The sequence below is a fragment of the Brachypodium distachyon genome, chromosome 4 (genome assembly GCF_000005505.3).
Source record: "Brachypodium distachyon strain Bd21 chromosome 4, Brachypodium_distachyon_v3.0, whole genome shotgun sequence".
NCBI lineage: Eukaryota > Viridiplantae > Streptophyta > Magnoliopsida > Poales > Poaceae > Brachypodium > Brachypodium distachyon.
The window spans coordinates 26,442,868-26,514,956 of NC_016134.3; the positions used below are offsets into that span (position 1 = coordinate 26,442,868).

At 46.6% G+C, this 72,089-nt stretch overlaps 2 protein-coding genes across 2 annotated transcripts; both read left to right on the forward strand.

The window, feature by feature from the left end:
* The first annotated feature begins 233 nt into the window (after window positions 1-233).
* Window positions 234-1,923, forward strand: LOC100829222 (probable ubiquitin-like-specific protease 2B). Its single transcript, XM_010240926.1, has 7 exons — window positions 234-307; window positions 398-571; window positions 682-817; window positions 1,123-1,203; window positions 1,333-1,434; window positions 1,540-1,592; window positions 1,851-1,923. Exons 1-7 carry the CDS (start codon window positions 234-236, stop codon window positions 1,921-1,923), a joined length of 693 nt encoding a protein of 230 aa, XP_010239228.1.
* A 20,241-nt stretch (window positions 1,924-22,164) lies between these two features.
* On the forward strand, window positions 22,165-23,385 carry LOC100829523 (probable ubiquitin-like-specific protease 2B). The gene is made up of 5 exons (XM_003576123.1): window positions 22,165-22,244; window positions 22,335-22,507; window positions 22,618-22,753; window positions 23,096-23,177; window positions 23,266-23,385. The coding sequence occupies exons 1-5, from the start codon at window positions 22,165-22,167 to the stop codon at window positions 23,383-23,385; spliced, it is 591 nt and encodes a 196-aa protein (XP_003576171.1).
* The last annotated feature ends 48,704 nt before the right edge of the window (window positions 23,386-72,089 follow it).

Consider the following 72,089-nt stretch of genomic DNA (forward strand, 5'->3'; position numbering starts at 1 on the left):
CATTTGAGTATGAATAATTAACGATGATATTAAAAACTTTTGTTTTACTTGATCATGTGTGTGTATTGTCTGCTCTAATGTTATTTCCATGTTTAATTTCTATGTGCAGGTTGCAAAAGCAAGTGCCCTCGAACAAGTAGAAGCGGATTAGGGAGGAAGTCGGGGAGTTCGGAAAATACATTATCCTCCTTATATAGTTGCCTCCCCCCGAAAAATATTGGTTCCAGCAGGGGATGTACAAACAAAGACGCAGGGGATGTACAAACAAAGACGAGTTGGACACTGAAACATTAGAAATATGCATGGAGTACGTCCTACTTTTGTCTTGACTTCTTAATTTGTCTCTGGTTTTAAATAATTTGGTATTGTTATTTGCTGCTGCAACAATTTTGTGTAGGGATGTTTGGACGTCTATAGATCCCGAAGAAAAGATCAACTATGAGTACTTTGATTCGCTGTGGTTTTATATCTACACCATCAGGAATGATAAAAACAAATCAGATGTTCTTGAGCGCATTAAAGACAAGAAAATATTTTCAAAACAATATGTATTTGTCCCTATTATTCTCTGGTAGGTTTCTCTCTCATTTTCATATTGAAGAATATATAACTATGGTCACATTATGACGAATAGCTTATTTAATTTACACAACTGATATATCAATTTTCATTTCACTATAGGGGGCACTGGAACCTCCTTGTGCTGTCCAACTTTGGCAAGAAAAACTACTTGGGTACTAAAAAAGGACCACGCATGCTTCTGCTAGATTCACTGAAAACTACAAATCCAACCAGGCTGCGATCGGCCATCAGCAAGTACGTTCACTTCAGTTTCTCAACACTTATATTATGATGAACTGTCTGATGGCCTGTTTAGATATTTTTATATAGCATGGTTATGTCTATAAGCAATTCAAAATATTAAAAAAGATGTTAGTTCTTTTAATATATACATTGTGTAGCCAACAAAATTAAATAAATTACCACAAGGTGCATTAATTTTACTTATAGAGGTCCGAATGAACGTCACATACCCTCCTTCGGCCTTAATTTATGTTCGCAGCAATGCTTTTATGTACTTCCTATAGCACATAAATGACAATATTATGTTTAATTTCTCCCTTTATTGCCGACATTTTGAAAAGCCAAGAGAGGGAAGAATTACAGCAGTTCATAAAAGAAGTCAAGCTTGAGATTCCTGAGGTGTTTAGATCTTGAATCAATGTTGCAACTTCAATGCAGTTGGTTCTGATTTATTTGGTATATATATATATATATATATATATATATATATATATATATATATATATATATATATGAACGACTTTGCAGGTGCCACAGCAAAGTGGCCGGATGGACTGTGGTATATATGTTCTTTACTTCTTCTTCTGTATCCTTATTGTCGAGAAACTGGGAGAAGATTTGAGCCAGCTGGTGGGTGTCACCCGTTTTGAACTTGCAGCTTTATTTTCCAAACCTTGGACTTGTTAAAAAATATTAATCTGTCTGACTTGTTCTAAGGATGCTCTGTTTCATCAGGAGGTGCTGAAGAACATAGAGGACTTTCGCCGGGATATTCATTCCTTCTTCCAGTATGTGTATCTTGCTGTCTTTATTTTCTTATATGTGAAAAGTTCGTCTTATTTTTTTATTTTTTATTGCTTTATAGTAAAAGGGATGCCAAAAAAAAAAAGCAAAGTAGAGTGGATGACAGGATCGCACCAAGTATACTGAGCTTGTAATTGGGTAATGGCAAATTTGTGCTTATGATAAAATCATTTCAGATCTTTTCTTATGCTCTTGCCTTTTAACTTATCCAATTTATGCCCTTTTTTGTCTTACTTGTACAGGTACGATTATACCTTATCTATCTACAAATCAGAGTTCATTTTCCCTAGTTGCAAGTTATCTGAGCAATGTTGAAGATTGTCGAGAATATGTTTAATTATACATGCAGTCAAGATGCAGACGGCTATTTGTTTGACAAGATCAGAGCCAACCCTTGTTTGATAATCCAAAATATGTCTCAATTCATATTAACTGTATTTGGTAGCTATACGAGATGTACTCATCAACTCATGCATTATCGGAAACTGCTGGGCGTGGGTTGGGATTATCTTTGCCAATTTGAGATATATATAGAAAAAATATATGCAATTTGTCTAATTCTCCATTGACTGGACTTTCTAAAATTGCATGTTGCGAGGCTTAAAAATTGATTGTTGGAAGTAGTGTAGCTTATATATGTAGTGAGGTGGAGGTAAGCATATAGTTGGATGTTAATATAACAATTAATATACAAAAAATGACCAAACTCAAAAAGTACAAACAAACACTTGCACGAAAGAGCCATTGTACACGTTCAAGAATTGCAATCGCACACGATTTTCAAATCCACCATCAACCCTCGTTGTGTCACCAGTAAGGGGGCATACAACGCAGCAAGACTACGATTTGTAATACCTCCTTGATCACCTTGGTCCCCACGAAATCTTCACCTGAGTGCATGAAAGATTACTCTTTGGTAAAAGGAGCCAGGCTCCCGATTTCATTATTGAAATCAGATGAGTGCTTCATAGTTCTTACAGAGGAAAATAAAGTGCTGAAAATAGAATCCTCCCTGATCACGGAGCAACAGGCCCTAATCAAGATTACCTGCTAACTGTGTCGATCCTCTTCATCAGCGGCCTCCAACCATGCCTTGCATGAAAAACCTCCGTTGCAACAGTCAGACAGAAGATGAGCTGCTTTCTTCATTCTGCCCTTGTTAACGCCACTTTGTAGGTCGTTCCAGAAAGCAATCCAGTGACATATAGTGAGAAGTATACGTTAATAGGATCCTTAAGTACTACACCACACCCCTTGATAGGTGGCACGCACGTCTGTTGGCAAAGGTGGTCTCTACTGGCACTTTGTCTGTCGGCAAGCCGCGTCTGTTGGGAAGCTGGCCGTCCTCTAAAATCTATGCCGACAGACATTGTTTTTACCGACAGACAATCTGCCACTTCGTACAGTAAGTGCTGACAGACGCTTTGCCACCTTTGTCCAATATTTGCTGACAGACCGTATGCCAGGTTTTTTGTAATTGCTGACAGACAGTGTATCACCTATTTCCCAAGCTATGGCGACAGACAGTTCGCCACAACTTCTCCAATTACTGACAGACAGTTAGCCACTCATCAATGTTCTAGGAAATCATAATTAATTATTATGCTGACAATATGCATACTCATAATTCAATATTCATACATACAAATGAAACAATGGGATCCTTAACTCAGGAAATATCCATTTGGATTCATCAACATAACAGTCATAACAAGCGCACATAATGTTGTCTGGACAGCATCTTACACCATCCCAGACCATCATGTACCTAAGCAAACATAGATGGCACAACAGTTCTGACCATCACATATCCATTACAAATCCACACACACACACACACACACCTAGTATAAACATTCAGCCCCAAAATACAGTGCACAACCTTCAGTCGATCGTTATGGTACGGTACACAAATTTCCTCAAACAACCCACCTTTATTTCAGTGGTCATTGGAATGTCTGCTTGTCCTTTCTTCAGCCATGATCTGGAAGAAATGAAATATCATTTACATGTATATGCACCAAAAATCAAAACATTAGCAAAAACGGAACTTGAGTCATACTTGCAGATGCGGCCATGCAATTGATTGTCCAATAGAATCTCCTAGTGTTCTCAATTTTCCATATTGCCAACGCAACAAATGATCCCTTCTCATAACAGTGTTGACAACTACTTCATAGCAGTCAACGCCTAGAAGAGATCCTCCCACTCGCGTTTCTGGGTCACTGGACTGAATGGTAGCCAGGTTTGCTTCATCAACATACGTGGTCACGTTGTAAGGAATCAGAACAATAGGCCAGGTGCTATGACTACAATTCAAAGACCTAAACGGATTAAAGCCAGCGGTTGCTAATGCTAATCTGACATTTCGACTTTCAGCACCAAAAACTTCATGAATGTTATCAATATTCTTCCAATTAGGAGAATCTGCTGGATGCCTAAGTAAGCCATCCTTTATTCTCCCTTCGTCACGCCACCTCATATATGCTGCCATCTCTGGATGTAGGAACAGCCTTAGAAGTCTTTCAATGATTGGAAAATATCTCAGAACCTTCCTCGGGACCCGATTAATACGTTTCCCATCTAAGCTTGTCCTTTCGATTTTAAATCGAGAGGTTCTACATATTGGGCACTGATCTTTTTTGTCATGTTCTTTCCAAAACAATATGCAATCATTTTCACAAGCATGGATGGTTATGTACCCGAGACCAAGAGCTTTAACTGTTTTCTTTGAATCATGGAAATTTTTCGGTACTAATGAGCCATCAGGGAGAGCCTCTCTAAGCAAGGCTAATAGCATATCAAAGCTTTTATCGCTCCATCCTCCAAGGAATTTAGTATGGAGCAATCGAACTAAAAAGTTTAACTTTGAGAACTTCTTGCACCCAGGGATTAGTTCTTGACTTGCATCATCTAGCTAGTAACCTGTAAAAATCTGACACCTCCACATTATCTTCCCCTAAACCACCATCATCACAATCATCCAAACCCCCAATGTCACCTATGCCAAAACCCATATCTCTAAGCATTTCAGGTATCTCATCATTGCAATATATGCTCTTTCTTCTATAGGTGCAGCTTGTTTGGCATGATGATGTGCAGAAGAGTGAGATGATTCCCCATGACAAATCCATAGTTTATACCCATTTACAAAACCTTCACATATCAGATGTTCGTAAATTGTGTTTGCATCTCTCAAAGAAGAATTACGACATTTCTTGCAAGGGCATAATATCTTATCTTGCTTTGCTGAGTGGGAAAACGCAAACTGAACAAAACCAATAACTCCTTGTTTATAATCATCTGAGTTCCTACATATATATATAATATTATAATGTCAATGGACTTAGCATTATAAGAAAATGGTTCCACTAGTTGTAACTTGTAAGGGTTTATATATATTGTACCTAGGCTTGTTCATCCACTCCTTCTCCATGTTTCAGCTGTACTATGAAGTTTAAGAAGTTTGAATTGTTGGTGTGCTATTCATCAAAATAAAGTATACAATCAACAACTGGACTAGTTGCAGCACACAAATATACTAGTGTTCATGCGCAAAATATTGAGTTTTGAGGGAACAAAGGAAACACAGACCTTTGAGAATGGATGTCAATTTGCAGTCTTTAAATGATGAGGTTGAAGATGTATTTTTCCCTCTCTTCTTGACACTAAAATTGACAAAATAATCTTTTTTGTTAGTGAAAATGCACTGAATAACTGAAATAACAGAGATGAACCAATAACCTAAAAGAATCAAATGGGGCATAATTAGCATCGAACATAACTAATCCAGCATTTCTTTAAATTTTGTCAACCAAAGTGTCAACCGATTGTTCTATTCGCAACATGGAAACACTAAATCTCTACAGCAATGGCATAGAGACCAATGTTTGCTGGAACGGTACATAGTCCAATAAAAAGTTACAGCTTGGCCAACATGAGAGTGAGATTCAGATGTAGATGGAGATAAAAACAAGTAAAGGATTTGATTCAAACCTCACAACGGACCAATAGTGGCAAGCGGCGAGGGAGCAAAACCAGTAGCGGAGAGGGAAGTCGAGTGGATGGACGGGAATGGCAGCAGCGACGCACGGCGTGACCTTGAACCTTGGACCCGGATATGCAGCAGGGCGTTAGGGCAGGCTGGAGCGGAAAGGAGGAGGAGGAGGAGGAGGAGGATGCGAGGTTACCTAGAGGTAATTCAAGCTTGCACGGCGTCGAGCGGCGCAGCACGAGTGGGAGGTCGAGGGGAGGAAGGGGACAACAGCAGCGAGGACACGAAGTTGAGATGCAAGAGCGACTCAGCAATGGGGAGCGAGGACGAGGTGCCGGACGGGGGAATCGGTCAGGTGAGGGTCGGCGGCGGGCCGGTGGCTGCCATGGGAAGCGAGTCGTGTGGGGAGATTTGGGGATTTTGGTCTAGGGTTGGGGACTCGGGGCCAGCATATAGAAGAGCTAGCGGGATTACTTTGGGTCCGCGCTCTGCAAAATATCTGCACGCCTTCTTTTCACTTGGCCCACGTACACCTGCTCAATTTTACTTGGCCCCACACCATGACATGCTGACGGACAGGTTGTTATTATTTGTTCACTGCTGGCAGACTAGCTGTCACTACTTTTACCGATAGACAATTTGTGGGCTTAAATTAGTTTTGCCGACAGACGGTTTGCCAGTAAGTCTAGTGGCAGATTGTGTGCCATCTAAAGTCTACTTTTGCCAACAGATAGTTCGACACCTATCCTAGCTTTCCATGTGCAGCCGCACTACAAGCTTTCAAACGCTTAATATTGTTGCTTTCGCGCGTCCCCTTAAGATATTATCAATTAGCCCTTTCTTGGATTGTTGCACATTGTTGAAACCAAAGGCACAACCTACCACCAACCAACACATCAAAATTACTGCCATGCATATCTCTGACCAACGTTTGCCTCAAATTTCTTTTACGAATTAAACTAGTGGCTTTGCGCAAAAAAAAAAAATTAAACTAGTGGCTGACTTCAGATCTAAGTTCTATTAGGGAATGCATGCACAATAATTAGAATGAGTTTATCGTATCTCACACATTGTCGCAAATCACATTGATCTGGCTAGGACGTTTAATTGTTTAACTACTTGGTACTTGCAGCAGTGTCAGGGCTCCAAACGGCCTAATGTGATTTTTGAAGCTGGATTTTGAGAAGGCTTTTGACACAATGTAGCCAGATTTCATATTGCAAATCACATCGTTCCTAAAATTTTGAAAATTTTCTTAACAAGGCATATGGTACTTCCCAACACTTGATGAAATGTTTACAAAACTTCATTAAATGTCCATTTAAAAAATAAGATCTCCCTAGCTATTTATATAAACTTGGTTCAACTAGCTAGTGCACTCATCCGGCTGATCTGTTTTCCGACTACAGATTTTGATCCCAGTAAAATGCAAATTTGCCTAGAATCTCATAAAATTAACGCTTTGTATGCATCTGATCTAGTTTGACCAAGGTACCACATGCAATAGATCGCCCTCTCTATTGCCTCAAAAATGGAAAAAATATATATTAAAACATAGGCTTTGCCATGTGTCCGCTAGGGGAAACTCGGAAAGAGGACGTGCCTGCAGCCACGGGCAGACGGGGCCACATGTCCACCAATGTTTCTATGTGCACATCTTTGTCGAGTGGCTTCTTAATATTTTGTCTGTGTGTGTGAGCAATTTTAAAATTTTGCTTAGTCCTTCTCTTTGCCGATAGAGAGCCTCTGGCCCAGTTTGCCGGGGGCCGTGTACTCTCTGCCAAGTGCGTTTTCTCCCGGGGTTCCACAGCAAAAATTGTCAATCCTCTAAAAAAAAAAGAAGCAAAATTTGTCTTTTGCCGAGGCAGGGAGGCCCACGGCAGCCCCGTGGAGTCATGCAGAACACGCGCCCCCTCGCGTGGAACCCCAAATCGAAACGCTTCTACACATGAAACAAACGGAACCAAATTACTCCGTGCTCAAAAACGGAAGCAAATTACTCCGTGTGCTCCCCATCAGCCTCCAGCCTCTATATATTTGCCTCTCCGCCGCCGAGCCGAGAGCAACGAAACCCTAGAGAAAACACTATTCCGCCCCCATTCCAGTCTTCTAGCCGCAGCCATGGCTCGCCAAGGACACGAGCAAGAGTTCGTCGACCTTGTCACAGACTCGGGTGAGCCTCGAACATCCATCTTTCTCCTTTACCTCCCTGATTGTTTTTCATATGTTTTGGTAACTCCTTCCCGATCAAAAGCCGAACGCGTCCGTGCGCCGCCTCCATAGCTCGATGCCAAATTTTGTATCTCCGCGTTCATATACTGGTTGGTTGATCTGGATCTCCAGATTATGTCTGTGAGTCTTGCTTGCGGACGTGGACCTAGATAGACATATACGAGATGCAAAAAAAAATCCATCTCTTAATTGTATTGTTCTTATAGAATAGAGTGCAAAAGTTTGGGTAGTTCATTCCTTGAACTGTTTTGTGTAGATATATAGTTATTGCTTCAAAGAACTGCTGGAACGATTGTGCTATGTGCACATGCTGCTTTGTTTGGGTTTGGTTCTTTGCATCCCGTAGGCCGGAACTAGGAAAGTACAATTGGTCATAATTAGTTGATGGAATTAGAACTCTTCATGTACTGACATACACATTCATGTAGTTTAAAATTATGAATAATTCTATTAAAAAATGAGTAGCCTTACAGTTCAGATTCCTCCAAGAAGTTCTTGACTATGATATATATATATATATATATATATATATATATAACAATGTGGTTACGAATTTTCTCAAGAATACCTATATGTTTCTTGATGATTTTTTTCTAAACTTAATGATTGGTGATGATCGACGGTATATATAGTGCGTAGCTTCATTGCATGACCCCATGATGGATGAAAATTTCAGCCACTGCGCTAAACAGTTGATCAACCATGTGCCGGTGAATTAAATATTTGGGTTGCCACATGTAGATCACAATAAGATGTTGTTAAGATGTAAGTATTGATCCCAAAACATATGAAATGTAGCCTTTACTAATTAAAATATTATGTTAAGATATAGCCTCTTTTGTTACTGTGATCTACCTAATGAGTTTATATCTTATGCTATTTACTCTCACTCCGAAATGGGATATTTTAGAGATGATGGATTCCTAAAATCAGGAGCAAAAGCATTTTGCCAAGAAGTAAACTAAAATCAATTTATGTTGTTTAGTGAACCCATGGTAACTGGCCCACAATTTGCAAAGCATATGATGATGTAGAGTAAATTTTAGCAGAATAATTTGCAGCCATATGGTGCAATTACAAGATCGTGTGGTATGTATTGTATGCTCTTATGGTATTAATTTGTATCATCTACGTTTCATTATGTAGGGTGCAAAAGCAACGGCACGGCAAATAAAAGAAAGGAGGCGAAGATGTCAGAAATTTCAGAAAATGCAGTACCCTTTGATTCCCTGCCCCCAAAAAAGCGCATTGGGTCTAGCTGGAGGCACAACACAAACAAAGACATATTGAGCACTGAAATTTTTTAGCTATGCCTGGAGTATGTCAACCTTTTGTATTAACTTCTTAGTTGCTCTCTGCTTCTAAATAATATATATTGTTCTTACTACAATGCTTTGTGTAGGGATATGATGAGTTGCATGGATGATCCAAATAAAAAGGGCGATTATGAGCTCTTGGATTCGCTTTCGTTTAACTTGTACTCCGACATGAACTATAATAATAAAGCAAGTATTCTGCAACAGATAAAAGAAAAGGATATATTTTCAAGACGATATGTATTTGTGCCTATTCTTCTTTGGTAGATTTCTCACAACTCTTTGATTGTCAAATATGAAGTATTATTTGATTGGCAAAATGATATAAATTGCACTTTGTTCACTATAGGGGACACTGGAGCCTCCTAGTGTTGTGAAACTTTGGTAAGACAAACTACCTAGGTACTGAAAAAGGACCACGAATGCTTCTACTGGATTCACTTAAAACAACAAACCCAATAATGCTGCGATTGAGCATCCACAGGTATGATGTTCTCAATCATTAAAATGCTGATCTGTTTGATGACATATTCAGACTATTAATTTTAGGATGGTTATGCTTATAGGCAATTCAGTGTGTTTATAATTGGTTACGCCATAAGATACTGTTTCTTTTATATATTGGTATATATAGGACATAAAAGGTTTATTAGTATAAAAATGTAAATAAATTACCACAATACGAGGTCCATTATACTTTTAAAGGTTTGGATGAACGTCAAACCCCCTTATCATTATATTGCAAAGTCCTTAGTTTATGTTTGAATACAAGTGTTTTACATGTACAGGTATTTACTTTGTAAAGAACATGACTACAAACTTGATTATGTATTCCAGATTCATTGAAGGTATTTTTAAAAACCAAGAGAGAGAGAAGATCAATTGCAGCAGTTCAAAAACAAAGTCAAGCTTGAGATTCCTGAGGTATGGTCATATGGATGTCTATTTTTATCTTTATTTTCTTGCTTTATTAGATATTTAACTTTGATAATTTCATCATCTTTTTTAGGTGCCACAGCAAACTGGGAAGGACTGCGGAATATATTGTCTTTACTTCATTTACTGTTTTCTTGTACTCGAAGAACTGGGAGAAAATTTGAGTAAGCTGGTGTGTGTCACCCATTTTAAACATAATTTTTTTTGTTTGTGCCTTGCAAGAGTGCTTTACTAAATTGTTTTTTATCCATTTGAATTATTGTAAGGATGCCATGTTCAATCCTGAGGAGCTGGAGAACATAGAGAACATCCGCGGGGATATTCATTCATTCCTAACGTATGTTGATCTTGTTGTCTTTTATCTCATATATGAGAAAATGTCATCTTATTGCCCTGTTTATTGGTTTGTAGCAAAAGGAATGCCAAGAAAGCAGGGTAGAGTGCAAGGCAAGATCACACCAAGTTCACTGGATATCTTATTGGGTAATGGAAGATTTGTGCTCAACCATTTCAAATCTTCTCTCTTGTGCTCTCACCTCTAGATTGCCTAATTAATTTTTCTATCTCTTATTTACCCAGGTATTTGGTATTAAAAGCTTTCATCTTCCCTGGTGGCATGTTCTGAAGAGTGCTTACAATTATGGAGAATTTGTTTATGCATGCAGTAAAGGGGAAGGTGGCTATGCGTCTGCAAAAGAGAGCTGCCGCGGCAGTGAGCCACCCTAGTTCATCATACAGAATCAAGAGATGTTTCTATTCGTTCAAAAAATAAATATACTAGTATAATGTTAAGCATAAATGAATGATTTATGATTGTAGTCATGCATTATCTGAATAACTTCCTTTAGATCTTGCATATTGATTGAAGCATGACGAAGATTGGTCCAAACTCATCCCTCGATCAGTCTACCGGCCACCACACAAGTTCTCTCATACATGATCATAGTCGTCGTCACCTTCCTGACCCAAGCAACAAATAAGACACACCTAGCAGACGAGCCTCCTAGGTCCGATTGTCCCATTGGTGGCTAGTCATGTTTTCCTTTCGGAAAGGCTTCGCGTACGAAGAAAGGTGTACGTTTTGCGTACGAAGTGCATCAAGGCCACACACCACATGCCGTCAATGGTGCACATGAACTGTGTCGTACATGGATCGCACATTTTTTGTCGTACGGGTAGCAGTTCTCTTTTCTTACAAGAGAGGGTCCACCCTCCGATTTCCGGTCTGGCCATTACTAGAAGGGGCCAATCGCTCCTCGGCCACACACTTGAAGGTGGGTCGCCTAAGGAAACTGCGTTCGCATGAAGTACGTGGATCCTGTGCCCCATATTTTTGGCTGGAACTGGATTATGTGCATTCAAGGCGCTTACAAGTGAGATACCCATAAGGCGGCTTAGGTTAACAGTCCTTACCGATCTGGTTAGTTTAGGCACTCTGATCTTATAAGGGGCACGGTGGGTCCCACACCTGACCCCCCCCCCCCTTCTTCTTCGGCGATGGCCCGTCGCATGATTCAATTCCATTGTCGGCGGCGGACCATGTGAGCGCACTAAGCATACCCCAGGATTGTTTATGTCCTTTCTGACTGAGATCTGAGCCCCTTCTTTGCTGTATCAACCCTAGCATTTGGGAGTCATTCCCCAACCGGCGAGAGCGGAGCTTTTTTTGACGAATTTGCGCAGCAGCACGCGATGTGCCCGCCACCACAAAGCAAGACCAGGTATTTTCCTTCTTTGGCACCTTCTTGCGGCAGCGATTCCAGTATGGTAGCTCACACGTTGACATCTACAAATAGGTTGCCGGCGGCAGGGAATGTTCAAATGATCGAAATAGGTGGTCATGTCGATTGGAACATGGTTAGAGTGGTGCATCGAACCGATTTAGTTAAAGAACCAATGTCTGACAACCAAATGGCCAGGCTTTTCGGCGTTCCAGCAGATGAAATAGATGACGCGTGTGAGAATTCGGATGGTGGATTGCCTGATTATGGACAATCCCCCTGTGCTTCTAGAGGCACTACAGGAAAAACAGACTTTGCCAGCGGCCTGGACCCTCCGGCAAAGGCACTAATGCCCCGGCAAAGGCTTTGCCGGAGGTTTTTCCTCGGTGCCGCCGGCAAAGGGCGTCGGTATGGAGTCTAGCCGGCAAAGGCCTCTTTGCCGGAGGCTTTTTCTCGTCACCTTCGGCAAAGGATTTGCCGAAGGAAAAAAAAAGAGCCTTCGGCAAAGAAAAGTAACAAACAGTCCGCACGGAGGCAAACGGAAGGCCACGTGGCAGGGGGGGCTTTGCCGCAGGCCAGCCTCCGGCAAAGAAAATCAGAAATAATAAAAGAAACATCAGGTCTGGTCGAACCAGGGTCCCAAATTCCCCGCTGCTCGCCCGTCACTCGCTGCCACTCGCACGCCGCTGCCGGCCCTTGCCCCGCCACCGATACATCCGGTCGAAGCCGCCGTTTCTGCTCGCGCTACACGCGGCTGCAGCTGCTTGCCTTGCGCGCCGGCCTTGTTCGTCGCTGTGCTGCTCGCCGCTGCCCACCGCGCACGCCTCCCGTAGCCCGAAGCTGCTCGCCGCTGCCCACAGCACATGCCGCCCGTAGCCCGAAGCTCGCAGGAGAGAGAGAGAGAGAGAGAGAGAGAGAGAGAGAGAGAGAGAGAGAGAGAGAAGCTCGCCCCACCGCTCGCCGCTGCAGCCCCGTGCGCCGCCTGCCGCCGCCGCACGCAGCACGCCGCCTGCCGCCGCACCGCGCGCCGCTGCTGCAGCCTGCCAACGCGCACGGCACGCCGCTGCAGCCCCGTGCGCCCCCTGCCACTGCATGCCCGCTCGCTGCTGCTGCAGCCCGCCACCGCTCTCCCCACCGCTCGCTGCTGCAGCCCGGCCTCGCCACTCCACCGTGCCGCTGCCTCGCTGTGCTGCCGCTGGCCAGGCTCCCGCCAAGCACCGCCGTGGGGAGGATCTGCCGGGGAGCACGCAGAGAGAGCTGCAGGGGAGGAAAGGAGGAGGAGCTGCCATGTGGTCTGGAGAAGAGAGAGAGAGAAGGAGGGATAAGGCAGAGAGAGAGGAAGGGATAAGGCAGAGAGAGAGGAAGGGATAAGGGAGAGGAACACAAGAAAGGAAAAAGAAAGTAGGATGTGCAGACCAGATTAGGCCAAGTCACCGATCCGTGGGGTGTTCACCCGGATCCCTGACGTGGCAACTTCTTTTGCCGATGGCCAGGCCTACGGCAAAGATAGTTTTGTCTTTGCCGGAGTGTGTGCACATGTTTGATAAGCTTTGACCCATTTTAATTTTGTTTATTGCTTTGAAATTTTTATCCCAACCTTGTGTACTCATAATATGACTCCATGACAAAAATTGCTAATTTTTTAAAAAAATTAGTATTTTTTTTTTCTATGAAACGGCTCTAAAAAATGATAAATAATTATTTTTACATAAACGTTGGTGGTTTTAATTCACATTACTCATCATTAACACTAAATGAAACCATAGTAAAAAAATCAACTCAAAAAGTGAAAACCTTATTGCAAAACTTGGTTCGGGACTCAAATTGGATGTTTTGACTCCGAAGTTCGGGAAGTTATACGAAGATGTTGCAATTTGTGAAGCATGTACCATTTCATTTTTGCTACTAAACAACTCTATAAAATGACAACTAATTATTTTAACCCAAAATATGGTGATTTTAATTCATATTAGTGATCATTAATGTCAAATAAAAGTACAGTAAAAGTTTCAACTCAAAAAGTGGTGGTTTACATCATAATTTGAAACAAGACAGGAAAGAGATACAAAAGAAAAAAATATTGAAAACTCTTTGCCGGCGGCCGGCCTCCGGCAAAGAATCCCGTCCGTTTTCTCCCCGTTAGGCGCCGGTCAAGTCCACGTGGGACGCCTTCTTTGCCGACGGCCTTTCTTTGCTGACGGCCTTTTTGTTATTTGCCGGAGGCCTTTTTTATTCTTTGTCTTAGGCCTTTACTTTGCCAGAGGCCTCTTCTTTTTTGTCGTCGGCAAAGCCTTCTTTGCCGGAGGCCCGAGGAAAAGCCTCCGGCAAAGGCCCAGGCCGCCGGCAAAGTCTGTTTTTCCCGTAGTGAGGGTGTTCTATGGCTGTGGACACAGAGTTGTTCCTGGATGCTACAACTGACGAAGATCCTGATTTTCGAGTAGGCAGGATTTGGCAAAACATGGATGAGTTCAGGATGTCATCCAATACCTATGCAATAAACTGCAATTTAGACGCCAAAACCGTAAGGAAAAGTAGTCGACGGTTCTGTGCGAAGTGCAAAGGTTTAGATGGCAACATGCAGCCTTGCATGTGTTACATTACGGCTCGACGGCAACCTGACAAAAGGACTCTAAGGATCAATGAGATCCCATATGAACATATGTGTATGACTACCTCTTCGAGAGTAGCGAGCATGAATCCACAGATTTTGCTGGCAGAAAAGATTACTAGCACTTTGCGTGCTAAACCAAACACTAGTGCAAAGGAGCTCCAGGTATGCTTGGAGAGGCTGTACAAAATAGAACTTAGTTATAGATTAGTATGGAAGGCAAAACAGAGGCCAATGAAAGAATTATATGGTGATCTCGCAAAACCTTTAGGATGTTGTATTGTTTCAAGGCCGAGGTGGAGAAGAGATCTCTGGGCAGTTTTGTAGAGATAGATATTGACGTAACGAAGGATGGCAAAGTGTGTTTCTCCAGGTTTTTTATGGCCTTGAAGCCTTGCATAGATGGCTTCAAACCAGTCTCACTACTACAAAATCACTTATTTCTGACGTTTCGGAAAACCTCTATGCTGACACAAACCGAACGCATCTGCAATCAAGTGTCAGTAATGCCTTGGAAACATCTGACGCGTGCAGACGCGTCAGAAATAGGAAATACGTCCTGACGCATCTTCCACCGTCACGTGTGAAGAGTGGTCTTCTGCGAGCCTCATTAGTCGTATCGGGGTATTTTTGCTGACAGTTTTCGGCCTGAAGAAGCGTCAGAAATTGTTATCTCTGACACTTCCCTAAAGAAGAACACGTCAATGATGTTTCTTATGTGAGTAAAAAAAAGTTACAGCTGACGGCTTTTTTCTGTCAACGTCAGATTCAACCATTAAATTGTTAATTTAAATCGCAGGGAAACATTGAGTGCTACATTTCAAACAAGATCAACCACATTACATTGCAGACAAGATCTGCTATATTTCATATAAGATCGACCACATTACATTGCATTTGCATACAAGATCTGCTACATTTCAAATAAGGTCGACCACATTACATTGCATTTTCATACAAGATCTGCTACACTTCATACAAGGTACACACATTAGAGTGTTGTCGACATGATCAAACAGCGCCCTGATATGTCGGCAACATAATCCATGAGCTGCACAGTGCCACGCCCAAGAAGGCGAGGTGCGGGGCCCGAGACAACATGAGGAGCCGGTGTTTTGGGTCGGAGGAAAAAGGAAGGTGCTTATGGCGGAGGAGGTAGTTGAGGCAATGAAGAAGAACACAGAGGGGATTTAAGGAATGAATCACGATCACCGAGGTACCTCGTGGACATGTCTCGATGCCGTTTCGCCGCCGGAGCCTTGCTGACGGTGAACGGCGGAATCCTCGGCTGAGGAAGCTGAGGTTCTGGCTGAGGAAGCTGAGGCGGAGGCAGCTAAGGAGGTTGAGGCTGAGGCGGAGGCGGAGGCGGAGATCCTACATGAACACCCCTCGAAGGCACCGGCTCAGCCAACGCCGGCGGAGTGGACGAACGTGGTCCCTCCTAGATCTCCCACCCATTGAGACGGCAATACACAGCTATTATCTTGCGAACCATGGTGGAGTTGTTCCTGGTCTAGCTGCTTTTACAGCCGAGGCGAGGCAGTCCATGGCCCGGAAGGGGAGGCGACGGACCGGATAAAGAGGAGCACCAGCGTCTTCCCGATGCATCGCCATGGCTATGCATGCACCTATGCTGAGCTCGCTCTGAAGTCTGAAAACGCTACCTTTTTTACCTGTGCCCGTGACTTAAATAGGTTCCATACATACCTCTGATGATGCATCTTTTGTAGGACATGTCACAGACATCCTGTGACCATATATATTTCTGACCCGTTTCTACTATAAGTGTCAGAAGGTTATTGAGCTTCAAAAGCTTGCGCCACTGACTCTTGTCGGAAGAAAATGCGTCAGCTGTCTAGCAACCTATATATATCCTCGGTCCTCTTCTTACGGAAAGAAAATTGCCAGAGTGACTGAAAAGGAAAAAAAAAACTCTCTTGCGAAATCTCTTCTTCGAATCCTTTCTTCATGGGTCACACCAACGATGGTGCTGAATCAATGATGCAGTGGCTTAGGGACTCCGTTTCCTGCACCTCCTTCGTCCAGGACATAGATCATCTTCTTGAAGATGATCCTGAGTACCTCCTGTCCATTCAGGAAGGTAGGATGGTGGACGTAACTCAAGTGTCGAAGCTGCAAGCCGTGCTAGAGGAAGAAAAGAAGGTGAACAACAAATTGTCCGCTGATAGGCTCAAACTAGAGTTCGATCTTGCTGCCCAGGATGGGGTGATAGAAGATCTCAAAACAGATATACAAGAAGCGAAGAAACTAATTGAAAACCTCAAAGTTCAGCTACAAGAGCAGACCAGTTTCTGTGTGGCATGTGTTAGCATTGCAGCGATATTAGCTGCTGTTTTATTTGTATTTTTTATTAGCTGTAGCGTCGCTTTAATTTGAATTAATTAGCAACTACGCGTCGTGCATGTAAAGAAAATGAGTTCCAACAATTCGCTGACGCGCTCTAGAACAAGAAGTCGGTGAGCATCAAAAAGTATACTGACGTCCCACAAAACAACGTGTCGGAGGATTCCTCGTGAACAAAGTTGACGCTTCCGCGAAGCAAAGTGTCACAACAGCTGACAGATATGTTACTCTCAAACTGTCCGACACTTCTTACAGAAGGAGCGTCAGCGGTGTACTACTAACTTTGACACGTCTCAAGTAGCGACGTGTCAGAAATGTTGCTGTGTCAGTGGAGATGGCACTACGCTGACACGTCCTCCACGCAAATGTCAGAGATGACTTGCTATGCACCCTCTCGCGTGTGCTCGCTGACATGCCTCCCCAAGACGCGTCAGGGGTAACGAACACTTCTGACTTTTTCTTAATTACTTGCGTCATAATAGAGCATTCTTGAGTAACGGATTCCGTAGTAGTGGCTGCCGGTCGTATCTCAGCATAGCCTCGTCATTTATGAGTGGCACCTGGAATTGGCTATTGGTAGCATGCAACGCTCTAGATGGACACAACTAGATGTATCCTTTGGCAACTGATCTATTTAATTCTGATACAGAGTCTCCATGGACATGGTTCATGATGCAGTTGTGCATAGGACCAATGTCACTTCTCACAATATGCACAGATGCATGTAAAGGCATGGATAACGCTGTGAAGAGCATATTTCCCCACGCAGAAAATAGGGAGTGCTTCGGCGCTTTGTGGTCGAACTTGATCCAAAAATTCAGAGGAGAAGAATTTGGGAGCATGTTGCCAGCAGCAAGAGCATACACTGCAGAAACACATGCGTATCATCTTGGTATGATGTTGGAAAAATGTCCTGATTTTGGTGCATGGCTTACCAGCAACCATTCTCGGATATCGTATAGATCGGGATTTAACAGCGATATAAAGCGTGATCATATCAAACAACAATTCTGCAATGTAATGGTGTCAGGGCATCAAAGAGGCATTTAGATTGGCATCGGGGAGGAGGAAAGGAAGCTGGGGTTTAGAGCAGAAACTCTGAGTCAGGGTGACGTACTGACGTCTATAGGGCGGCGAAGGGGCTCAGGGGCGGATATATAAATCAAGGATACGTCTAGGGAGGCAAACGGTAGAGAGATTCTTTGGAGGCGTGGAAGTGGAAGAATGGTGCCAGTGGAGGAGGATGACGATGGGGATGCCAACCTGTGTCACGGTTGGCCGGGAGGCTGGAGGAGGAGGATGGCACGACCTGTGAGCCGCACGGGACGGAATGCAGGAGGGTGTCGGGATCCAGGAGAATGGCGGCCACCAGTGAGCTGCATGAGCCGGACGGCAGGAGGGCGGGCGTCCGGATCGACGAGGTTGCAGCGGTGAGGACTTGGGAGCCAGGGAAGGAGAAGAGGCGAGCGAGGTCTGCGGGGCAAACATCACAGGTCCCGCTGAAAGATCTTGGCCGTTTGTTGTCGTCCGATTAATGTAACCAACGGATAGATATTTTTCTTTTTTGTGCGATTTTCTAGGCTTCTATCTTTTTTCTGGTTGCTCCGTCATGTACTTTCATTATGTAACAGATGAGGATAAAGCGAGTCTGCTTCTACTAATATACACATCCATAGTATTACTCCCTCCGTTCCAAAACAAAACTCATATAAATTTGTGCATTTGGACTAATGCAGCTCTCGTTTCTAGTGCCGACCATTCATATTGGATTAATAGTAAATGGATGTGACTAGTTATTGACCGGATGCGGGTACCAAGAGAAAAATGAGGTGTGTTGTGGAACAAATGAAAAAAATCTATATGAGTTGCGTTTTTGGAACGGAGGGAGTAATTAAATGTGCTTATACTCTGTAAACGTATTTTCTATTTGATTCTTCATTTTGTATTGTCTTTGACCTGATTCCCCTGTAAATTTCTTTGTTTGCATAGGGCGCAAAAGTAATCCCTTTCCTCCAAATTTTGCAAAAGATTATTTATATGTTTAATCGAAGTTCTTTAATATTTGAAATTGTTCTTTTTTTTAAGAAGACAATCAACCCTGCCACGGCCCAGGTCGCGCAGCCGTTCAAAACCGAGCGGGAGAGTAAAACCCGAAATAAAACGCTTCCCCACATAGAAACAAAAGCCAATTAATGCCTGCCACAAAAAGAAAATGATCACCAGGAAAACAAAGACGCATCAGGCCGGTGGCGTCCTCCCTTCCAATCCTATTGCCCAAATAGAAATCTGACCTCGAATTCCATCAGAAAAGACCAGAAAACTCCCCATTCCAGTCTCCAGCTAGCTCGGACGGAGCATCCAGACGCCACCATGCAGCCCGGCCGCAGCCACGATCTCCAGGTGGCATTCATCGATCTCGTCAGCAGCGACGATGATGACAACGACAGTGAGCACTAGATCGAGCTTACCCCCTTCCCCTTCACGATTGTTTAGCTTCTGGCGAGATCTGCTTGTTGTTTGAGTGTGCTCACGTGAGGTTTCTTCAACATACATAGCCGCATCTGATAATCTGATGGTGATACGCATGGTTAAGTGGTGTGGTGGTGCAATTCAGTTGATTTGGCTGGTTATTAGAACTTTACTGCGTGTTTTTCTTCAGCTTAGATTATTAGTTACTCCTTGTTAACTAATACTGGTTATTTGGCTGGTTATTAGAGATTCCAGCAAAAAACAATGAAGCAAACATGTAAGTCCACCCAACAACGTTCTAGCTTTTTGGAAATAGAAAAATTGATAGCATGTTCGGTGTTCATTGTTATCTCAGATGATTTGTTATGTTAATTTTTTTCGATTCCTAATGGTCATTCTGAGATTAATTAGTGAGTTAGCGACTGCACCTTGTTGGGTGGAATTACATGGTTGCTCCATGGAAATGGACATAATTTCTACGATGATTGTTTCGTATGATTTTATGATATTAATTAGGGACCGATTGCCATACAGTGCATCTGGAAAATAGCTTGACCTTTAGGATTAGTATTAGAAAAATAAATCAAGCGACTCAGGTCACATATATGCATGTTCTCGTTTGAGTAGGTATGTGTCTCCAATGCATACCATTTGCTTGTTCTAATTATGGGGGCATTCAATTTTGGATATGGTCGCTAATTTCTGAGAGCAACAACGATTACATGTTCACACGGCTCGATTTACTATTTGGTGCTCGCAAAGGTAACATTTGTGTGTGAGGTTTGGTGTCGTTTCGCACATGTCACAAACAGTTAAACATATATTTAGTAGATATAGATGTGTGCACTTTCTTGCGTGATTTATAGGAGCACTATAGTGCAGCAGAGAAGGTCACAAAGCATTCAAGCGCTAATTAAGCAGTAGTGTGATCGATCGACATGTGGAATGTTTAGTTACTTTTCATGATTATATTTCTTTTGTTTTGGCACCTTCTAAGAATTTGATAGTTATATATGAAAGTAGTACTTGTAGCTTGCTAGTTTTGTGGGCTTCTAGCGAATTGAGGCCGAACTATGATCTAACTTGCAGTTGAAGTGCATATAAGTCTTACTTGTATTTTTTTACATACTTCTGGGTTTAGTTATTGGTCTGATTATAAATATCCTTACTTTAGTGATTGCTATACATATTCATTGCCACATTTCGAGCAAGGTGTGGCTGGTGGTTCAATTATCCAGTATTAGCTCGAGCATTTTGTTTTTATGTTAGTCATAAGATACATATCCTCACTGCCGGCTCAAATTCTAGGGTGGTGCCTCATCACAAAAATACATAGAAGTTAAGTACACTAAAAACTTTCTTGTGGAATTCTTCAGCTTAGATTGTAGGTGCGTGATATATATTGGCTCTAAAGTAACTGTTGCAAAGATAATGACTAATAGGTTAACTGTGATGTTCATACTGTCGTCGCACGGTGCTCCGACAACGGGGGCGTGCAGTCACGGCCCCCTTTTAGGTTCGGTAGGTGCGTCGGGGTTCGCCTCGGCGATCGCCGGCACGGCCGATGAGGCTCTGCGGGGCCGACGAAATGAAGTACTGAAAGTGCACGCTAATCAAAGAACAGACACACGCACCTTTTTTACCCAGGTTCGGGCCACCCGGAGGTGTAAAACCCTACGTCCTGCTTGTCTGAGCTGGTATTGGTTTAGAATCAAGTGTTTACAAGTTGCCGGGTGAGTTCCCGGGTACTCTCTTCCTTTGGCTAGATACTCCTCACTATTCTTTTCTAGTGCTGGTGGCTAACTGTGAGCTGGTCGAACTCAGCCGAACCCTACTGTCTACTAGAGTCAACAGCGAGTCCAACTGAGCCAAACGAACCAAAACCCCAACTTCCTTCCAACCTACTCGGAACCCCTTGACCGTTGGCGCGGGTCCTCCTTTTATACTCAAGGGGATACCACAGGTGCCACGGTGCATGAGCTACAAGTGTCGAGCGGGGAGGCATACAACTCTCCCCGGTGAGCTGATGGCGTGCACGGATGCCACCTCCGCCGCTAGGGGTCTAAAACCCTAGAGTAGGACTGGACAACCACTGTTCCCTTGATCGGATGGGTAACGCCCCGCCGGTCAGCTCATTTAATGAGCCGTGCGCCTTACTTCTTGCCCCGGTGGGGCCGCACATCCCAAGTCTGCCACGTGCCCGCGTGGCGCTGTTGATCTGGCTACTGGGCCTCACGCTTGAGGCGGGGGCATGCGCCCGGGAGCCCCCTGTCCCGGCAAGTCGGTCCTCGGGAAGCGCCCGGGCCCAACGCACCCGGGAACCTCTCTCGGGAAGCAGCTTACCGGGAGGTGCCCCGGCGGGAATATTCCCCAAAGCCCCGCTAGCCCCTTCCGGGCTGGTAGCTTGCCAGGCTACTCATAGACGCTGCCTGGGATAAAACCTTCCCAGGAACTCGGGAACGGGGCCCACACGTCGCGCAGCGGTGGTACCCCCGGGTGCCACTGGTGCGACACATACTTTTACAATCTATTTTATTGCCCAATCCCTTCCCCATAAATGCAACATTTTTTTCAAAGATGACGACTCCTAAACTCAGAAACAAAAAAAAATTGCAAATATATATTCTTAATCTCATGTAGTTTGATGATCGAGTGATGGTACATGGGTGCCATTGTGCAAAGACATGATTATTTACTGTACATTTGAGTATGAATAATTAACGATGATATTGAAAACTTTTGCAAAGACATGGGTGCCATTGTCTGCTCTAATGTTATTTCCATGTTTAATTTCTATGTGCAGATTGCAGAAGCAAGTGCCCTCGAACAAGTAGAAGCGGATTAGGGAGGAAGTTGGGGAGTTCGGAAAATGCATTATCCTCCTTATATAGTTGCCTCCCCCTGAAAAAACACCCAATGCATATTAATATTGGCTCCAGCAGGGGATGTACAAACAAAGACGAGTTGGACACTGAAACATTTGAAATATTCATGGAGTACGTCCTACTTTTGTCTTAACTTCTTAATTTGTCTCTGGTTTTAAATAATTTGGGATTGTTATTTGGTGCTGCAACAATTTTGTGTAGGGATGTTTGGACGTCTATAGATCCCGAAGAAAAGATCAACTATGAGTACTTCGATTCGCTGTTGTTTTATATCTACACTATCGGGAATGATAAAAACAAATCAGATGTTCTCGAGCGCATTAAAGACAAGAAAATATTTTCAAAACAGTATGTATTTGTCCCTATTATTCTCTGCTAGGTTTCTCTCTCATTTTCATATTGAAGAATATATAACTATGGTCACATTATGACGAATAGCTTATTTAATTTACACAACTGATATATCAATTTTCATTTCACTATAGGGGGCACTGGAACCTCCTTGTGCTGTCCAACTTTGGCAAGAAAAACTACTTGGGTACTAAAAAAGGACCACGCATGCTTCTGCTAGATTCACTGAAAACTACAAATCCAACCAGGCTGCGATCGGCCATCAGCAAGTACGTTCACTTCAGTTTCTCAACACTTATATTATGATGAACTGTCTGATGGCCTGTTTAGATATTTTTATATAGCATGGTTATGTCTATAAGCAATTCAAAATATTAAAAAAGATGTTAGTTCTTTTAATATATACATTGTGTAGCCAACAAAATTAAATAAATTACCACAAGGTGCATTAATTTTACATATAGAGGTCCGAATGAACGTCACATACCCTCCTTCGGCCTTAATTTATGTTTTTTTTGGCAACTTTAATTTATGTTTGCAGCAATGCTTTTATGTACTTCCTATAGCACATAAATGACAATATTATGTTTAATGTCTCCCTTTATTGCCAGATTCATTGTCGACATTTTGAAAATCCAAGAGAGGGAAGAATTACAGCAGTTCATAAAAGAAGTCAAGCTTGAGATTCCTGAGGTGTTTAGATCTTGAATCAATGTTGCAACTTCAATGCAGTTGGTTCTGATTTATTTGCATTTCATAATATATATGAACGACTTTGCAGGTGCCACAGCAAAGTGGCCGGATGGACTGTGGTATATATGTTCTTTATTTCGTCTTTTGTATCCTTTTTGTCGAGAAACTGGGAGAAGATTTGAGCCAGCTGGAGGGTGTCACCCGTTAGAACTTACAGCTTTATTTTCCTAACCTTGGACTTGTTAAAAAATATTAATCTGTCTGACTTGTTCTAAGGATGCTCTGTTTCATCCGGAGGTGCTGAAGAACATAGAGGACTTTCGCCGGGATATTCATTCCCTCCTCCAGTATGTATATCTTGCTGTCTTTATTTTTTCTTATATGTGAAAAGTTTGTCTTATTTTTTATTGCTTTATAGTAAAAGGGATGCCAAAAACACAATAAGCAAAGTAGAGTGGATGGCAGGATCGCACCAAGTATACTGAGCTTGTAATTGGGTAATGGCAAATTTGTGCTTGTCATAAAATCATTTCAGATCTTCTCTTATGCTCTTGCCTTTTAACTTATCCAATTTATACCCTTTTTTTGTCCTACTTGTACAGGTACGATTATACCTTATCTATCTACAAATCAGAGTTCATTTTCCCTAGTTGCAAGTTATATATCTGAGCAATGTTGAAGATTGTCGAGAATATGTTTAATTATACATGCAGTCAAGATGAAGACGGCTATTTGTGTTTGAAGAGATCAGAGCCAACCCTAGTTTGATAATCCAAAATATGTCTCAATTCATATTAACTGTATTTGGTAGCTATACGATGTACTCATCAACTCATGCATTATCGGAAATTGCTGGTCGTGGGTTGGGATTTTCTTTGCCAATTTGAGATATAGAAAAAAATATATGCAATTTTTCTAATTCTCCATTGACTGGACTTTTTAAAATTGCATGTTGTGAGGCTTAAATGTTGACTGTTGGAAGTAGATTAGCTTATATATGTAGTGAGGTGGAGGTAAGCATATAGTTGGATGTTAATATGACAATTAATATAGAAAAAATGATCTTACTCAAAAAGTACAAACAAACACTTCGACGAAAGAGCAATTGTACACGTTCAAGAATTGCAATCGCACACGATTTTCAAATCCACCATCAACCCCCGTTGTATCACCAGTAAGGGGGCATACAACGCAGGAAGCCTACTATTTGTAATACCTCATGATCACCTTGGTCCCCAAGAAATTTTCACCCGAGTGCATCAAAGATTGCAGTTTGGTAAAAGGAGCCAGGCTCCCGATTTCATTATTGAAATCAGATGAGTGCTTCGTAGTTCTTACAGAGGAAAATAAAGTGCAGAAAATAGAATCCTCCCTGATCACGGAGCAACAGGCCCTAATCAAGATTACATTTTAATCTCCATAGGAACAGGCTGCTGGACGAACAAAGGAACTACATGCTAACTGTGTTGATCCTCTTCGTCAGCGGCCTCCAACCATGCCTAGCATGAAAAACCTCCGTTGCAACTGTGACAGAAGATGAGCTGCTTTCTTCATTCTGCCCTTGTTAGCGCCCTTTTGTAGATCGTTCCAGAAAGAAATCCAGTGACATATAGTGAAAAGTATACGTTAATAGGATCCTTAAGTATACGTTCCTAGCTTTCCATGTGCAGCCTCCCTACAAGCTTTCAAACGCTTAATATTGTTGCTTTCACGCGTCCCCTTAAGATATTATCAATTAGTCCTTTCATGGATTGTGGCACATTGTTGAAACCAAAGGCACAACCTACCACCAACCAACACATCAAAATTACTGCCATGCATATCTCTGACCAACGTTTACCTCCAATTTCTTTTACCAATTAAACTAGTGGCTTTGCGCAAAAAAAAATTAAACTAGCGGCTGACTTCAGATCTAAGTTCTACTATGGAATGCGACAATGCATGCACAATAATTAGAATGAGTTTATCGAATCTCATACATTGTCGCAAATCACATCGATCTGGCTAGGACTTATAGTGTTTAACTACTTGGTACTTGCAGCAGTGTCAGGGCTCCAAACGGCCTGATGTGATTTTTAAGCTGGATTTTGAGAAGGCTTTTGACACAATCAAGCCAGATTTCATATTGCAAATCACATCGATCCTAAAATTATCAAAATTTTCTTAACAACGCATATGGTACTTCCCAACACTTGAAGAAATGTTTACAATACTTCATTAAGTGTCCATTTTAACAAATACGATCTCCATAGCTAACACTACCTCAAAAAACTACACCAGTGGCGGGTAAAATCCCTGCCACTGCTGATCATAGGGCACCAATGGCGGGTAAAATACCCGCCACTGATGACTACTAGACCACCAGTGGTGGGCTCAATACCCGCCACTGGTGATTTCCAGTGGTGGTTACGTTCCAGTGGCGGTGGTTTTTAACCGCCATTGATACAGTTTTCTACCGAAGAAAATAATGAATTATTTAATTATTTAAATATTCCTGTAGCACAGAATAGCAGCAATACATATACAGTATACAACAACAAAGAAACAGAATAGCAGCAATATATTACAAAGTTCCACATGAATTAAACATTTAAGTCACATGCATATATACAAAGTGTTTGGAAGAATTAGCCACAAACAAAAGTGTTTCACACAAATTAACCACTTTTGGCGACAATCCCGTAGCCGTAGTAATCCCCGCTCGTTTTGAGGACCTCCTTGTTGAGGATTTCGCTGATTTCCTTCTGGATCTCGTACACGAGAATTTCTTTTTTGTGTCCTAATTCGGCGTTGGCCAGAAAGAAATTCCTCACTTCTTCGAAGGTCTTCTTCCCCTTCGGCTTGAAGTCGTTGATCCACTGCTGAATAGTGTGCGCACAGTATTTACCACAATAGAAGCATCCTTCAGGCTTTTGCTCGCAGGGGAACCTGAAACTGTGTCTGAGCATAGCCTCCGGATTGCGGTGCGTCGCAATAGGCTGCGTCTATGACATATTTGATCGGGTCCCAGCCGCGTTGTGGTTCATTTGCCTTGCGTCGTAGTGGATCAGAATATGTGGCCCCTCCAAGGTCGAGGCAGATAGAGATTGTCACCCAATGGCCGCTGTTTCACAAAAGGAATGAACATTGTATGAGCCAAAAAATATAACAAGCAATTTTCCCAAAGGAAAAAGATGTATGTATCCATGCGAATTGAAAAGAACTTACTGTAGATGGTACAATAGCAATATATAACGGCGGTCATGGTGCTTCAGCATGAATTGAGTGTGGTATTCAATCGCCAACCTTCTTCTTTCGTCCAACAATGGGTCTGGACCAAGCAAAGTGGCGTTGCAAAGAAGGGGGTCGGCGACGGCAATGCCATATTGCGCGAGCCTAAAGGCCTCCCTCATGTAGTGTACACACCACAGTCTTAATATGGTGTTGTCGAGGCACTTGCGGTTGAAGAGGTGAAACAAGTCGAGGAAGTACATGCCGAAGGTAATGTCATCTTTCTTCGGGATTTCCCCTATATTGGAGTCGAAGAAGCCATAATGCTTTCGCACTCAACCCTAATTTCCAGATTTGTTAGGTCTGCGCCTGTTGATGCTATATTCATCTAGTGTTCATGCAGCTCTTGCATGTCCCGTCGCAGGCGATACAGGTGTTCCTGGAACACCATCGGTTGTCCAGGGTGGAACATAAAAAACTTGGAGAATCGCCTGTCGACGAAATAAGATCCATCAGGCAATCTATGTCCAGCACGCGGGTGCGTAGGCATCTCTAGAATGTCTGGTCGCTCTTCCCAAATCCCTTCTATTGGTGCCACGATCTTTTGTTTCCTTCCCGTTGATGACGACTCTCCCCCCCCCCCCCCCCCCCCCCGTGGAGGAGTCCCGCATCTCTGGAAATCGGAATTGTCTCCTTTATGGGAAACCTCCATCCCAGATGGGGCACTTGGACGGGGCTCCAATGGGGGTGATGCTTCTGTGGATCTCTGAGGGACGGGTCTTGGTATGGCTGGCGGTGGGGCTTGCCACTACTACAGAAAGGCTTATCAGTAACGGTCAAAAAAGTGCATCAGTAACGGTCGGGGCACCCTTACTAACTTCCTGCCAGTAATGATGGGTATCATCAGTAACGGTCGCTCCGACCGTTACTGATGTACCATCATCAGTAACGGTCGTAGGGACCGTTACTATCGGAGCACAGATCTCTGGCACCGGGGATGCCAAGCACCCCCTTTTTTGGTTCGGTGGAGGGCGAGGCGATGGCTCCGGCGATCGCCGGTGTGACGATAGACACGAAGTGTGGACACGTGAATTTACTCAGGTTCGGGCCACCTGGAAGTGTAACACCCTACGTCCTACCTTTAGTTGTATTCCAGATTATGTATGTGGCTTACAAGGTGCCCCGGGAGTTCCCGGGGAGCTGCTTGGCTAAGACTCTAACTAGAGCTAGAACTAAGACATATCGAAACCTTTTGACCGGTGGCATTGGTCCTCCTTTTATAGACAAGGGGATACCACAGGTGCCAATGCATGCAGCGTGACCCGTCTCCTAGACGCGTCACGGCCACATGAAATACACTCCCGCTGATCCATGCTGGACGCCATGCAGCGCCCGGTCCACTGTACATGGTAGAAAAAGATGGTTTGTAGGTAGACGCCCTAGTCTTGCTAAGCAAGACAAGGCCTGCTGATAAGACTCCTGTCGGTGAATTAAATGCACTGCGCCCGCCGTCTTGTCCTGTCTTCACTGTTCTGCGGACCCCGCCTGCATGCCCGAGCGTGGGCTGCTGGGGTGCCCCTTCCCGGCTAGCGCACCCGGCCAACTGCCGAGGAGGCATTTCTTCCACTTTCCGGGACTAGGGTTCCTGGGCGCTTCTTCTATTCCGGTCCTTGGCTTTGCCTTCACCAGGGACCGTCTCCTTGAGGCAGGCTTCCCGGACCTATCGCTTCCCTGGAGGCCAACCTGATGGGGCTTTGTCAATGGCGACCCACGCGACCCGTATGAGTGGGACCCCATGGGCCACTTGTATGACAGTAGGCCCCGGGCGTGGGCCAGCAGCCTTGAAGCTCCCGGTAAGTGTTATCCTCGGTCGGTTGCCGGGCTACGCATTTATAACTTCACTCTTCCGAGCGAAACGGTCGGGCGCACGATTTCGTGCCTTATCCCCCTTAATCACCAGAGAGTTAAGGCCACGTCGCGCACCCCCCTCTTAATCCCGATTCTTTAGGGCACTTTATTGCTGATCATGGGGGTGTCCGTTGTAGCGCGCTAGCCCCGATAAATACCCAAGGCTGGCGGCGGGCACTCTGCATTGCCTCTTGCTCCTGCCATTGCCTCCTCCCAAGCTCCCCGCGCCCCAACTCGAATCAAATCACCTACCCACCTTCGTCGATGTTTTCCAAGGGCCAGAACCGTCCCAAGGGGAACACCAACAAAGGGGAGAAGTGCGGGAAGGTTAGCAAGAAGGAGCTGTCGGACCGAGCCTGGAAGGACGAGGAAATGCGGGCTAAGTTCGCCTTCTTCCCCCCCCCCCCCCCCGGGTACAACGGCGAGGGGGTTGACAAGCTGGTCTTGGTGCTCGCCACCAAGCACAATGAGTACGGGCCGACGCGGGTTATTCCCGTCAGCGCTGAGCGCGACCCGCAGTACTTCCGAATCTTCGAGAGATTCATCCTAGCCGGGTTCGTGCTGCCGCACTCTTTTTTCCTTTCTGCCAACATGGAGACCTACAGGCTCATCATGGCGCAAATTCACCCCACGTCATTCTTCACATTGGCTGTCTTCCAACACCTCTGTGAAGCGTTCATGGGGGTGATGCCATCGGTGGCTCTGTTTCGCCACTATTACTACCCGAGGACGGAGGTGAAGGCTCCCCTGTCCTCGGGCGTGGTGTTCCGGTTTAGCGACAGGATCAAGTCGGAGTTCATTTGGCTGGGGAAGAAGAAGATCGAGCATGAGTGGCGCCGCGACTGGTGCTATGTGCGCACCGATGACCTCCAGGAGTTCCACGAGGAGCCCCTCAGGCCCCCGAAGGGCTCTGACGGCTGGACGCTCCGCGACCAGAAGGACGAGGAGCTGGCCCCAATCTGTGCCAAGATCAAGGCGCTCCGTGAGGCTGGGCTCACGGACACGGATGTGGCGCGCCACTTCATCGGGAGGTGCGTGGCTCCCTTGCAGCAACGCTCACATCCGGCGTGGATGTACACTGGGCCGGGCGATCGAACCCAACCTGCAGCGCACAGACCTCTTGCGAAGGAGGTGCAATTCTGGGTGAAGGGCATCACCGGCGAGGACGAAGCCTACCGGCTGCCACCGCTTGGAGCACACCCGCTCCACGCGGGGATCCCGTCCCCGGAAGCCCGGGATCTCCCACTCTGCGATGAGTGAGGGATCGAGGAGGACCCCTCGGCGCAGCCCTCCCCAGCGCCGCCCAAGCCCCGCACAGGCAAGGAGCCGGCTGCCGATTCGGGGAAGGGGGGCCAAGGCCAGGGCTCCGCTAGGCTAGAGGACTCGGACTCCGACGACTCCTCGCTAGGCATCAAAGGAGACCTCAGCGACGATGACGACGACGACGACGACGACGACGCTCCCCCGGCAACCAACGGGGTCGCCCCCCCAGAGACCAGCGGGGTTGCGCCGGAGGAGGACGACGAGGAAGACGATGTCTCCCTGGTGAGGCGGTCTGCGGCGGAGCGAGCGAGCAGGCAGGGGGTAAGCCCGTAGCCTCAGGAGCCTCACAACGACGTGGGGGTTGGAGCCCCCGGCAGCAGCGATGCAGCTGCAGCGGCCGCTCCCACGAAGCGACCCCCCGACGAGGAGCATCCTGGCGGACAGGGTGCTCAAGCTCAAACCGACGCGGAGCGTTCAATGTTGTTCTGAACACTTTAGATTTCTTGAATTTTTTACATGCCTGGCTAACTTGCTTTTGTGTTTTCCAGTTCGAGGATGAGGGGGCAGACCCACCGGCAGCACCGACCAAGAAGCCCCACCCGGCATTGGGCGGTGGCGACCGAGATGCCGCTGACGCGGCTGTTCTGACGGCGGCAGCTGCCGTTGGGGACTTGAGGGTCCCCGATTCGAGCTTGCAGGGCACCGGCCCGATGGCAGGTACGTGCAAGTTACAACATTTCTTTTACCCCTCTGTGCCATCTCCCATGCTTGACGCAGGTGCTCTTTGTGCAGTTGCCGGAGATGCTCCAGCTGCGCCCGTGCCCACCGAGGGGCAGGTAATCGACCTCACCGGCGAGGTCGACGACGATGCTTCGGCGGAGGTTGTCACCGTCGGAGCCCTTCAGCAATTGGCCACGTCGCCTGCCGGGGCCGCGACTGCTGCCGCAGGCGACGGCACGCAGGTGGCGCCATCTGTGGCAGGTGACACGGAGTAGTCTCCGCCAGCCGGAGCAGGTGGAGAAGCCCCAAGCCCCCAGCCTGCCCCTTTGGATGGGCAAGGAGCAGCAGGGCTTGGCCAGGCTGGGGGCGCGTCGTCAAATCCCGACGCGCCCTCGGGATCACAGACGGTTGCGGCGGGGTCGCGGTCATGGGGTCGGATTACCTTCGACCCCAGCTGTTCCAGCAAGGACACCAGGTGATCGACAACATCTAGTAGCAGCAGCGGATGTTCGTCGATTTCTTCAATGACGCGCAGCAGCACCACACCCGCGTGGTAGCGGAACTGGGCGCAACGCACCGAGCTGCAACGGCTCCGGGGGGACCTGAATCCTGGGTGATGAAAACCAGGGAGCATCTGGAGTCCAATTCATGCAAACAAGTACTTGTTGGAAAGATAATTTCAAGACCTTTCCAGAGGATCCAACCCCACAAGGAGATTCGACGCGTGCTGACCGTGGCGGACAAAACAAGATGACGGATAGATTTTTCGGTTTCCAAAAGAGTTGTAGTTTGTTAGGGAAGTTAGAGATAGAGTTGGATTTCGGCCTCCTTACTCAAGGTGGATGAAAATCTCTCTCCCTCCTCCTTTATATACCCCACGAGCCCCCACTAAGGAGCCTTGGGTTTTGTTTAGTTAAAAGTTAGCCATTGCTACTACTTCGTGTAATCGCGTGTGTCGGTTAGACCACCTGCTTTACCGCTTTCAGAACCCCAACTTATCGTCTCGTTAAGACATTGGTTTGATATAGTATATTCGCAATTTCAGATTGCATCCGCTATTTATCTTGTTCTTGCTTGTTCTTCGATTGCTTGCAGGAACAAAGACCTTCGTGGTCAGGTTGATCGTGCCCCTGCGTGATCAATAACCCTCTGGAGTTGGTGTATCGATTGCTAAGGCGCTGTCTTCTAGGCCATAATCGGTCGTCAACGTCACCTCCTACTCAAAACAAGAGTTATCAATCTCATCGAAAGATCGGGCCACCCCCATTCCCATATCACTTGACGCCGATGCAGCCGCCCCGGGAGCGCCTCTTGCATGACTGCCTGTTGTTTTATTATTTCCCTGCAAGTGGCGCATGGCGCCTTAGAACTTTTTTGTGTTAGCTTTCCCTTGTCATCACAAGTGTTATTTGTTAACACGTTTGCTCAAGCTTCATATATCCAATGCTACTTTTACTTGCTTCTTTGTCTAAAACTAGATTGCCGGGGAGGGGCTCTGTCCTTCTCGTGCTTTAGCCTTGCGTATCCGGAGACTCGCCAACTACATGCTTGGCTAGACTAGGGACCCGGGATGGACCCGCGGTGCCAACCTAGGACCAAACAGCAGCGGCTAGTCACTCCGCCTGCCGGTTAACTACCCCAGCGCACAAGCCTCCGGGGCAGACCCGCGAGCCACGTGTGGGGGGCGTCCTCACCCCGCAAGCATCCTTCCTACGCTCCGGAAACACGGGGACCGAGCTTACCTTAGCAAACCAGCATTACTATAGAAAGAGCTAAGGACCCAAAACAAAGTACTTCGCTTTCCGCTCTCTTTGGTCTTGTAGCACCTTGTTAAGAGCCGTGGGAAGGACGCTGTGGTAGTACACCCTCCAGCGGCATGCGCGGAGGCATGCACCACCACAGCGTCTTCGCGACGCCCCTCGCCCGCTGCATTGCCATTTCTGGTGTCGTTCCATAAGAGATGTGGCAGGGCCGCGATGGTGGGAACACCCTCAGCGACAAGCGCAGAGGAATGCACCATCATCGCCTCTCTGCGACATCTCTTGCTTTCTTGCCCATTGCTGGTGTTGCACTTGCCCCGGTCTCTTTAAATAGCCAAAGCGCTGCCCTTGCCTCCACACGCGCGGGACCACCAGTCGCCACGTGGAGGCACTGGCCCTGTCTCAGTTTCCTGCATCAAGCCTCGAAGTAATTGTCATATATGTACAACTTACTCGCAAGACGATGACACCCGTGACCACCCTATGAGCATCACAGTGTGCCTTCGCCCTGTCCTTTACCTTGCATGTCAGATTCCTGCAGTGCCCAAGGTCCATAGCAAAAAATTTCGAAATGCACGAAAAACAGTTCAAACTGGATAACCCCCTGCCTCCTAGCCCCCGTGCACAGAAAAGTCGACCTCAGACTTGAGTGTGAGCATCTTCATACTCCCATGGTGCCTTGCTGGCATGTAGCACGTTGCAGACGGGTCCGGCAACTGCTAGGCCTCGTTCCGGGGCGTCCCGGCAACGAGCTTGGTTTTCGGGGTTCCGGCAGCCCCCTGCTCACAGCCATGGATGAGGAGACAATTCTGTGCACCTAGAGCAGGAGACAGAAGCACTCATAAACAGCAAAGCACAGTATTCATCGAAGCAACACTTATTGTGGTGACCCAGACCCGTAACGATCCGGACCTCTGTGTAATCTGTGCTAGTCCCTGGATCAAATGCTAGCACACACAGTTCCATTGATGAAATACCATACACATGTCTATTACATCGGTTCGAAATATAAATCCAGAGTACTTAATACAAGCCAAGCAGAAGTTCAAAATAAAGCAAACTGATAAAGAGGGAGTCCCATCAATGCCACACGGAAGTTGAGTGTAGACTCGCGACCCTGCGTCTTCTTCTTAGCGTCACTCTCTGCACATGATAGGTGCAGGTTAGTACATTGAATGTACTTGCAAGTCACCCCTGTGTGGTTAGGAGGAATGCATGGAAATGATGAAGGATTTCCTAGTTTGGCTACTAGGGTTGTATTTTGCAAAATGCTGCTTTTGGGGTTTTGAATTACTCAGAGTACTTTCCTTTGAAAATCTCTAATCCTGGAGTTTTGATAAAACAAGGTTTGAAGAATAGTATGGTCATTCTGTGGATGTTCACTCTACGACCTAGCTATGCACTCTGGGTCAACTGACACTCACATAGCATCCCGGTTCCCCTGACTCATCCTATGGAACCTTCCATCGAGTCAAAACAGTTTTGGGGCTTATGGAAAACAAAGCTTGAAGATCTCCACTTCTCTTGACTTAATGACTCAAAGTCGCCCGTAACCAGGGACATGGCTAATCGATCAGATTGACACTCGAGAGGTTTGTACACTTTACCCACTTGACCCAATCAGTCCAAAGTGTTGCCTGATGACAAGCGTGCCCAACAGGTAAAGATTGTGACGAAGTTTTTCACTAGAAGCCCCCTGATACCTAATTCTGGCACCGCCCGCCCCATATGAGCACATTGGCCCCTCTCCGGATGGCGATACCCAGGTAAGGGTTTCCTGCAAGTTAGTCGACCAAGCCAGAGCCCATAATAGCAAGTGGTTGCACAAGAATCCTTTGGGTACATCAGAAGGTTTGAACTCTTGGATTTCTGGACGGCGGTCCCCACCTTCTCCTGAGCGTGTACCCGTTACGCGTTACAACACTTGCCGACAGCCAACTGACCTCCATCATACCACTCCATCCAGATAAAACATTTTGGTTTTATTTCGAAAACATTTTTCCCAAAACATACTCGCTCATAAAGAGCACTTAATACTTTTCAATATAGTTTGGGTCCCGTCCTGTTATAATTGAGGCGATCCTCCCCCTTACAGGGGGTCTGATCTCTATGCTTACTGTGCTAGTTCCTGGATCGACTCACTAGCACACACAGTTTCATGATGAAATATACAGAGACAAGGTCAAAAGTACTTTATTACATCGCATCATCCATAATTTTAAATAGTACTTACAACCTCGCATGACCCCTTGCCAGCATAAACAAATATTGTTTCAACATCATAAAACATTGTTTTCAAAACTGCAGCGGAAAAGGGTAGAACATAGGGGCCACAACTACTCCAAGGTGAGAGCATGTTGGAATGTAAACACATGACCCACAACATGACGACGAACCTCACTCGTCGTCGGATCAACCTGCATTGTTAATTGCAGCCACTACGTGGTCAATACATTTAAATGTATTGGCAAGTTCACCAGAGTTATAAAGAACCTACCAAGTACATGCATATTTTGGCTAGGAGGGGTTTGGCTATTTGCATAAATGCATCATTGTTCAATCCTATCCTTTTTAAACAAATAGTTTTGAATTTTATTGGACATGGGGTAGAAACACCCATGCTCTTATTGACCTAGGCACATTGAGTAGATACATCAATGCTCCTACCCAGTTCAATCCATTTGTTTTATTATGAAATTGGAATGAGTGAGACCTTCCTTACATCCCCCAAATCTAGTCGCTCAAAATTGTCCGTAACCGGGGACACGGCTAAGTACTTAGTTTGACACTCTCGAGAGGTGGTACACTTTACCCACAAGAAATCGACGTGTTAATCCCTTGCTGTCCTCAGGGTAGAGTACCAACGGCATCGACTACAGGAATTTTCAGAACATAATTCCCCAGCCACCTGAGGGACCTCGTTCCAACCTACACTGCTACATACCAATGTCACCTCGGATCCAGGTTCATATTTCTTACATCCATCCTGGCAGAGCCCATAATACCATGTGGTTGTACTGGAAGCTACTAAGCAAGAAACTAGTCCAGTCTTTGGTTACCCCAGGTGGCATCCAACATTTTCGACGCAGGCGCTCCCATAGAAATGGCGAGACAACTCATAGAAATGGACCCATAGAAATGGACCTGACGTCGCATACATCTCAAATACTCAGAGCAGCCCACCCAGGACGGTTCATTGAATTACTTGTTTTACCATACACTAGGAAAACCATACTTTAATTCAATAATATCACATTGTAATAATACCACCCACGTATATTATCATAGCATAGCATACCCAGGCGAGCGACGACGAGGAATCTCGGCGGCGTGGTCACGCGATTGACTGGGGAAGCAAGGGGGAAGAAGAGAGGAGGGCAAGGGCTTTAAAAGGACACGCTCGGGGCTCCGAAAGAAGGACGAGAGAGGAGATCCCGACGGTGAACGCGTGGCGGCGAGGAAGGTAGGCGCGCGCGTCGCGCGCGTGATTCTTGGCCCTTTTCATCGAGGAAGATGACCCTGACGCATGGGTCCCACACGTCAGTGGCTCGGGCACTGCTGGCTGGGCCAGTCCGGCTCGGTCGGGCGGGCGGGACTGGGCCCGTTCGGCCCAAGTGGTCGGACCGGTCCAGTTTTCTCCTTTTTTTCCTTTTCTATATTTTTTTGATATCTTTTGATTTTGAACTCCAAATTGATCCGAATAAATTCCAGAAAATTTGTAAAATCATGTTTTATCATGATTCAACTTTTGGGAGTAATTTCCCCTCAAAATAAAATATATAAAAATACATTTTCCCTATAAATGCCTTTAGGGCTATATAACTATTTAAATAAAATAGTTTTTCAACTCCAAATAATTATCCAAAAATTATGGGATAGCTTATTTATGCAATAAACCCCTTTTATAAATAAACCCTATTGGTTTGAAGATCCAAAGCTCAAATGGGTGAAAACCCTAGGGTTTAAATTGAAATAAAACCTTTTAAAGCCTTTTGAGATTCAAATTTGAATTCAAAAATGCAATTGTGGCAAGATGCTCATGAATGCAATGCACATGAGAAAGTTTGAAAATTTGGAATGTTACAATAATAGTATAGCATGCTTTGGAAAAAATGTAAATACATAACCTGTGATATTTGGTGGCATGGCAATAAAATCCTATAAGCAATCTACTAGGAATAACTAAACATGTTGAAAACGCATTTGATAAATACTTCATAAAGAAAAAACTCTAACATGCATCCCCATGACATTGTAAACAAAATTGCATAAGCAAAAATGTAGGTACTACATGATCAATAAGTGTAACTTGCCTGGATCAGAAAAGTTGTTGCGGTCGTCAACTCCCTGGCACTCGTCGCAATCACAATCCGAATAATCTAATGCGAAGAACGAAAATAAATAAATGCATAGTTTCTAACTTATATCCAAATACAAATATAACTCCAAATAAATTGCTCGCGCTTCTCCTTGATGGTCTGGAGAGGGCGGCAGTGCGGCGCGTCGTGGGTGGCGTTGGTGTAGATGGGGCAACGCGCGGCCACTGCCGGCTTGCTGCCCGTTGCTCCCGCCGACGCCGCCTTCTTGGTGGGCCTCTAGGGAGCCCCCGGTCCACGGCAAGCACTTGCTTCCTGCCGAGTTTCTGGGCGCCCTTCTTCCCGGAGCCCTCGGGTGGGTTTGCCGCCGCTTTGGCGGCAAGCTGGGGCGCCAAGCACCCTTCCTCGGCAAGTGCGCGAGAGCGTAGAGATCCCTTGTAGTCCGGATCCGTTGCATGTTCAGCTTCTCACGCATCTTCATGTCGCGGACGTTGATGGCGTACGTGTTGATGATGGCGGCCGCTTCCGCCTCAGGGATGGAGTAGGAGAGGTTGGCGAACCTGTTGGTGAAGTCCCGCAACGTCTCTCCCAGATTTTGCACTACCGTGTGCAGTTCCACCATGGTTCCCGGGAGCTTGTAGCCGCCCTGGAACGCATTCAGAAACTGCTCGCGCAGGTCAGCACAGGAGGCTATGCACCCGGCAGGTAGGTTTAACAACCAAGTCCTTGCTAATCCTTTGAGGATCATCGGGAACCAGTTGGCCCTGACCTTGTCGTCGGCACCGATAGCATGCATGCCCAACATGTAGGTCAGGAGAAATTCCTTGGGATTCACGGTCCCGTCGTACGTCCCAACGTGTAGCTCGGAACTTGCGGGGCCATGTCACCCGGCGTAGCCCGCGAGTGAACGCGGCGCAGCCGTCATCGGTGCCCATGGGAGCATCTTCCTCCTCCTCTGGGAGCTGCAAGAACTGGCGGAGGTTTTCCTGCTGGCGGGCGTTCAGGACGCCTCGCGCGTCACCTGGCGTGACGGTCGGGTACGAGTCTGAGTACCCCTCGGGATCCTCGCCTCCTTGCCCTCCCGATGGGGGAGGGTGCTCTCCATGCCCCGAGATGCGGGGCGTGTCTCTGGGTCCCCGGTTCTGTCCCCGGCCCGAGCAGACCGGGCCGCCCTCGCCTTGCAGCTGTTGGGCAGCGAGCGCGAGGAGCGCATCCAGCTCCGCACTCCACGTGTCATGCGCCGGCATGACACACGTGGCAATGATAGCTTCCGCCAGGGTTTGGGCGGGAGGCTGCCGGTTCTTCGACCGACTGCCCTCCGCCCTGTCACCCGGTGCCCTCGGATGTGTGTGGCGAGACACCATTGGCGTCGCACGTGACGCGCTGGGGTTGTGGTGCAGCCGTCGCTGCACGCCCTCAGCCCGCGAGTGGACTCGCTGGCTGGCGCGCGCCACGTTGTGGTCGCTCGTGCGGCTGGCTTCGGCGCTAAGCGCCGTAGGCTCCCTCAGCAGGTTGTCCGCCGACGGCCGAGGAGGTGGAGGTGGCAGCTGTGATTGTTGCTTCTGTCGTGGAGGTGACCCCTATTCCCCTTGAACTTGTGACGCGCGCGCGGCGTTGTGGGATCGAGTGCGCATGGCGAAGGTATCGCGCAAGTCAACACGGGGCTCGTGTGCCTTCTTGGGCGGCATGGCAAGCTAGTCATTGTGGATGTCGTAGATGAAGAAGCCGGTGTTGAAGACGATGACGCCGGCGGTCACCCGTAGCTCTCTCCATGCCCCCCTACCTGGCGCGCCAGATGTCGGAGAACGGATCTCCGGCACCGGGTGTAACATCCCAATTTTCCCAAACTTTGCATCATGCATTTGCACTCATGATCATCATATCATTTATGCACTTTGAGCACTTTTAAACCAAAGATTTAAATTTTAAAACCTTTTATCAAGCCTTTTGCCCTTTAAATTTTTACTTTGCATCTTTTGGAATTATTGCACTAGAGGCAATTATATAAGCAAAACTATTTTTAATAATTTGCTTTTGGAGGAAATCTAGTCACAGATGCTATGGCATTAAAGGATACTATTTTACAAATTTTCTGGAATTTATTTGAGGTCATTTGGTGTTCAAAAGTCAAAAGAAATAAAGGAAAAATAGAAAAAGAAAAAGGAGAAAAGAAAAAGAACAAAAAAAAGGAAAAAGCGGACCGGCCCAACCCCCCGCCCGTGGACGCGCCCGAGCGGCCCAACAGCCCAGCTAGCGCCACCCTTGGTCCAACGGACACTAACAGGTGGGACCCACCTGTCAGATCGTCTTGAGGCTCCGGCCGGGAATCCAGGGAGCGCCTCCATCAAGCCTTGTCTTCAATTCGCGATTTAGAGCACGTGTTTAAGCCTCCCTCTCGCTTCACTATAAACAACCCCTCCCCCTCTCACTTTTCCCCCGCACCCCCCTCACTCCACTCGCGACCATGCCGGAGAATTTCTCGTCGGAATTGCTTCGGCCACCGGCCGTTCTTCGCTCGCCGTCGTCACCACGGTGAGGTATAGAGCCCGAAGCCTTCAATTTCTCCTTCCTCTTGTCCTTGCGCACTTTTTGACGCGACCTGTTTGTTGTTCGGTGCACCGTAGCCCTCGGACGCCATCCGCCCGAGCTCGCGGGAGCTCCACCGTCGCCGCTGCCACTCGTCGTCTTCCCAGACGACGCCTCCTTCTCCGCCTCGCCAAGCCAGCCGCGTCACCGACTCCGCCGCATCGCGCCGTCCCTCGCCGGCGTCTTCCCCAAGTCCGAGGACCACCGGAACACCCCGCCGCCGCCCGCCCGAACCGCCGTCGCCGGAGCTCACCCGCCCAAACCCTAGGCCGCCGGAGGTGAGCGCGATGCCTCCCAGCCGTAGGATCTCGGCCAACTGCTGAGATTAGAAATTTTGATCGAAGGGGTATCCTTCGATCTCGGCCATCCATTTCGTTTTAATGAGATCCGACGGTCTCCTTTTAATTTTACCCTGAACCGGTACGGGCGAATCACAGAACAACACATGTCACGTAAATAAAATGTAAAATTGACCCCGGACGAAATAGATGGTAAAATTGCAGAAAAACCCCTGGAACTTCAAACACTCATAACTTTTGAACCGTTAGGCCAAATTTGATGAACTGCACCTTTTTGGAATCCTCATGGCATGTAGAATCTTTTGGCACAGTTTGTTTTCAGTTTTGGACAACTGAAACAGGACCAAGTAACATAATGCTTAACTACGAACGTTATCACTTAAAAATTGACTTACAACTATTTTGGATGATTTTTCCACTCTTAAAATTTCTTAGAGGCACCCTCTACCCAGTGGAACCAGAAGAAAAATTGTTTATGTGTAAAAATGAACGTATCACCAAAGTTAGAATAATCTAGCTTAAAATGGATTAAACTGGCTTTGTTTAATGATTTCCTTTTTCCACACCATGAACATGATCCTAACAACTCATCACATAGATTTAAGTCGCTAAACAAATTATATGTGACAGAAACCAAATTCAGGATTGCATCATGTGCATGGCATCATGGCAAATTTTATGTGATTGCTTGTATGTATTGTGTGGTTGTTTATTTTTGCTATACGTTTGATTGTTAGATTTTTCGGAGTGCGAACCCTGTCTTTGCGAAGAGTGTGAGAATAGCAACAACTTTGGACAAGGCAAGTTCATCTTGATCATGAATCACCTACCATCGCACTTATTTTTAATCCTTTATGCATTAGCGTTGTTTGTACAATTGCATTAGGATTAAATTATTGTATTTATGCTAGTTATATTGTCCTAGTAGAATAGACTTTCCTCGCCGTCATATCCCCACCAATAGCCATCGTTAGTAGTAACGCTTAGCCGTGCTATGTAAATATGCGTGGGAGGGAACCACTTTCACTCTAGAAATATTGTCGATGAAAATGTTATTTTGAAGTATGGCTAAAATCAACTACTAATGAACCATCCTGGGTGGGCAGCTTTGAGTAGTATGGTTGTACGCGACGTCAGGTCCATGGTCGTCTCTCCCGTGGATTCGGGGAGCGCCTGCATCGCAAATGTGGAATGCCACCTGGGGTAACCAGAGGCTGAATTGGGTTCCTGTTTAATTACTTCCAGTACAACCACATGCTATATGGGCTCTGGCGAGAATAGAGTATGTTGTATGAACCTAGATCTGAAGATTTTTAATGATGTAGCAGTGTAGGTGGAGCGTGATTCTCTCGTGGTCTAGGGAATTACTTCTTAAAATCTCGTAATCAACGCCGTTGCTACTCTACCCGGAGGACGGCAAGGGATTAACCTGTCGGTTTCTTGTGGGGAATGTGTACAACCTCTCGAGAGTGTCAAAACTAAGTACTTTGCCGTGTCCCCGGTTATGGACGAATTATGAGTAGTTGGATATGTAAACTAAGTAAGGTCTCCCTCATTCAAATTTTCTAACTAAAATGAATGGTTTAAACTTGGGTTAGGAGCATTGATGTGTCTACTCAATGTCCTTAGTGTTAATAGGAGCATCGGTGTGTCTACTCAATGTCCATTAGATCTATCTTACTGTAAAATTTAATTGTAGTAGGATAAATTTTATTTTTAATTGCTTCTACGCCAAAAAGCCTACACTCCACATAGCCGATATTGCATATATTTGATAGGATCTGTTATAAACTCCGGTGAACTTGCCAATACATTCAATGTATTGACCCTAGTGGCTGCAACCTTTAAATTGTTGCAGGGAATTCCGACGATGAGTAAGGTTACGTTGTTGGGTCACGAGCCTGCATTCCAACATGCGCTCTCTATGGTGTTGAAATGGCTCAAAATTTCCTTCGCTTTCCTCTGTTGAACAATTTATGTTATTTTTCAATGCTAACCTGAGTGGTTATGCAAAGTTGTAAGTACTATAAAGTTCTGGATGATGACGATGAAATAAAATTTACTTGACCTTTGTTTCTCGATATTACATCTTGAACTGTGTGTGCTAGTGAGTCGATCCAGGGACTCGCACTACAAGCACAGAGATCGAACCCTGTACGGGGGTGGTCGCTTCAGAGGGGATGCCGAGCACCCCCTTTTTTGGTTCGGTGGAGGGCGAGGCGATTGCTCCGGCAATCGCCGGCGTAACGATAGACACGAAGTGTGGACACGTGAATTTACCCAGGTTCGGGCCACCCGAAGGTGTAACACCCTACGTCCTGCCTTTAGTTGTATTCCAGATTATGTATGTGGCTTACAAGGTGCCCCGGGAGTTCCCGGGGAGCTGCTTGGCTAAGACTCTAACTAGAGCTAGAACTAAGACTGATCGGAACCTTTTGACCGGTGGCATTGGTCCTCTTTTTATAGACAAGGGGATACCATAGGTGCCAATGCATGCAGCGTGACACGTCTCCTAGACGTGTGTCACGTCCACATGAAATACTCCCGCTGATCCACGCTGGACGCCATGCAGCGCCCGGTCCACTGTACACGGTAGAAAAGATGGTTTGTAGAGTAGACACCCTAGTCTTTAAGCAAGACTAGGCCTGCTGATAAGACTCCTGTCGGTGCATTAAATGCACTGCACCCGCCGTCTTGTCCTGTCTTCATTGTTCTGTGGACCCCGCCTGCATGCCCGAGCGTGGGCTGCTGGGGTGCCCCTTCCCAGCTAGCGCACCCGGCCAGCTGCCGGGGAGGCGTTTCTTCCACTTCCCGGGACCAGGGTTCCCGGCGCTTCTTCTATTCCGGCCCTTGGCTTTGCCTTCACCAGTGACCGTCTCCTTGAGGCAGGCTTCTTGGACCTCTCGCTTCCCGGACCTATCGCTTCCCAGGTGGCCAACCTGACGGGGCTTTGTCACTGGCGACCCGCGCGTCCCGTATCAGTGGGTGAACCCTAGTAACCACTTGTTCCATGCATTCGTAGAGGTCCCCACTAGGCTTGATGACCTCATTGTTGATGAGATGGGCGAACTCCCGTTGAATGTTATACACGACCCATTTAGGTCGGTGTGCCATTGTCATTCGGGGCCGCCAGTACTCTTCCACAGCCGTGATCGACCCCTTCCACTCAGGCTTGAACATGCTGGCATTCTCCATAAGGATGTGACAACAGTAGTAGCCACAGTACACACTGCTGGCCTGCTGTCGCTGGCAAGGGAACCTGTGGTTGTGGTGAGGCTCGTCTTTATAGCCTTACCAGCTAGTTTTCCCTTGCTCGCAACTTTTCAAGCTGTGTTAATGAGTGATTTGATGGGTTTCCAGTAGCGACCTCGAACACCTTCTTCGGAAGTAGTGAATCGAAATAGTACACCGCGGACCAAGGCAAACAGATGAGTAGTGTCACTCAATGGTCTCTGTTTTCAAAAGACAAACTTTAGTAACTAAGGGTGTATAAGAAAAACTGAATTAGAAAAAACAAACGGTTCCATATATAAAATTGAACTTAATCCAAATTAAGGAAGAAAAGGATAAAGTCGTGGTCCGCGTATTTCTCCAGACATGCCACCAAGTATTTAGACGCCAGGGTTCTTGAGGGATTCTTTTCTGGCTCAAGACCGATGTCACCGTAGTTGGACACCATGGGGTCTAGAATGGTACTTTTTTGACCTCCATTCGCCGCATTTCCCTTATTTGGTAGGCAGACCACAGCCTTAAGAGGTTGATATCAAGCTTTTGGCGGTTGAAGAGGCGGAACAGTTCGTTGAACTCCACACCAAAGGGGATAGGACTTTCCTGAATGCTCCCAGTTTCTTGGTCAAAGAAGCTATAGTCTCGTGGGATTCGAACATTGTTTTGTTGGGCATGCTGTTGAGAACCAGCTGATGCTTGCATGTAGAACTGATGAAGCTCTTGCATCTCTCTGGACACGGCACGCAGGGAAGCTTCGGTGAGCATCGGTCTTCCAGGATAGTAAATAAGCACCCGGTCAAACTCCCTAGCCACGAAATAGGATCCGTCTTCAAATCTCTGGTCTTGACGGGGTTTGTTCATGAGAATGTCAGACCTATTGTCTTCCCACACTCCAGATACCAAGCTCCTAGGCCACATTATGCGGTAGTTTGGACAACCGCCTAGGAGGTAGTGGGATAGCATAATCATGATGCTCCTCGACGACGGAGTCCAGCATCACACTCACTTGTGTGTCATTCATAAGAATGCCGTGCACTAGTGGCGGTGATTGTCGGGGCATCAGGCGGCCAATGGCGCCTACAGGCTTCCCAGGCTTGTCTACGTGAATACGACACTTCACCGGTGCCTGCGCGTAACAAAAAGAAGGCATATGTGTTTAAGATCTTTATTCATGAAGGTAAGGAGTGAAAAAGAGTTTGAAAAGTATGCTTACAAGGATGTTGTCGCTTGGACCTGGATCGGTATCCCTGATGCCCTCGCTTGGGTCCGGTTGGTTAGCGGGGGGGTTGTCCATGCAAGGAGCCAGCCTGTAACCTGGGTGTATGTGTCATCGTCTTCCATACGTGTGTCGGAGGCGGCGCTGCTCTTCAGCGGGGTGCTCTTTCGCGGGGGTAGAGGAGGAAGGAGTGTAACAACCCAAAATTTCAAACTTTTACATGTGCATTGCATTCATAAGCATCATGCCACAATTGCATATTTGAATTTTTGAATCACAAAAGGCTTTAAGAGATTTTGTTTACATCCCTGTAACCCTTGGATTTTCAAACCAATAGGGTTGATATATAAAAAGAGTTTAATGCATATATAAGCTATCCCATAATTTTTGGTTAATTATTTGGAGTTGAAAAAGTATTTTATTTAAATAGTTATATGGCCCTAAAGCATTTATAGGGCAAATGTATCTTTACATATTTTATTTTGAAGAGAAACTACTTCAAAAAGTTGTATCTTGGTAGAACATGATTTTACAAATTTTCTGGAATTTATTTGGACCAATTTGGAGTTCAAACTCAAAAGATATTAAAGAAATGAGAAAAGCAGAAAAAGAAAAGGCTAAAAGAAAAAAAAAAATAGAAAACCGGACCGGCCCGGCCAAAATGGGCCGAACCGGCCCAGTCCGACCGCACGCGCGCCGGCCCCGCCCGCCCGGCCGCCCCACGCGCGCGCCCGCACCCGCTGACAGGTGGGGCCCACATGTCAGGGGCTTCTTCCCCGGAAGGAAACCCTCGCGCCGCCGCCGCGATTTCCGGCCGCCGTCCCCGCGCGCCCGCCGCCGCAATCTCCTCCTCCGGCCTTCCATTTTCACGCCCGAGCATGTCTATATAACCCCCGCGACCCCCTCTCTTTTTCCCCCCCGTTTTCCCTCGCTCGCACGCCGCCAGGCCGCCGGAATCCCTCGCCGGAGCCGCACCCGCGCCGCCGCGTCCTCTTCGTCCTAGGCGCCGACCGCACCGTCCCCGAGCGCCGCCGACCGCACCCCCATCTCCGCCGTGCTGCGCCGCGCCTCCCCGTGTCTTCCCCGAGCCGCCCGCGACGCCGGAGCACCCCGCGCCGCCTCGCCCGTGCCCACGCCGCCGTCTCCCCCGACTCCGGCCGCCCGCGCCGCCCGGTAAACCCTAGAACTCCCCTCGTCCGTCCGATCTAGATCGATGGCTAGGATTAGATCACTTATAAAACGAACCGGTACGCACTGTGGAACGTCCGATCTTTATAAGTTAGATCTAACGGCTCGGATTTATTTATAAACCGAACCGGTACCGTCCAATAATAATGCGCCACGTGGCACCCGGTTTTATAAAATAAAAATGTAATTTTAATCCCCTGGAATTAATAAAAGGCACTTTTGCAGATAGGCCCCTATAACTTCAAATGATCATAACTTTAAATCTGTTTGGCCAAATTTAGTGATCCACACCTTTTTGGAATCCTTAGGAAGTGTAGAATCTTTTGGCACTGCCCAATTTCAAATTTGAATATTTGAATCACATTGAAATTACAGATTAGGGTTTTATGCCATTTAAATCATAACTAACTATTTAGAAGTCCTTTTTGAATGAAACCAGTGCCCAAAATTTTGTTTTAATGTCCTCTGTCCAATGGGGCAGAGAAATAAATATTTTGAATTAAATTGTTTTGCAGATGCAAATAAAACCTCATTTTAGGATTTAAACCCTAGCTTTTGCTTTTGCTTAAAAACCCTAATTACATGTGTTTAATTCTCAAGGCATTGGATCAGCAGATCACCCAAATAAAATAAACCAAACTCATGTCACATGTTTTGCGTTGCATCATGACATACATATTCTTTTGCTTGTATGGTGTGTTTATGTATGTGTATGTTTGCCTGATTGTATAGTTTTCTCGGAGAGCGAACTGTGTGACTGTGAATGGTGTTTGAACTCCAACTACTATCAAGGTAAGTTCACGTTGATCATTTACCCATTATTTTATTGTGCACTAGATTTTATTAGTTGCATTGTCAGGATTATTATTGTATCTATGCTAGCTATGATCTGTCCTAGTAGTATAGGATACCTTTGCCATGACTTCACCACCAATTGGCATCGTAGTAGTAAAATGCTATGCTATGATAATATACGAGGGTGGTATTATTACAATGTGATACTATTGAATTACAAATAGAGTTTTCCTAGTGTATGGCAAAACAAGTAATTCAATGAACCGTCCTGGGTGGGCTGCTTTGAGTATTCGGATGTCGTGACGTTAGGTCCATTTCTATGGGTCCCTCTGAGTCGAGTCTTCGTGGATTCGGAGATGGATCGTCCATGGACGTCTCTCCCATGGATTCGGGGAGCGCCTTCGTCACAATGTGGGATGCCACCCGGGATAACCAGAGACTGGATTAGTTTCCTATTTAGTAGCTTCCAGTACAACCACATGGTAATATAGGCTCTGCCTGGATGGAGTAAGAAATGTTTACCTAGATCCGAGGGATTGTACTGAGGTAGTTGTGTAGGTGGGAGCGCGGGTCCCTCAGGTGGTTTGGGTGAACATGTTCTGAAAATTGTTGAAGTCTATGCCGTTGCTACTCCACCCGGAGGACAGCAAGGGATTAACACGTCGAATTCTTGTGGGTAAAGTGTACCACCTCTCGAGAGTGTCAAACTAAGTACTTGGTAGGTCCTTTATAACTCTAGTGAGCTTGCCAATACATTCAAATGTATTGACCACGTAGTGGCTGCAATTAACAATGCAGGTGGATCCAACGATGAGTGAGGTTCGTCGTTTTGTCATGGGTCATGTGCTTACATTCCAACATGCTCTCTCCTCTGGGAGTAGATGAGGCCCTTTACTCTACCTTTCCGCTGCAGCTTCATGATACATTGTTGTCATGGTTTTGAACATTATTTGTTTATGCTGGCCTAAGAGGTCATGCAAGTTTGTAAGTACAATTTAAGTTCTGGATGATACGATGTAATAAAATACTTTTGACCTTTGTATCTTGGTATTACATCTTGAACTGTGTGTGCTAGTGAGTCGATCCAGGGACCAGCACAAGTAAGCACAGAGATCGAACCCTTGGTGAAGGGGGATCGCTTCAAGGAGGTTCCTCAAACTGTCCACTCCTCCCCCGAGTATGGCGTCAAGGGCGGGGTGGTCTTTGGCCAATGCTGACACCAAATGATGGACGGCTTGCACTGCATAATCTCTTGACACGTCTTGACACACCATATATGCCTGATCTCGCACCTCCGCCTTAGCTTGTTCTATTATTTCAGCAGAAGCGGGAAACTTTTTCTGGACCATGCTTCGCTTCGGAGCAGGCGGGAAATAATCTTCCTAGCAGGGCCCTTCGCCTTCCCCTAGTACACGGCCCGTGTGCTCCGCCTCTTGCAAGCCGGCGGTCACAACCGACTCCCACCTCTTGCTCTGCACAGAGTCGGCGGATGTTTCTGACCTCTTGCTCTCCTCCTTTTTGTGGGCATTTTCTTGTTATCATATAAGACAGGACCAACGTGAGTATATATGGATCATGAGTGTCATAATTAACGCCGAAAACAAATTAATACACGTGAACCCTTACCGTAAATTTTTTAACAGGCGGCTGCATCGGCTCAATGCCCGCCCACTCCTCTGGTGTCATGTGCTGACGTGCATATTCTCTAGCATGTTTATCCTCCAGAATGTTATGCACTGGAGGCACCCTGCCTGCCACCTCAAGAATTTGGTCCTGCTTGCGCCAGACCTTTCTCTTCCCCTCTTTCCCTGCACTCCCTAGCCTGTGGTTCAACGGCTTCCTCGGGTGCAACGCTCTCATACGTTCACTCTTCGCAATAAAGGCAGGGTCAGAGGATTCCTTCTTGAATTTTTCCCATTCGGCCTCATCAGTTATCGATGGCCATTTCTTCTTGATGATCTCATAGGGTTTGTCCATCCACTTTCTAGCGGTGGTTTTCCAAGTAGCAAGACCATTCCGCACTGCTATGTTGATGGACGCTCGGAATCGCTCGTGCCACTCGTCAGTGACTTGGAACCTCCTTTCAATGTCCGCCATGCACGTGTTTCTAACGACTTTGGAGATGTCATTCCACTCGTCGGTGATCTTGCAATATTTACGTGCAACGGCTCCACAGGTCGTTGCGAAGGCCTTATGTGCCCTCTCAAGCGACTCTGGGCGGCCTCTGTCAGAGTGTCGGGTGACCACGTAGCAAAACTCCTTCAAGTTGTCGCTCCCCCTCGGTGTCTTCTTCCTTGGCTTCTTAGCCATAGAAGCCATTGGCTGCGGGTTACTCTCTTCCACCCATCGCTTGGTGTCTTGCTCTTCTGAACGAGACCTACCTTCGCCAGAGCTAGGATCGCCGCCAGAGCTGGCAATTTGCTCTCCCGATGAAGACTCTTCATCGACACGATACACCTCCTCAGGAGCTACGTCCTCTAGAACTGATTTCTGGCTACTCTTGCCCATTTTGTACCTGTGCCATCAAAACCATCAAATATATATCGGCCGAAAATTTCGGCATGACCTATGCTAAAAAACTAGCAATTTTTGTCTACTGGGAGCTCGAAACCTGCATAAAAAACCCACCTGCATATGTACCCCCTCGGCACGATGGCCGGTCCCTTCTCCAATGAGCCGACACGATGGTCGGGTCCACAATTCACATAAATGAAGAACTTTCCAAAGCGGCAGCAGCAAAAAATCGAAACACCTAGCTAAAATCACATATAGCATGTATATAGCATATAAACAACATTTGTATAGTATATAAAGAACATGTATATAGCATATAAACAACATGTATCTAGCATCAAATCGATATAGTAATGTCATAAAAGAATTAATTACAATAACCCATATACATGGAATAGCTTTCAAACAAGCCATCTTTGAACAACATGTACATATAGCATATAAAACACCTAAAATCAAAACCTAATTAAATCCTAACCCCAATTAAACAAATATAACCAACATGTATATCAAATTCCAGTGCATGCATATCAAATTACAGCATGTATATGTTTGACTAACAGTAGATAGTCTATTAGGGGATAACATGCATGACCCAAAACATACATGCATGCATACTGCATCTTCAAGAAGGTTTAACTAATGGAGATCATAACCCTAACCCTAACCATAAATCAGAGGAGATCAGGGAGGGAGGCAGAGGAAAGGGATGCAGAGCCGGCGCGCACCTGGGGTTGAGGAGGAGGCGTCGGGCTAGGTGAGAGGAGGCGGCGGGCTCGGCGGCCGGAGGGCTCGGGGCGGAGGCTTGGGGAGGAAGTCGGCTGGGTCGGCGGCGGCAACGGCCGGTGGGCATCGGGCTCGGGGGCGGCGGCCAGAGGGCATTGGGTCGGGGGCGTCAGACTCGGGGGCGTCGGGCGCGGGGGTGTCGTGGTCGGCGGCGTCGGGCTCGGGGCAGCGGAGGAGGTCGATGGCGCGGAGGAGAAGGATGAGGTCGACAGCGCGGAGGAGAAGGACGGCGGCGGCGGCGCGGAGATCCGGTAGGGCTTCTCCCGCGCTAGGGTTAATCGCCCACTGCTGGTCGCTCTGTGTTGAGGACGCGCGGGTGGAATAAGCCTAAAGAGTGTTAAGTGTTCCTTTATATACCCTAGGATCATCAGTAAAGGGCGTGTAAGGGAACCGACCGTTAGTGATGTTCCTTCAATCATCAGTAACGGGCGGGATACACAGCAACCGCCACTGATGTGCTCCTATGAGCAATGCCCAACAACTCATCAGTAACGGTCGCCTGGTTACTCGACCGTTACTGATGTGTGCCTATACTCATCAGTAACGAGCGAGTAACCAGGCGACCGTTACTGATATGTTCCAATACTTGTTGATTTTTGTACCAATTTAAATTACAGGAATGTTTAAAAAATTTAAAGCCTGTCCTTTTAAGTGTTTTAGGACATGTACTTGTCACATTCAATAGATGACACAAAAAAGAGAAAGTTTGATGAATAAATTCATGCATTTTGTCTAGTATTTGTGCTAAATTCCATATAAAAAATTCATCACATATTACCTATAATTTTGGATTGAATTTTTGGGAGTGATAAAGCCATGTACTAACATGCATACACAAAAGTACATCGATCACACATAATTTCACTTAGTACAAAGTTTGCATTCAAATTCAGTACAAGTACATTACAATGTGACTACTAGGCCTTCTCCTTCCTTCGGTAAGTCATAACTTGACTCCTCGCAGTAGTGCTTCTGAGGTAGGGTTTTTCTGGTATTTTCTCGCTCTCGCTCCCATCACTTCTTCTTTTCCCTCTCCTTTTCCTCGTTAATATCGTGTGTTCCGCTTCTTCGTCATCTGCGGCGGTCGTCGGATCATGGAAACCTTCGTAATCTTCTTGTGAAGTAACTCCGTCCACTCCAACAATGCTTCTTTTCCCTCTTCTTAGTACGAAGCGGCCTTTATTTGCCGGGTCATATATGTAGAATACGTGCTTGCATTGTTTAGCAAAGACCTATGGTTCCTCTTTTGCCGGGATTTTCTCACGTCAACTTGTGCACGAGGATCTCAGGAGGTAGCACCATCGTCGTGAACCTGTGACTTTCTTCTTTGTCTCCTTTGGTCCATCTTACACGGAACATTGGGATCTTTGTGATCGAGTACTCCAATTCCCAGATCTCCTCGATAACACCGAAGAACGCTCTGGTTTTGCTGTTGTCGTCGGTCGCAGTCTCAGAAGTCATGACTACACCACTATTTTGATACGTGCTTTTATGGTCCTGAGACGCAGTGTAGAAGTTATAACCATTGATCGCATATGATTGCCAGGTAGAGACGTGGTAAGAAGGTTCCTGTGACAAACATGCAACCGTCTCTTCAGATTCATTGGTCTACTCCTTGCCGTACCAATAATTCTTCAGGCATGTTGCGAATGTTTTATTGTGCTCCCAGTGGATCCAAACTTCTCCTCTTTTAGGTTTTTCATTTCGCAGTTTTTCCATGTGCATTTTCTGATAAGGCCGGCAGCAATCGATAGTTTGCAACACAACCAAATGTGCTCTTTCAAGGTCAGCTTCCCTTCCTCTTGCATAGACATTAAGGAGTGTATGTCCAAGGCCACCTTCGCCTTCGAGCTTGCCCTTGTGCGGTGATTCGGGAACACCTATTGATTTCTGATCGGCCAACCAATCCGTGCAGAACTCGATGCACTCTTTTGCGCTAAAGCCTTCCACGATGCTACCTTCCGGACGCGATCTGTTACGAACATAGCGCTTCAGAACCCCGTTGTATCGTTCAGGGCCATATATGTTATGCAGGAAAGAGGGCCCTAGGGACAAGATCTCATCGCATATGTGGATCATTAGATGGACCATGATATCGAAGAATGATGGAGGGAAGAACATCTCGAGTTCGCACAGAATCTGTATCATACTATCCTGCAGTATCTGGCATCGTCTAACGGTGATTGACTTCTGCGAGATGCTGTCAAGGAAATCAGAAAGCTTCATGATTGTCTCCCTTACGTGCGGCTCCATGATACCTCTGATTGCGACGGGAAGTAACTGAGTAAGTATGACATGGTTGTCGCGAGACTTCATGCCAAATAGCTTGTGACTCTTCATGTCAACTAGATGCTTGATGCTCGACGAGTAGTTCGATGGGACTTCAATGCCCTGCAGGCACTGGCACATCCTATGCAACTCGTCTTTGTACAGGTTGTAACATGCAAGACGACACCGCGTGGTCAACGTCACTTGATCTTTGCCCCACAACTCTTTTCTGATAGACATGATTTCCAGGTCCTTCCGTGCACTGGGTCCATCTTTCGTCTTCTCTGGAATGTTCATTAGCAACCCCAGCACGCTGTCGCATACATTTTTCTCCACGTGCATGACATCTATGCTGTGGCGGCATTCTAAATGTGCCTAGTACTCTAGGTCCCAAAATACGGACCTCCTTTTCCACACGACGCCTTCAGGTTCCGTATATTTCTTCGTAGCAATCTTTCCGGGGACAACTTCAAGATCGTTCGCAATTTCGAGGATTTGCATACCAGACTTCTCCTTCGGCGCTATCCCGTGCTCCGTCTTCCCATCGAACCTTTCCTTGTCATCCCTCCAAGGGTCTTTAGCATCCAAGCACTTTCGGTGGCCCATGTAAACAATTTTGGATGAAGCGGGCAACTTCTCCGATGTCGTGTTTTCCCCGCACTTTGTACAGGACTTGTAGCCATGTGTCACCTGGCATGAAGTATTTCCATTCGCGGGGTAGTCATGCACGAAGGTCAGAAGCTCTGCCCTCATCTTGAAGTACTCCCTCATGTTTGCGTTCCAAACCACTCTGCCAGGGTTCCAAAGCTGCTTCAGCTCATCCTTCACTAGCTGCAGATACACATTTAGGTCAACTCCCGGCTGCTTTGGATCCTGTATGAGCATCCCGTCAGTGCTGAGACCGAGCCTCAGGTTTCTAGGCTCTGCCCCGAAATCTGGAAATGTCGTGTCGAAGTTCCTCCACTGAGTCCCATCGGCAGGGTGTCTTAGGACCCCAGCTTCCCCCACACGGTAGTGCCCGTCAGGATTGAATGCTGCCTGCGCCGGATCGTGATGGACGAGATACCTCACCGGATTGTTTCTTCCTCGGAATCATTTGCCAGATCATACCGCAGGACATCATCATCTTCGCTACCGCTACCGACATCAACCACATCCTCCCCGTGACAAGTCCAGCGTGAATAACCTTCCACAAAACCCGATGCCAGCAGGTGCATCTGGACATCTTCAGGCTTCATCATGGATGTGTTTCCACATTTGCGACATGGACAACACATCATCACAAGTCCTTTTCGTTCCATATCACCTTTCGCGACTCCAAAAAAGACCGTCCATTCGGTTATCCATCGAGCATTGATTCTTTCCGTGGCGTACATCCAAAAACGGTCCTTTGATCTACAACACAATACACAAGAAAACACAAAACAAAATAGTTAGCCTAATAATTAACAAGGGGATTAAGGTGTTAATTAACCGGGGTTAAGGGGCTAACTAAAATTTGAAATTAAGGACATTCGGAGAGAAATTGGAGGCCGGTGAGAAAGATCGGGAGGGAGAGAGAGAGCTCGCAAGGGTGAGGGAAACTCCGGGTGACGACGAGGAGGCCGAATTTTGGCCGACGGCCGGAGCTCAAAAATTTTAAAATGGGGAACTTCGGAGAGAAATTGGAGGCCAGCGAGAAAGATCGGGAGGGAGAGAGAGCTCGCAAGTGAGAGGGAAGCTTCGGGCTCTAAAACTGGAGCTCGCCGGATGGGGGGCTCCGCCGGCCATGGAGATGGGCGCCGCTGGCCGAGGGAGAGAGGAGGAAGGGAGAGGGAGGAGAAGGGGCTACCTGGGCTCGCCGACAGCCATGGTGGCCGATTTGGGCAGCACTTCGCCGTCGCCGGAGAAGAAGGGGCCGCAGCTGGTCCCTTTACGACGCGCAGCGCGACCAGCTGCGGCTCTGCCCATCGTATTTAAACCGCGACAATCATCAGTGGTAGTCAGGACGTGGGCGACCGTTAGTGATAATAGGGGATACATCAGTAACGGTCGCTTTAATTCGGCCTGTTACTGATGTAACACACATCAACAACGGTCAGGCCGAGAGCGACCGTTCCTGATCTGTACCACACATCAGTGGCGGGCACGTTAGGGTGACCGTTACTGATGTATCGGTCATCTCTTAATCGACCGCCACTGATGTCTCTCACGAGGAATGATGGTACATGAGTGGCGGTCGCCTCGCACGACCGTCACTGATGTATGGCTGGGTGGGGATGGGCAGACCCCGCTCTGTTCATCAGTAACGGTCGCGCCGGACCCGTTACTGATGTGCCGTGAGATATAGACCGTTTTGTAGTAATTGGGGTCTGGGCAGCGACGGAGGATTTTGGTCCGCATTGTCGTCGCTGAACTCCGCCGCAGGTGAGTAGTCTCGTTCTGCAGGCTTGTAGTCCACAGGACCGGGTGAGGCGCCAAGCTGCGACGGAGACGTCAGGCGCCGGGTAGGTGGAGACGGACTGAGGTGGGGCAACGGAGATGGAGATGGAGAAGGTTCCATAGCGAGAACCACCAACCTCCTAGGCCAGATGACGTAGGAGTTGATGCAATCCCTTAGGGTCGTCGCCTCTTTTTGCGGAGGATAAGGAACGGTTCGTCCTCGAAGCCCTTGAGCACAGAGTCCACCTGCACCCTGACCATGTCATCTCTCAGGGTCACGTGGTGCACCACGGCCTGACGCGGCATCAACAAGCCACGCATGTGTATCCGGCATTTGATGCTCTTCTGTGCATGACAAACATGGCAACATCATTAATAGATTGGAGCATGAAAGTGGGACTTCACTATTTTTCATACCCACGAAGACACTTACCGTGAGGTTCTCGTCGGGTGGCCCAATAGGGTCAAGCCGGAGCACGAGGTGCTCTTATTCACCAGCGGGGAAGGATCCAGGGTGGGTGGGGTTGGTTGGATCACGTTGCTCCCTTGCATTCCGCATGAGCTTCCTGAGCTCCTCCCTCGCCAACACCTGAATCTTCCCATCTAATTTCTCCGTGCTCTGTTCTTTGATGGCTGGCCTTTTGCGTTTTCGGGAACCTTGCTCTTTCGACAGCTTCCTGCGAAACGGCCCATCACCGACAGCTCGCATACACTACTACAAAAATAGCTACCAGTGGCGGTCAAAAAATGGGTTCAGTGGTGGTGGTCATGCTCGCCACTAACTCTTGGCCACTGGTGCTATTGACTACCAGTGGCGGTGCTATTCACCGCCACTCGTGCTACTACCTCCACCAGTGGGCAAAAACTCCGCCACTGACAGGCCCGTGGCCTGCTTGCCGCCGATGATGTTTGAGAAAAGCGTATAAACATCTCATGTCGCTGATGATGTTGGAGAACAACACAAGAACAATTTTACAATATAATTACAGATCGATTCATACACATCGCAATACTCAGAAAATTACAGAAAATTATCCAAAATCAAAACAATCTATTCATACATCAAAGCGGCCGAGAAGGAGCAAATATTACACAGAAACAAATCACGGTGCCGGCTGTGATCTGCAGCGAGAGAGAGAAGGGGTGAGAAAGAACAAAAGAGAACCGGCTTCATGGAGTTAGTTTTATTACCTTGTAGCCCAAGAAACTGAGAGTTCGTCGAAGGGGACCAGCAAAGAAGGCGCCGCTCTCCATGGCGGCGGCCGCAAGGATGTCCAGCTCCTTGGCCTCGTCCTCTGCTGGATGAGAGCAGCGGCGCATGGCAACCAGCGAGCTCGACGAAGGCCGCTAGCAGCGTCGTAGCGGTCGCCGAATCCCGCGGTGGAGGGGCCGGATCGGCAGCGGAGGGTCGCCCTCCTCGTCCTCCTTGGCGGTGGCGGGGACAAGTGTAACATCCCAAAAATTTCAAACTTTTACAAGTGCATTGCATCCATGAGCATCATGCCACAATTGCATATTTGAATTCAAATTTGAATCTCAAAAGGCTTTAAAAGATTTTATTTCAATTTAAACCCTAGGGTTTTCACCCATTTGAGCTTCGGATCTTCAAACCAATGAGGTTTATGTATAAAAGAGGTTTATTGCATAAATAAGCTATCCCATAATTTTTGGATAATTATTTGGAGTTGAAAAACTATTTTATTTAAATAGTTATATAGCCCTAAAGGCATTTATAAGGCAAATGTATTTTGTGTATTTTATTTTGAGGGGAAATCACTCCCAAAAGTTGAATCATCCTAAAACATGATTTTACAAGTTTTCGGGAATTTATTTGGACCAATTTGGAGTTCAAAATCAAAAGTTATCAAAGAAATAAGAAAAACAGAAAAAGAAAAGGGCTAAAAGAAAAAAAAAGAGAAAACCGGACCGGCCCGGCCAAAATGGGCCGAACCGGCCCAGTTCCGCGCGCCCGAGCCAAACCGACCGGCCCAGTCCAAGCGCGCGCCCGCACCGAGCCGCTGACAGGCGGGGACCGCCTGTCAGGGTCGTCTTCCTCGTTTGGAAGGCGCCCGCGTCCGCCGCGCCGCCTGTCGTTTTCGCCGCCACGCGCTCACTGCCGCAATCTCCTCGTCCCGTCCTTCTTTTTGCAACCCCGAGCGCGTCCATGTAAACCCCGTGATCTCCTCTCTTCTTCCCCCTTGCTTGCCCAGTCGATTACGCGACCACGCTGAAGAAATTCCTTGCCCGCGCCGCGCCCGACCACGCTAGTGAGCCATCCCGCCCGAAACTTCAAATTTTTGGAGCCCCTCGTCCGTGCGCTTCGTTTGACACGCGCCATTTCTTTTTTTGTGCACCGTAGCGCCGCCCCCGTCGACGCCGACCCCGTCCTAGGCACCGCCTCCGACCGCCCCGCACGCCGCCGACCCCGTCCCAGAGCTCGCCGTGCCGTGCCGCTCCGTCCCCGTGCCTCCCCGTCACGCCCGCCTCGCCGGAGGACCCCGCGCCGCCGCCCGCCCGTGCCGCGCCGCCGCCAGAGCCATCGCCGGAACCCTAGTTCCCGGAGGTTAGATATCGGCCGTCCATTTCATTTCAACGGTCCAGATTAGATCCCGTTTTTATTTTTAATCGAACCGGTACCGATGAATATGAACACGCCACGTGGCACCCGATTTATAAAATAAAAATCTAATTTTTAATTCCCCGGAATAATTAAATGGCACTTTTGCAGAAAAGCCCCTATAACTTCAAATGATCATATCTTTTAATCTGTTTGGCCAAATTTAATGATCCACACCTTTTCGGAATCCTTATGAAGTGTAGAATCTTTTGGCACTGTCCAATTTCAAATTTGAATATTTGAATCACATTCAAATTTCAGAATAGTGTTTAATGCTATTTAAATCATAACTAATTATTCAGAATACCTTTTTAATTGAAACCAGTGTCCAAAATTTTGTTTAATTATCCTCTGTCCAATGGGACAGATAAATAAATATTTTGATTTAAATTATTTGACTGATGCCAATAAAACCTTATTTAAGGTTTTAATAAATTGTTTTTGCCCTTTTATTTAAAACCCTAATGCATTTGTTTTAATTACTTATGCTTAGGATCAATAGATCACCCGAATAAAATAAACCCAATCATGTCACATGTTTTGCATCGCATCATAGCATACATTCTTTTGTTATGTTTGAATTGTGTGTTTATGTGTGTGTATGTTGATTGTATTTGAATAGTTTTCTCGGAGAGCGAACCTTGTGATTGTGACGAGTGTTTGAGCTCCAACTGCTACCAAGGCAAGTTCACTTTGATCATATCCTATTATTATTGTTTTTAAAATACTTATGCATTAGAGTTGTTTGTAGAAATGCATTGATAGGGCTATTACTCGTACTTATGCTAGCTATGATTGACCTACTAGCTATAGGGTTACCTTTGCAATGAATCCTCCACCAATAGCCATCGTAATTAGTATTGCTTAGCCATGCTATGTTAGTAAACGTGGGAGGGAATCTCAATCACTGTGAAATGATGATGTGGAGTGATTTTGGAAACTTGGCAAAAACAACCCTAATAAACCATCCTGGGTGGACTGCTTTGAGTATTCGAGATGTTATGCGACGTTAAGTCCATTTCTATGGGTCCCTCTGAGTCGAGTCTCCGTGGATTCGGAGATGGATCGTCCATGGACGTCTCTTCCATGGATTCGGGGAGCGCTTGCGTCGCAAATGTGGAATGCCACCTGGGGTATCAGAGACTGGATTAGTTTCCTCTTTAGTAGCTTTCAGTACAACCACAAGTTAAATGGGCTCTGGCTGGATGGAGTAAGAAATGTGAACCCAGATCCGAGGGATTGTACTGAGGTAGTTGTGTAGGTGGGAGCGCGGGTCCCTCAGGTGGTCTGGGCAAACATGTTCTGAAAATTCTTGAAGTCGATGCCGTTGCTACTCCACCCAGAGGACAGCAAGGGATTAACACGTCGAATTCTTGTGGGGAATGTGTACAAACTCTCGAGAGTGTCAAACTAAGTACTTAGCCGTGTCCCAGGTTACGGACAATTATGAGCAACTAGATATTGGGGCTGTAAGGAAGGTCTCACTCATTCCAACTTCTTAAATAAAATGAATGGTTTGAACAGGGTAGGGGCACTTGATGTTTCTACTCAATGTGCTCTAGGTTAATAGGAGCATGGGTGTTTCTACCCTGTGTCCATTAGTTATCAATATTGTAACATTCAATTTTAGTAAGATAAACTATGTTTTGCTACCACGCCATAAAGTCTGAACCCTACTATACCTCAATTGCATATACTTGGTAGGATCTGTTATAAATTCCAGGTGAGCTTGCCAACACATTCAATGTATTGACCGCGTAGTGGCTGCAATTAATAATGCAGGTGAATCAGACGAAGAGTGAGGTTCGTCGATGTTATTTGGGTCATGTGCTTACATTCCAACATGCTCTCTCCTCTGAGAGTAGATGAGGCCCTTTTGCTCTACCTTTCCGCTGCAGCTTTATGATACAATGTTATCATGGTTTTGAACAATATTTGGTTATGCTGGCCTAAGAGGTCATGCAAGTTTGTAAGTACAATTTAAGTTCTGGATGCTATGATGTAATAAAGTACTTTTGACTTTTGTATCTTGGTATTACATCTTGAACTGTGTGTGCTAGTGAGTCGATCCAGGGACTAGCACAAATAAGCACAGAGATCAAACCCTAATAAGGAGGCGGTCGCTTCAACAAGGGTGCACGGAGCCACGGAGGAGGCACTACTCCAGAAAACCCCTCCAGTGGCGGTCAAAAAATGGGGTTGGTGGCGGTGATCACGCCCGCCACCAACTCTGCGTCACTGGAGGTTTTAGCATCGGTGGCTGGTAAAATACCTGCCACTGCTGCTCCAAGATCACCAATGTCGGCTAAACTACCCGCTAGTGAAGACCTACAGACCGCCACTGTAAATCCCTCCGGCACCACCCGAAAAGTGCGTGGAGTACAGCAGCGGCGGACGCAGTACCCGTATTTCCAGTGGCGGTGTCTATGGTCACCACCACTGGAACCGTTTCCAGTGGCGGTGGTGTCTAACCGCCACTGGTATATGTTCAATAGCGGTGGTTTACAACTGCCACTGGTACTATTTTCTCCTAGAAAATAAATAAATGAATTATGTATAAAAATAAATATTCCTGTAGCACAGAAATAGCAGGAATACAGCACAGCAAAGAAAATAACAGGAATACAACAGCACAGTATACAGCACCAAAGAAACATAATAGCGGCAATATATTACAAAGTTCTACACGAGTTAAACATTCAAGTCACATGCATGTATACAAAGTGGTCGAAAGAATGAGCCAGAAATAAAAGTGTTCCACACAAATTAACCACTTTTGGCGAGAATCCCGCCGCCGTAGTAATCCCCGCTCGTTTTGAGGACTTCAACGATGTCCTTCTGGATCTCGTACACGAAAATTTCTGAGTTGTGCCCTAATTCGGCGTTGGCCAGAAACCAATTCCTCACTTGTTCGGAGGTCTTCTTCCCCTTTAGCTTGAAGTCGTTGATCATTTGCTGAATAGTATGCGTGCAGTATTAACCACAGTAGACGGATCATTCAGGCTACTACCGAATTTTATACCTGCATAAAAACAATTCCCACCAACATATACCCCCTCGGCACAATGGCCGGACTCTTCTCAACGACCCGGCACGATGGCCGGGCCCATATTGCTCATATCAACCGACATGATGGTCGGGATCACATGCATGTATCAATATTTGCACCAAGAGCAGCAATAACAACAGTATTTAAAGAAGAGCAGCAATATAAAGATTTAAACCCTAAATGGCAATATGAAACCATAAACAACAATTTTCAACCCTAAACAACAAGATTTAAACCCTAAATCGCAATATGAAACCATAAACAGCAATATTAAACCCTAAACAACAAAATTTAAACCCTAGGCAATATTAAACCATAAACACCACTATTAAACCCTAAACAACAAGATTTAAACCCGAAATGGCAATATGAAACCATAAACAACAATATTAAACCGGAAACAACAAGATTTAAACCCTAAACATCAATATTAAACCGTAAACAACCATATTTAAACCCTAAAGAACGATATTAAACCCTAAACAACAATATTTAAACCCTAAATAGCTAGATTAAACCCTAATTAACTACAAATAAACATAAACAACAAGATTAAACCCTAATTGGACGCTAAACAACTTCAAAATTCAAAAATTTCTACACTAACCCTAACCTAACAGCAAGGGAGAGACAGAGAGAGACAGAGAGAGACAGAGAGAGAGTACCGTCGGCCGGGCAGCGACAGCAGGGGTCGGGGCAGCGACGGCAACGGTCGTCGGGGTCGGGGCGGCGATGGCCGGGGTTGGGTCGGGGCAGCCGAGGGGGCGGCGGCGTCGAGGAGCCCGACGGCAAGGTGGGGCCGCCAGATCTAGACCCGGCGGTCGCGGGGGCATGCGGGGCGAGAAGCTTCCCGCTCCTCGTCGTCCGTTGCGACCGCCGTTGTTTCCCCCCCCCCCCCTGCGATGACATGGCGGCGGCTAGGGTTAGGGTTAGCAGGGAAGGGCGGCGGCGGCTAGCGGCGGGAGGCGAAGGGCAACGGCGGCGAGCAGCGGCGGCAGTCGGGCAGGGCTTCGCCTGCGTCGGGGGAGAAGGTCGCCACTGCGCGTCGGTTAGGACATGCGGGGCTGGAAATGCAAAATTTCGGTAGGTCCCGCGCGTCAAATGTATACCCCTAGGGTCTCCAGTGGCGGGTATAGTCGGATACCCATCACTGGTGAGCCTTCCAAGGGTTTCAGGAAAATTAGACCACCGGTGGCTGGTATTCCTGGAACCCGCCATTGGTGACTCTCCAGCGACGGGTACACACAAATCCCCGCCACTAGTAAGTGGAACAGGAGTGAGGGTTAACCACACCCTTGTTCCACACACCAGTGGCGGGGATGTTATCTATACCCGCCACTGGTGAATATTTTGGTTCTAGTATTATAATCTTATTATATTTTGTGTCTCTCTGAAAATTATAGCACCTGTACTTTCAAGTGTATAATAATTATTTCTTGTCTCACTAAAGTTTTCAATGCTAAATATATTGCTGAAAATGTACTGTTTACTGTGGTTAAAAATTGTTATAAATTACAAAATTACTCAGAATGGTCTTCTAAGCTATCATCCAAATTGTAACATTTAAACAACTTTGAGCTTGATTTTTTTCCATGTGGCTTCATTAGACTGAGAGGTGTTCCCATTCAAAGTTTCAGCTCATTTCGATGAAAATTGAATTTTATGAAATTAAATTAGCAGAAAAGCCACACATAATCACAGAAATTAGTATGAATTAGTATGAATTAATGTCTAAAACTAGTATTGGGAACAAACAATATTATTATACACCCAAATGTACAACTACTATATTTTGTCGAAACACAGAGAATATAATAGTGCATTCTGAAATCATTACCAGTGGCGGTTTTCAGTAAAATCACCGCCACTGGTGTCACCTTCCGGTGGCAGGTTTCCCTGTAATCACCGCCACTGGTGCTTTAAGGCACCAGTGGCGGGTTCCTGTGACGTCACCGCCACTGGTGGCCTTCTGAGGGTTGCCGCGCGAGGCGAGGTGGGAGTTTAGTCCCACCTCTCTAGTTTACAAGCGTTTCGACCAGCATAAATAGCTTCCTCCCCCTCCCATTTCAGATTCCAAATAAAATCAAATGCCGCTCTCTCATCCATTCCCGTTCGCCTAGCCTGTGGGCCCGGTACCCTATGTGTGCACTGGTGGGCTCGGATTATAGCCCTGTGGGCCCGTGCTCTTTTGGCCTAGTAGGTAGTAGGCAGCTCCCGGGTTCGCCTGGCTGGGCTCGAACCCGAAACAGCCTAGTTGACTGGGCGGGCTAAAAAAACAGTTTTCCCTCCTTTTCTGGTAGCACGCACCAGTGGCGCGTTTCCGCTAATCACCGCCACTGGTACACATACCAGTGGCGGGTTTCCGCGAATCACCTCCACTAGTACGACTTCTAGTGGCGGGTTTCGTTGAATTACCGCCTCGCTAGTTTATGTGTTGCTCGACCAGCATATAAGGCTTTCTTCCCTTCTCCAATCAGCTTCCAAATATTCCACTCACCTGTCTCCTGTGCTCCTCGCCTGGCCCATGGGCCCGGTACCTGTACTGTTCTTTGTGGGCTCGGATTACAGTCCCGTGGGCCCGGGTCTGTGCTGGCCTAGTAGGTAGTAGGCTGCTCCCGGGTTTGCCTGGTTGGGCCCAAACCCGAAACGCTCAGTTGACCCGGGCGGGCTTTGTACCCATGTGTTGACTAGCACGATGAGTTCCCGTTCGCGGGGTAGTCATGCACACATGTCATGAGAGCTGCTCGAAGGGTGAACTCCTCCTTCTTATGAGCGTCCCAAACCTTTCGACCCTTCTCCCAAAGCTCCTTGAGCTCATCCTTCAGCAGCTCCAGATACACATTCAGATCAGCTCCAGGCTGCTTTGGGCCTTGTTTGAGCATTGATAGGTGGATGTACTTCCTCTTCATGACAAGCCATGGGGGAGGTTGTATATGAACAGGATCACCGGCCATGTGTTGTGTTTGCTGCTCAAGTTTCCGAAAGGATTGATCCCGTCCGTACTCATCCCAAACCTGATGTTCCTGGGCTCTGTGCCGAACTCGAGGAATTCGTTGTCCATAGTCCTCCATTGAGCCGCATCTGCGGAGTGTCTGAGGACTCCATCATCGTTGCGGTACACGCCCTCGGGATCGATATCCGCCTGAGTCACGTCGTGGTAGATGAACCACCTGGCCTCCTTCTCGTTCTGGAACCAACGCTCCAACCTGGTGCCACACGGGAGATACCAGACCGTCTTTGCCACCGGACCACGCTTCACGTCTTCCTCCTCGCCGTCGTCAGGATTTGTGTCTTTCTTCCCATATTGGGAAATTTTGCATGCCGGACAGTTGTGCATGTCTTTGTAGTCACCCTTATATATGATGCAGTCCAGCGGACAAGCATGGTATCTGATGACCTCTAACCTGAGGGGGCATGTAACTTTCTTCGCCTCGTACGTGCTCTTAGGCAACTTGTTGCCCCGAGGAAGTACCGTACGTAGGTAACTCAGAATCTCCGTGATCCCGAGTCCACGATGTTGTATCTTGCCTTTATACGCAAAAGCTCGAGCGTTACTTCTAGCACACTGTTATCCACGCTGGCATTTTCATATAACGGTGTCTCGGCATCCTCTCTCAGCTTCTTGAACTTATGTGACACCCTCTCATCCTCGGGGTCATCCAACTGATTCTGCAGATGCTGATCGTCCAGCAATTCAACCATCCTACCGGTTGGAACATCCGGTGGATCCTCGCCACGGTATGCTTCTTCACCAGGCTGGTCGTCAGACTCCATGTTTTCCATCTCAATGCCGTCATCGACTTCAATGCCATCCTCCCCGTGACAAGTCCAACGTGAATAACCAGGCACAAATCCCCGCATGAGCAAGTGCATCTCAACATCCTCTTGATCGTACAGCTTGCTGTTCCGACATCTCACACAGGGACAACACATCTTATCACCCCTTTTCCTATGCATATCTTCCAGGCTGGCATCGACAAAAGCCTTCAGCTGCTCTATCCACTCAACACATAACCTATCCTCGTACATCCAAGCACGGCCCATCGAGCTACAACACAATTAAAAATAAATGAATCAGCTTGATCAACAAAAATGGAAATTTTCGGGATGACCTATGCTAGAAAAAAGCATTTTGCACTATGAAATTCGATGCCTGCATCAAAACAAATTACCCCACCCACATGAAAAGCACCCACATCAGCACGATGGCCGGTATCACATCACATAAGAAATACACGGCACGAAGGCCGGTGTCAACACACATTTAATATGCTTGGAACATGCACGTACACCGGTCCCGAGGTTAAGCTTAACCCTAGGGCTAACCCCCAGGGGCTAAGCTCCCCATAAGCAGCAGTAGCCATGGACTCCGAAGAGAGAGAGCTAGAGAGAGAGAGAGCTGCAGAGAGAGAGGGAGAGAGCGACCTAGAGAGTGAAGGAGCTCATCGGAGCAAAATTAAAGCGAGAGAGAGAGGGATCCGGGAGGGAGGTCCCTCACTAGGGTGAGGGGGAGTTCCAGAGACAGCGAGGGCAGCCCGGGAGAGCCACCGAAGAGAGATCGGGGACAGATTTGCCACCACCGGCCACGGCGCCATTAATGGCTTTTTGGCCAAATTGAAGAAGAAGAAGCGGAGGAAGAAGGGAGATAAAGAAGAAGGAGAAGGGGGGAGAGCTACCTTGGAGCCGCCGTCATCAATTTTGGCAGGGCTTCGCCGCCGGTGAGGAGCAGAGCCGCAGCTGGTGCAGGACAGATGCGCGAGCTCGAACAGCTTCGGACTCGCACACTAGTTATATATAGGAAGCTCACCAGTGGCGGGTGTATGGATAAACCGCCAGGTGACCTCCAGCGGCGGACGGAAAAATAAATCGCCACTGGAGGCCTCAACAGTGGCGGGTAACTTGAGACCCACCACTGGAGATCGCCCACCTGTTTCCCCGCTTTAGTCCCACCTCGCTAGTTTCCATGAGTTCCGACCAGCATAAAAAGGATTCCGCCACCCCACTTACCGGTGGTTACTACTGAGTGCTTAGTGCGTTCCCCGTTCCGGTTGAGTACTAAGCAAATGATCGGGCGGTGCTTAAGGGGTTCAGGGAAGATCACTGAGACTGAGTAGTACCATCATGTATCGGGTGGTCTACCAGTGGCGGTTCATTTTTACCGCCGCCACTGGTGGTTGTTAGGGTTTCCGTGGCCATTTCTAGTGGCGGTGCAAACACCGCCAGTGGTGATGGACCACCAGTGGCGGTGACTTGTTTCGGGACAATATTCATGGCCACTAGTTGTGAGGAGCGGTGACAAACACTGCCACTGGTGATGGACCCCCAGTGGCGCTCGTGGATGCCTCGAGAGGCCTCCAGTGGCGGTGTGTTTTTTGGTCCGTTTTAACCGCCACTGGAGGGGGATCACGGATGGGGTTTTCTGTAGTAGTGAGGGGCCAGCACAATGGAAGGAGTAGACGGAGGGAGGACTCTGTGAGGAGGGAGATAGAGAAAGCTCTGGAGAGGGAGAGAGGGCTCTCGGTGGGGAAGGAGAGGGATAGAGGGATCTGGAGAGGGAGAAAGGGAACTGGAGCAGTAGTGTAGGAGATGAGACGAGGGGAGAGGACTCATGGGAGTAGAGAAAGGAAGAGAAAGAGAGAGAGGGGGGCATCGGGTGGAGTGGAGAGAGAGAGAGAGAGAGAGAGAGAGAGAGTGGGCATCGGGTGGAGGAGAGGGAGCCAGCGCACCGATCAGGTGCGGCGGGAGGACAGGCACTAGATTCAATTTTATCCAAAAAAAAATCAGGGACCTCCCTAGTGACGGTTTTTAATACAAAACAACCACTAGAAGGTCTATATTTGGTGTAAATCTTTATTTTTAGTATAGTATATTTCTATTATAACTAAATTGGTTTATAATCTTATAGATATGGTCCATTTTGTGTGAAAACTGGGCGGCATTTTGAGATATATTTAAAGTACTTGCTTCATAAAATATCTCATTTTTGGGTTTAGAAAATGAAAAAACATTTTTTTAACTAGAGAATTTGTAAATCTTTGGCAAAATTATTTGGCATGTCAAGATGCACCTCCATGCAAATATTGGATTCATTATCATGAACCATGACATAGGAATGGCCGTGACTTTGATCATTTGGCTTGAAACTCATAAACATGCATACTTGATAGTCCATTTTTCGTGGAAACTAGTACACATAAAAGGACTCCATGCCAAAAAATTGCAGCAACTAGGGTCAATACATTGAATGTATAGGCAAGTTCACCGGGGGTTATAACTGATTCCTATCAAATATATGCAAATATTGGCTAGTTGGAGTTTAGCCTTTTTGGCGTGGAAGCAATAACATAATTTTATCCTACTACAATTGAATTTTACAGTAAGATAAATCTATTGGACATCGGGTAGACACACCGATGCTCCTATTAAAACTAAGGACATTGAGTAGACACATCAATGCTCCTAATCTAAGTTTAAAGCATTCATTTTATTCAGAAGTTTGTGTAACATCCCAATTTTTCCAAACTTTGCATCATGCATTTGCACTCATAAGCATCATGCCATTTATGCACTTTGAGCACCTTTAAACCAAGGATTTAAAATTTAAAACCTTTTATTAAGCCTTTTACCTGTTAATCTTACTTTGCATATTTTTGGAATTTTCCAACCCATGGGGTTTTTGACAATAGAAAGGGGTTTAATGCAATAAGATAAGCTACCTCATAATTTTTGGAATTTAATTTGGAGTTGAAAAACTATTTTGTTTTTAAATAACATTGCATTAGAGGCAATTATATGGACAAAAGTATTTTCAAGTATTTTATTTTGAAGGGAATTTAGTCCCAAGGGTTGAATCATATTAGGATATGATTCTACTATTTTTCTAGAATTTATTTGAGTTGATTTGGAGTTTAAAATCAAAAGTTATAAAGGAAAAACAGAAAAAGAAAAGGAGAAAAGAAAAAGAACAAAAAAAAAAGGAAATGGACCGGCCGGCCAATTTGGGCCGAACCGGCCCCGTCTCCACGCTCGCCCCCGCGTGCGCGCGTCGACCCTGCCGCAAACCGGCCCCGCCTCGCGACCCTGCCCAACCGCAGCCCCGCCCAGCCCGCCGCTGCCCGCGAGCACAACGGTCCCTGACAGGTGGGGCCCACTTGTCAGTCATCTTCAAGCTCTGCCCACGAATCCAGCGCACGCCGCCATTAAGCCTCATCTTCAATTCGCAATTTAGGGCGCCGTCTTAAAGCTCCTCTCGTGTCACTATATAAAGCACCCTCCCCTCTCTTTTCTCCCCTGCACCCCATCACTCCACTTGCACCCACGCTGCCACAATTGCTCGTAGGAGCTAGGCGTCCGCGCCGGCCGTCGTTGCTTGCCGCCCTCAAACCGGTGAGTATTCGACCAAGTGCGTGTCAATTTCCTTCTCCTCTTATTCTTGCGCACATTTTGACACGCCCCGTTCTTTGTTTGATGCCCCGACGCAACCCGAAGCCGTTCACCGGAGCTCCGCTGCTGCTGTTCTTCGTTGAGCTAGGCGCCATCCTCATCATCTTCGGAGCAAGCCGACCGCGTCACCCTCACCGCCTCGTCGCGCCGCCCCTCACGACGTCTTCCCCACGGACGTAAAAAATGATTTAAAAACTATATTGGACGATTTATCCACTCTTAAAATAGTTTTAAATCAATTTTTTAGTGATAACATTCATAGTTAAGCATTCTGTCATTTGGTCCTATTTCAATTGTCCAAAACTGAAAACGAACTATGCCAAAAGATTCCACATGCCATGAGGATTCCAAAAAGATGTAGTTCGTCAAATTTGACCAGACGGTTCAATAGTTATGAGCGTTTGAAGTTACGGGGATTTTATGCAATTTTACCATTTAATTCATCCGGGAACCATTTTCCATTTTTATTACATGCCACGTGTCGTTCTGTGATTTGCCCATTCTGGTTCGGGGTAAGATTATAACACAACCGTCGGATCTCACTTAAGGTGTGATGAACGGCCGAGATTGAAGGATACCCCTTCAATCCTAATCTTCTAATCTCGGTCGTTGGCCGAGATCTAACGGCCAAGGTGAAGGGGCGCGTAGAGATAAACAAAACTTTTCCTACGCGAACTCCCAAGATCTAGGCGAGGTAGAAGGCCACGAGGATTACCACTAGACGCGCAGTTGCGGATTATCGATGCAGCGCCTTGGTGCAGTGCAGTCCCTCAATCCGATCCAGCCAATCCAATCCCGCGATCGTCGAAGTGCTGAACGTACAACACCTCTGCCGGTATCCACACGTGCGAGGAGGAGCTCCGGCGGCGGACTGCTAGGTCCGGTGCGACGGTTGGACTGAATAGGGCTAGGGTTCTCAACGCATGAGAGTGGCGAACCGTGCCCCTTAGGCATCCCACGCCCCTGCTTATATACCGAGTGGAAGTGGGCTCCAGCACTTGTGGCCCATCCACTCTGCGAGTCCAACTCGCATTGTCATCCCATTTCCGGTTCGGGTCTAACCCAACCAAATACTTGCTCCTGCTCTTAAGTGTGTGACCCCGCAGGCTCATGGCGACTTGGACACGATTGGAGTCCGACTCTCAATCGATCAATCGGTAGCGGCTCCTAGCAGAACGTGCCGACTCCTAAGTACCATCGAGTCATGACGACGTATCTTCCAATGTGACATACGTCTTAGTCCCTTTTGCCTCACGATATACCTTGTCGAACTATAGGTGATTAATCGTCATCCCTTTAATAGTTCAACTCTCTTCTCGATCTGTGATATACGATTCATCCGACTAACTCTTAGTCGATCGACCCGGTTAACAGTTAACCGAGTCGCGCATGGACATGCTTCCCGAATCATATCACTCGAGAGGGCCCAGAGAATATCTCTTCACTCGGAGGGGCAAAATCCCATCTTGGTTATCCACATCACACAGCTTGATTCTCAGTCAACCCGAACTCTGCCTTTATAACTGTCCTGTGACGGAACAACGTTTGACAGAACCTAAGTTGGTGATCCACAACTCGGATTGTGCGGGAACCTCAGGTCTAAGGATTACAATGATTGAGACATGCAAATGACGACCTACTCGTTGCATCTCAATATGGGTCAGTCCGACTTGCTAAACTCTTTAGCCGAGTCCGTGTAAACTGGAATGACATCACCATGCCCATGACAAGTGGAACCGAGTCATCAGCCAACTTTCACATTAGTCTAGGTTATGTGTCCAGCACAACCTCAATGACTAAGGACAATTTAGTATGAACAACATGAATACATAGTTACACAATCAAATCACATATTCAATGATACATATCAGATGTTCAAACAAGGACAACTTAATAATCTTTATGAATACATTGGGAATTACATCGTACATGATTGCCTCTAGGGCATATTCCCAACAGTCTCCCACTTGCACTAGAGTCAATCATCTCGACATCATATGTCTAGACATCTAATGCCCATACCTCTCATGTGCGCCTCATGCTTAGGCTGTGGTAGCGCCTTTGTCAACGGATCTGCAATGTTTGCATCCATGTGTACCTTGCATAACTTGATATCACCTTGTTCGACGAACTGACGAATGAGGTGGTAACGCATGAGTATATGTTTGTTCTTCTGGTGTTGTCTAGGTTCCTTGGCTTGTGCGATAGCACCATTGTTGTCACAATATACGTCCAATGAATTGGACGCGCCCTGAACCACACCAAGATCAATCAGGAGGTTCCTGATCCAAACGGCTTCCTTTGCTGCCTCCGAGGCAGCAATATACTCAGCCTCTGTTGTAGACGCAGACACAGTATCTTGCTTGGAACTCTTCCAGCTCACAGCCCCTCCGTTCATCACGAACACATATCCAGATTGCGAACGAGAATCATCTGAGTCGGTGAGATAACTTGCATCCGTGTAACCCTTTACACTGAGTTCATCCTCACCTCCATAAACTAGGAACATGTCCTTAGTCCTTCTCAAGTACTTAAGGATGTTTTTAACTGCTACTCGGTGGCTTTCGCCAGGGTCAGCCTGGTATCTGCTCGTTGCACTTAGAGCATAGGAAACATCAGGCCTAGTACAAATCATGGCATACATGATGGATCCGACTGCCGAAGCATACGGGATCGCACTCATCCGATTTCGCTCATCAGTTGTCGAAGGACACTGAGTCTTGCTAAGCTTTACACCATGGGACATCGGTAAGAAGCCCTTCTTAGACGATTCCATGTTGAATTTCTTCAACACTTTGTCCAAATATGTACTTTGACTCAATCCAATGAGCCGCCTAGATCTATCTCTATAGATCCTGATTCCCAGTATGTAAGTTGCCTCACCCAAATATTTCATTGAGAAACTCCTTTCCAATGATTCTTTGGTTTCTTGCAACATCAGGACATCATTTCCCATCAATAATATGTCGTCCACATATAAGATTAGAAAATTTACTTTGCTCCCACTAAACTTCTTGTACAAACAAGAATCATGATCACTCTTGATGAAGCCAAACGATTTGACTACCTCATCAAAGCGAATGTTCCAACTCCGAGATGCTTGCTTCAGTCCATAAATGGATTTCTAAAGTTTGCATACCTTGTAAGCGTTAGCCGGATCGACAAAACCTTCGGGCTGTATCATATACACGTCCTCAGTTAAATTTCCATTGAGGAAAGCCGTCTTGACATCCATCTGCCATATCTCATAGTCGAAATAGGCTGCTATAGCTAACATGATCCGAACCGACTTAAGCATCGCTACGGGCGAGAAGGTCTCGTCGTAGTCAACTCCTTGAACCTGTCGGAACCCCTACGCGACAAGCCGTGCTTTATAGACAGAAACATTTCCATCCATGTCAGTTTTCTTCTTAAAGACCCATTTGCTCTCGACGGGTCTTGCACCGTCTAGCAGATCAACCAAGGTCCAAACTTGATTTTCATCCATGGACTTTAACTCAGATCTCATGGCTCCAAGCCATGACTCAGAATCAGATCCCACCATCGCTTCCGAATAAGTTGTCGGCTCATCACTGTCTAACAGTAATACTTCACGAGCACTTTGCAATCTAGCAGATCTCCGTGGTCCTGGTGCTGTTACCGGCATAGATACCATGACCGGCTCAGCCTGTAAAACTGTAGCCGACTTGCCTCTAGCAGGTTCCTCCCGAATTTCTTCGAGTTGCACTGTGCTCCCACTGACTCCCCGACTGAGAAACTCTTTCTCAAGGAAGACACCGTTCCGAGCGACAAACACTTTGCCCTCTTCTCGGTTGTAGAAGTAGTACCCTAAGGTTTCCCTTGGACACCCCACGAAAATACACTTACCCGACTTGGCCGTGAGCTTGTCCGACTGAAGTCGCTTGACAAATGCTTCACAGCCCCAAATCTTAAGAAAAGACAAACTCGGCCTTTTGCCAGTCCACGTCTCATGCGGTGTCTTCTCTACCGATTTCGATGGTACTCTGTTTAGTGTGAACGCTGCAGTTTCTAGACAATATCCCCAAAATGACAAAGGTAGATATGTTCGACTCATCATTGATCGTACCATGTCCAACAAGGTCCGATTCCGCCGTTCTGATACACCGTTCCTCTGCGGCATACCCGGTGGAGTGAGCTGAGGAACTATTCCACAACTCTTTAGATGGTCATCAAACTCATGGCTCATGTACTCGCCTCCACGGTCCGACCGTAGAAACTTTATTTTCTTGCTGAGTTGATTTTGTACCTCACACTGGAATTCCTTGAATTTCTCAAAGGCTTCCGACTTGTGTTTCATTAAATAGACATATCCATATCTACTCAAACCATCAGTGAAGGTAATGAAGTACTCATAACCACCTCTGGCTGTCGTGCTCATTGGGCCACATACATCACTATGTATTAGTTCCAACAAGTCGGACGCCCTTTCACAACTCCTTGCAAAAGGCGTCTTGGTCATTTTGCCGAGTAGGCATGACTCGCATGTCTCGAATGACTCCAAGTCGAACGAAGTTAAAATTCCATCATCATGGAGCTTCTTCATGCGCTTCCAACTTATATGAACAAGCCGACAGAGCCAAAAGTAAGTCATATTCAGATCATTTGGTTTTAACCTTTTCACATTTATGTTATAGACTGATTCACTATCAAGATTCAAAATAATTAACCCGTCCTGGACGGGTGCAAAGCCGTGAAACATATCTTTCAAATATAAAGAACAACCATTATTCTTAATATTCGACTCATAACCTTGTCTCATTAAACATGAGGCGGAAATAATGTTTCGACTAAGCACTGGAACATAATAACAATTGTTCAGCTCCATTAAGAATCCTGAAGGTAAATGAAGTTGCATCGTGCCGACTTCCAACGCAGCGACTCGCGCCTTGTTGCCGACTCGAATATCAACCTCGCCTCTTGCCATGCTCTTCGTTCTTACCAGCCCCTGCAACGAGTTGCAGATGTGAATTGCTGATCCGGTATCATATACCCATGAACTTTTAGGTGCATCAGCAAGATAAATGTCTATAACATTACAAACAAGCGTACCTGAGTTAGAAGTCCCACTTGCACTCTTGGTTTTGTCAGCCAAAAACTTGCTGCAGTTCCTCTTCCAGTGCCCATCCGTCTTGCAATAGAAGCAAGTGGATCCAGCTGTAGGAGACGGCTTAGCCCCTGAGGCAGCGCTCGGGACAGAGTCCTGAGTTTTGCCTCCTGACTTAGCCTTCTTCTTCTTAGTCCAAGAACCCTTCTTGAACTTAGCCTTATTCTGCACCATCAACACTTGACTGGTGCCTTTCTTGA

What these genes read in the sequence shown, in the direction of transcription:
- LOC100829222 (XM_010240926.1), top strand. Translation starts at nt 234, where the DNA reads ATGTACAAACAAAGACGCAGGGGATGTACAAACAAAGACGAGTTGGAC. An exon ending in TTTGTCCCTATTATTCTCTG is followed by an intron (nt 572 to 681) that starts GTAGGTTTCTCT and finishes ATTTCACTATAG; the next exon opens with GGGGCACTGGAACCTCCTTG. An exon ending in TGCGATCGGCCATCAGCAAG is followed by an intron (nt 818 to 1,122) that starts TACGTTCACTTC and finishes TTAATTTCTCCC; the next exon opens with TTTATTGCCGACATTTTGAA.
- LOC100829523 (XM_003576123.1), top strand. Translation starts at nt 22,165, where the DNA reads ATGCATATTAATATTGGCTCCAGCAGGGGATGTACAAACAAAGACGAG. An exon ending in ACATTTGAAATATTCATGGA is followed by an intron (nt 22,245 to 22,334) that starts GTACGTCCTACT and finishes AATTTTGTGTAG; the next exon opens with GGATGTTTGGACGTCTATAG. An exon ending in TCAAGCTTGAGATTCCTGAG is followed by an intron (nt 23,178 to 23,265) that starts GTGTTTAGATCT and finishes ACGACTTTGCAG; the next exon opens with GTGCCACAGCAAAGTGGCCG.